General features: G+C 38.8%; 4 protein-coding genes and 1 pseudogene across 8 annotated transcripts; 4 read left to right on the top strand and 1 right to left on the bottom strand.

Annotated features, from left to right (window-relative positions):
* Positions 1-2,510: 2,510 nt before the first annotated feature.
* LOC112180186 lies at positions 2,511-5,344 on the top strand. 3 transcript variants are annotated; one of them, XR_005804611.1, is made up of 3 exons: positions 2,511-3,462; positions 4,296-4,648; positions 4,716-5,344. XR_005804611.1 is itself a non-coding variant. In XM_024318695.2 (3 exons), the coding sequence occupies exons 2-3, from the start codon at positions 3,408-3,410 to the stop codon at positions 5,131-5,133; spliced, it is 639 nt and encodes a 212-aa protein (XP_024174463.1). In that variant the 5' UTR covers positions 2,511-3,201; positions 3,312-3,407; the 3' UTR covers positions 5,134-5,340. The 3 variants fall into 3 exon arrangements, 1 of the variants encoding a protein (XP_024174463.1); XM_024318695.2 differs by having other exon boundaries at positions 2,511-3,201; positions 3,312-3,462; positions 4,550-5,340; XR_005804610.1 differs by having other exon boundaries at positions 4,296-5,344.
* A 17,084-nt stretch (positions 5,345-22,428) lies between these two features.
* Positions 22,429-26,876, top strand: LOC112182596 (ferric reduction oxidase 2). Of its 2 annotated transcripts, none has more exons than XM_040512802.1 (8): positions 22,429-22,694; positions 22,790-22,892; positions 22,992-23,186; positions 23,424-23,658; positions 24,662-24,989; positions 25,189-25,432; positions 25,614-26,308; positions 26,507-26,876. In XM_040512802.1, exons 1-8 carry the CDS (start codon positions 22,484-22,486, stop codon positions 26,644-26,646), a joined length of 2,151 nt encoding a protein of 716 aa, XP_040368736.1. In that variant the 5' UTR covers positions 22,429-22,483; the 3' UTR covers positions 26,647-26,876. The 2 variants fall into 2 exon arrangements, with proteins under 2 accessions (XP_040368736.1, XP_024176863.1); XM_024321095.2 differs by having other exon boundaries at positions 22,989-23,186.
* Positions 26,877-38,526: 11,650 nt separating this feature from the next.
* LOC112182072 (ferric reduction oxidase 2) lies at positions 38,527-43,366 on the top strand. Of its 2 annotated transcripts, none has more exons than XM_040509959.1 (8): positions 38,527-38,805; positions 38,904-39,006; positions 39,100-39,294; positions 39,557-39,791; positions 41,237-41,564; positions 41,778-42,021; positions 42,202-42,899; positions 43,081-43,366. In XM_040509959.1, exons 1-8 carry the CDS (start codon positions 38,595-38,597, stop codon positions 43,218-43,220), a joined length of 2,154 nt encoding a protein of 717 aa, XP_040365893.1. In that variant the 5' UTR covers positions 38,527-38,594; the 3' UTR covers positions 43,221-43,366. The 2 variants fall into 2 exon arrangements, with proteins under 2 accessions (XP_040365893.1, XP_024176269.1); XM_024320501.2 differs by having other exon boundaries at positions 39,097-39,294.
* A 1,617-nt stretch (positions 43,367-44,983) lies between these two features.
* On the top strand, positions 44,984-48,832 carry LOC112182073 (ferric reduction oxidase 2). Its single transcript, XM_024320502.2, has 8 exons — positions 44,984-45,299; positions 45,393-45,495; positions 45,591-45,788; positions 46,070-46,304; positions 46,834-47,161; positions 47,384-47,627; positions 47,810-48,507; positions 48,693-48,832. Exons 1-8 carry the CDS (start codon positions 45,089-45,091, stop codon positions 48,830-48,832), a joined length of 2,157 nt encoding a protein of 718 aa, XP_024176270.1. The 5' UTR covers positions 44,984-45,088.
* Positions 48,552-55,302, bottom strand: LOC112168838 (annotated as a pseudogene).
* Positions 55,303-71,855: the final 16,553 nt, after the last annotated feature.

The following is a 71,855-nucleotide window of genomic DNA, read 5'->3' as shown; positions in this document are numbered from 1 at the left end:
GTTTTGGTTTTCCAGCAGCAATAGCCCTCTTGATAGAGTGAAGACCAGGCCCAAAATCGATCGAAGGCTTGACCAAACGATTTTGTTGTGACTAGCTGGATGGTGATAGCAACGATTGGAACAATAACAGCAGCGATTAAAGTTATTTTCACGAGAACAACAGAGCTTATAGGTGGATATGGTGTGGGAGCTAGATGCCTGGGAGTTTAGCAGAGAGAGAGTTCCAGCAATGGCATGATTTTTGGGTTTTGAGTTAAGGTTGATTGGGAGGAATCAATGGCTAGAGGTTCAGAGATAGAGCTTGATCTCTTGCTTGATGTTTCTGGGTTGTTGTGGTCTCTCTCCAACAGCAGCAGACCAGATTTTTATAGCAAAGGTGGAAAAAGAAGGTTGGTGACAAGGGCTGAGGGTTTTTAGAGACCACTCTCAATTTTGGGAAGATGAATTGTGAAAGCTATGGAAATTTCTTTAAGCTAGGAGACTGAAGGGCAGTGGCACAGGTTTAGGGGTGATCCTCCAGAATTTCTGCTGCTGTGATCTTTTGAAGATTTTAGTTCCTCAATTTTTGGTATTGAAACTTGTGATCACAGAGTTAGAGAGCTATTGGAAATTGAAACAGGGATTTCTGGGCATATGAATCAGAGAGTTTCTCCATGGATTCTGGGTTCTTGCCAAAAATGGTGAAGCACCAATCCCAGCAGCAACTTTGACAACACGCGTTTCTGGTTTGGGGAAGAAGATGGTTCAACAGTCTTTGGGATAAAGGCTGGTGTAATGGACATTGGGTGAGAGAATGGCTTTGGTGGGCTTTAAGCTTTGCTAGGCCTGCTTTCATCTCTCTACTAGCCCATGTTAAGATTTTGGTCCATCAAGCATGAATTTTGGTTCCCAAGTCCAAAATTATCGATGGGCCTTATCGTAACAATGGGCCTCACAGGATCCGTTACCTTCCACACCACATCCCGCCATATAAGCCCCAAACGCAGCTTGGGCCTACGTGTATTGCGTGGTAATTAAGCGTGTCGGCTGCTTTGAAGAGGCACGTTAGTTGTTTGAGAATTTGGGCTTGTTGTATCTCTTGCTAACTAGAAGGTTTCCTTTTGGCATGAAATGGGCTTGCTTGAAGACCCAACTAGGTTACGAGGTTGATGACTCACCTTCTTCACGTGTCAGTTATTAAATTTGAACTCGTGGAAATTTGGGTGTCAACACAAGCATAATTGCTTCATCCTCATCATCAGAGGATTCATCATTCATCATCATATCAAGTAAAAAAATGAGTCATAGCTAAAGAAAGAAATTATCAGTATTGAAAGTGAAGTTGAAGATGGAAGATGGTTGAACATGAATATACGTTTTTTTATTTTATAGAACAGACATTGTAGGTAGCCGTTGTCTTAGTTATTTTTTTTTTTAATTTTAAATTAACTCAAGAATAGCTATCCTTGCTGGAGGACAACTCTCAAATTGGATAGCTATATTTAACTTTTACCAATTTTTAGCTATGTTTATAGCCAACACTGTTGGAGATGCTCTTACTATGTCTCTCTAGTTTTTTCATAGTTTATAGGCTTACTTTAAATAAGTGAGTAGTTAGTTCGAATATAGATGATCTATCTCTATGTATCATAGTAGTTCTCTTGCTATGACTTTTTGATATGTTTGGTTGAAAGCAGTAGAAAAATATGTAATGATCATCTTGGCATGCATTAATGAAATCCACATTTCCCTCAAAAAAAAAAATTATGGAGAAGTTAATTGAATAAAAAATTAAAAATATAACTAAATCAGAATGCAAGTCTTCTGTAGAAGTTCTGAGATGAATATGGTGAATAGAAGAGGTTGAACCTCTCTTTCTAATTCAGTGCTCTCTTCTTCCCCAACTGGCCAACTCTAATACACAACCAATTGGAGAAAACAAACCTAGTCTTCTCCTATATTTTGGTATAATGTCATCTAGATTGGATGATGTCATATTCAAATATTGTAATCTTTTTTATTTTTTTTTATTTTTTATTTTATAAGAAACATAAACAAGATTACAAGAAGGTACCTCTAGGGCACCTAGAACCTGTTCTATCAAACAGAATTGCTCTAGAAACTCTTGGTGGAATATGATCCCAAACTTTTTCGCCTCTGACCTCATGATCTAGATGTGCACAAAATATTGTAATATTTAAGTTGGCACATATTTAAACCACATCTTGGGCTTAGTTTGAGATTGATTCCTGAGCTGCTTTTGAGGTTGCTTCTGCTTTTGGGTCTAGAGGATGGTGTTTGGTAAAATTTTCCAAAGCTGCTTTTGGTCTTTGGTCCAAATAGCTTTAGGGCTGCCTAAAGCTGGTTTTGACTTTTGAGAAGCCACAATTCCTAGCTTTTGGAGCTGCTTTGGGAAAAAACACGGAGCAGCGGTGGACAATTAATGAAATATGTTGAACTACCAATCCTGTCCTCCTTCTTTTCTAAAAATGACATTGAGACAACTAAATGCCTATACCCAATCTTTCATTTGCAAATTCGTTCTCCTCCTTGACTCCTTCCTCTTTGCCATAAAAAACACATGGATGCCCAGATTTTTAGTAGCATTGTTGGTGGGTGCAGAGGCGTTAGCAGCCTCACCCTCAATTGCCTGCTCCTAAATGACTCGTTGTTGGTGGTTTTTTTGGGCAAGCATCTCCAAGAACTGAACTTGCTGTGCTGCTCCTTGATGTTGTATCAAGTCCTTGCTCATGTAATTCGTGTTGTTTTGTGAGTTGGATTTGTGCTTTTAAGCATTATTGAAGTTTCTGCCTTGCTTAATTTGAGATATGAAGCATAAAGGTTTTGTTTTTGTTTTTGTATTTGATTGCTATGTAGTTTGGATTGTTCATTGGCTTTGTGTTTTGCAACAATTTTCGTGTTGAGTGGGTGATGTTGAGGTAAATAAGAGTTACTGGATTAGGTAATTGTGGTTAAATTTTGAGTGTGCCGGCCGGTTGGATTGATTTTTGGGTGAAATGTGTTGAAACGTAGGTAGAAGCAATCGATTTAACAAGTAGGGGCGCTTTTCTTGTTGATTATTGCAGCTGTTCTTTTAAGTTTCGGGGAAGGGTGGAGCAAAAGGGCTGGTGGTGGCAATTCTGACCAGATATTGTTTAATGCATGGGCTTATTCCTGTGTTGGTTGCGTCTGTGCTTCCGGTTTGGCATCCTAGCTCTCTGTGTCAGTGGGCTTCCCAGTTAGCGAAATGTTTCTGTTTCTGTGCTTTGAAGGAGCTATTTAAGAAGTTCTTTCTCGTTTCTTGATATAGTTGTCTCCTTTTTGTGTTACAGGTTAAGAAGCACTCGTCATACTTGATGACTGTAGACTTGTAGAGATATCTATTGTTGGAAGTTTGTGCTTGTTGGTTAGTACCGCTAAGTCTCCCGATGGAGAAGCTATTAGAAAACATGGACTTTTCTATTGATGGACTCTATGACTTGGGTAATGATCATATTGAAATCCCATGTTTCCCTCTAGTTTTTGCATATTGGCTTGACTCCTGTGGAGTTTAATTTATTGGCATACTCAGAACCACCACAGTCATCGGTTTAGTTTGGAAGACAGTTAGTTAATATGGAAGATATTAGTGTTAATGCTCAGCTAATTGCTTCCTTTTGAAGGAAAATGTTTTGGACAACCCTTTCTGGTCTGTCTTACCATATATATGTTCATTAGGACAGCTTTTGTTGGTTCCAGAATTCTAGGATAGTCTTTCTTTATATTCTATATCACATGAGCATGCTAACTACAGTCCCATTGGTTTGCTCTACTCTTGAAGGCGCTGCTTTTTCTTTTTGTTATATGATTCTATCTGTGGGTGACAATTTTCACACATTAACAAAATATTGGCATATATCTGGTGTAATCTTAGGTTGCACTGGGACTGGGTTTGCTTTTCTATTCTCTCTGTTTTTCTTTATGGCTATTAAACATAACTAATGTATGTATATTCTAGGACGAACATAGACGGTACTAGTTTCTGATAGACTCTGTTGTTTACTTTTTACTACTTTACATTTCTGAGTACATGATTATCTTGTAGAGACATTTAACGCCGAACGGTAAATTTTCTATTAAAACTGCAACTTGGATACAATATAAAGAAACTAGGAACCACCCCCACATTAAACTCATCAACAAAATGTGGAAGTTGAATATGCCCCCCAAAATTAAAATGTTTAGCTGGCTTTTTCTTAGAGGGAGGCTAAAAACGAAAGATAGAATTGCGAGATTTACTCCTATTATGGATAACAGTTGTGTTCTTTGTGACTCAGACAATGAAACTGCAGATCACTTGTTTGGCATTTGTCCCTTTACCAAGGAAGTCTGGAACTTGATGAATCTGGCTAATGCCCAGAACTGGAATGTGGTTACGTAGAGGTCTTCAAGACCCTATTCCTCAGGAAAAATTATGATAAACATCTGTTTATGAAAATGCTTGCTGCTTGCTGGCAGATCTGGAAGGCAAGGAATGACTGTTGCTTTCGCAATATTAGATCCCATCCTAATTCTATTGTTATTGCAGCAGCTGCTACGCTAAAAAGCTATTCAGAATGCAACCAGACTAACTCAGGAGAAGCAATTCAAAACAACCCAATGGTGATCAAATGGCACCCTCCTCCTGAAGGTAAAATCAAAATCAATTTTGATGGCTCTGTTTCAAGCTCAAAAGCAGCTTGTGGATTTATATGTAGAGACACCAATGGTAACCTAACAACGGCGGTGTCCAAGAAGATCGGTACCAACACTGTGCCAACTGCTGAGGTGATAGCCTTAAGAGACAGTCTCTGGATGGCTGCACAAAAAGGCTACAAGAATGTACAAGTTGAAGGAGATTCCAAGTTAGTGATCGATGCAGTGAATGGCAAAATATCACCACCCTGGAGACTTGCACAAATTATCAATGATATAAGGAAGATCATCTGCAACTTTGATTCCATTTCCTTCAGTCATATATATAGGGAAGCGAACTTTGCCGCTGATGCATGTGCAAACCTTGGACACAACTACGCTATGGAAAAAGTGTGGGAGAAACACTTGCATCCCAACATTTCAAGAGCAATGTTATTTGATAGGCTAGGATCAGGGTGCACTAGAGGCACTTCTCTGTAACTTTGTTGTAGTTTTCTTATCAAAAAAAAAAAGGTTTTTGAGAGCATAGAGCATGCGTTCTGTTCTGCTGGCTTATCTTTTATCTCTTTAATTCTAGATCTGCAAAGGGGAAGGAAGGAGACATCAAATGGTCTTGAAGAAAATGATGTTCGATTAGCTTTACAAGAGACTAGTATTTATCTGGCTTTTGATTTGTTTGTGTTTGTTAAATTCTTGTACAGATTGTAATTTTCCTGTTATGTTTGTTAGGCCTGAACTTTCTAGGAGATTGTAATGGTCCTTTAGGTTTTGAGGTATATATGCTCTTTGTAATGATTCTCTAGGTTTTGTTGTAGCTCTATCGGTAATTTGGATTCGTTGATGAAACTGATTAGATTAGAAATGGAAAGGGATTTGCTGATGATGAATCCATTTGTTTGTTGGCCTTATGCAGATTCAAAAAACAAAATTATGCAGTTTAATAGCATATCTTAACATGTATGACCATTTTAGTAATTATACTTAGTCAAAACACTTTTGTCTTTTAATTTACCAAACACTTAAAAATTACTTTTTGTTCTCACAGCATTTTTGAAAACAGTTTACCAAACATTTAACTGCTTCTTCTCACAGCAAGTTCAAAAGTGATTCCTCTCACAGCAAGTTCGGAAGTGCTTCTTCTCACATCACAGCAATCCCAACTAAGCCCAAGTCTCAACTTCTAATCAATTTCAGAATTTGGAATGTAGTTCGAACTTGCATAGATGTAATATTCCTAGTGTGGTTTGATTTTGTGTATTGTCATCACGTGCCATATGAAATGGGCCAAGTGGAACTTAGAAAAGTCAATAAAATTGGGCTTCAAAATGGGGATTTATGAAGTGATGAAGAACCTAGGAGTGGATTGAGCAAATGAAATTAAATGACGTACCATGTATGTCTTGATATTTGGTTATCGAGTTGTGATCAGTTGGGAACGAGACTCGTTGCTCCTCAAATTTCTTCACTAAGGGCAACTCCAACCATGGGCACCATTTGGGGGTGCTATTCTCATTTTAGCACCCCCTAGTTGCACTATTTATATAAGACTCAATTCTCATCTCCAACCATGAGGTGCTATATGGGGGTGTTATTTTCACTATTCTTGACTAAAATATAATATGAGTATAATTTTGATGAATATTATATTGAAAATATGTTAATTTAATTAAATAAGGTAAAAAAATAATTTAACATTTTATCATAATATTTAAGAATTATTCTTATTATTTAATGAATTAAAAAAAAGTTTTAAATTTTTTTTAGGTATTTATAGAATTTCCTACAATTCACTGTTCCAATGGGTATATTTTTTTCCCCCAATTTTCTGGTAATTTATTTTATTTTATTTTGAACAAAAAGGAAATAATAACCCTTCAATTAATAAGAGTCGTTCATCACTTTTTTTCAAAAAATCTGAGCCATTGGATCTTGAATAGATCCGTTTCAGTCATAAAAAAAAAACCAAATTAATCCTACATCTGACCGTCCATATTCAAAATGGACTGATCAGAGCCCTTCAGTTGATGACCGTTGGGGGTTCCAACGGTCGGCAGGGGACAAAACGCAGCCCTAGTGGGGCCTGTGAACCAAACTTCATCAGCCCTTTCTCTCTCTCCAGCGCATACACGCGCGTTCTCTGTCTCCCTTCCCCTGAAGCGCGCGTCTCCTTCAACCCCTGCTCCAGGCGCGTCTCTTCGTCTGTTGGGCTGAGACAGCCCACTTGGTGGCCCCGTAGCTACAGTGACGAGTCCTGGTCTTGGAAAAGTCTCATATTTGAGACTTGGGATGAGCCCAAGTCCTATAAATTTAGGACCAACACCCCCAAAAACCATGGTTGGAGATGAGAAGTCCTATAATTCTCCAAAATCTGATTTTGAACCCCATGGTTGGAGTTGCCCTAAAAATACGTACGTGAGTATGAATACCTACCGTTCCTCTGAAAAAAAAAAAAAAAAAAAAAAAAAGAACGGAGATAGTAAGAGCATGCAAACAAATGAAGTTTTTTTTTTTTCCTGGTATTTTTTGGAAACAACTGGCAGAGCAAAGGTAAAACAAAGATGAAAATGACACAATCAAATCAAGGAACAGATGTGGAAATGAAGCTAGAGGGAACAAGTTTTGTTTTATGGATTTGATTGGTTTTTTGAATCTGAGAAGTGGAGCAATATGAAGAAACTATTAGTGTGCTGCAGGGTGAGTACTCGACACAAGTGAAAACAATGATAGCATGCAGTGTTTCTTCTCAGTTCATGATATATCAAAGGCGGAGGAGTTGTTTTTTTTTTTTGGGGAATGTTGGGATGTGATGGTCTGCTGTGCTTTTTTGCGTGAGGAGATAAGGAATGTTGGCATCTGATTGATTAAAAAAAAAAGTTCTGCTTTGGTTTAATTAATTGGTTGAAAACCTGTACGGCTGCTCTTCGCTATTTATTAATCATTTTCTTTTCTTGAACAAGCTTTATTAATCATTTGAGTAATTAGCTACTAATACTTTTTTTCTTTTCTTTTTTCTTTACAGCTTTTTTGTCGCTAAGGATCGAATTTATCCTTCTCTTTGGAGTTCTGGAAACACAAAGAATTGATATCTTTTCTTTAACTACGTGCCAAGAAAAGGATAAATAATGAAATGTTAAAGATGATTGATCTTCAGCCGTTTGATAGAGGAAGAAGAGTACCTCAAGGAATGCACCTAGAAAGGGATGATCACATTTCTAAAACCCCATTAACCAAACAACATACCAACGGGAAGATGATTTTGGCGGGGTGTTTGTGCTACATGATTCATCTAATTCACTTAACAGGGGCGGATTTAGAATTCAAATCCGGGATGGGCTGAATTTTTTTATATTTTTTTGACTGAAGTGACAGAAATATATAGCGTATTTAACTAAAATATATTAGACTAATATATTTTAGGACCGGGCATTTTGACCCGAACTAGAGAGCCTAGGACCGATCCATTCAGTCCGGTTTTATGCTTTAATGCCTTCAGGCTGGGACAATTTTATGCCTTTTAAGTCAGTGGGACTGGCCGGTTTCGGTCGCTTTATCAAAATGATCTGATAGACTGATCGGGACCGAAATCTCTCCTATCTCATACGTGTCGCATATGTATTGGTATAATATGCAGGTCTGTACACTTTGTTGTAGACTTGTTCACACTGAATCAAATTTTTTTTTTTTAACCCTCAATCAAATTTCTTTATTCTCCAATCTGTTCTACCCCACTCTCTCCTTCTCTCTCTCTGTCAGTCCCAGAAGTCCAGAACCCAATCCAGAAATGCCCAGAATTCTTGAATTGGAAAACCTAATCCTCAAATCGACGACCCAAAACCTAATCTCCCATGCTCTCCCTAAATAGCCCTATCATTACTCAGGGCATCTCCCATGGTAGGCTAAAAACCTATTTATGGCCTTCACCCCCCTCCCACCGTAGGCTATATCCCAAATGCCAAGAAAAAATTTGGCCTTCTCAAATATGCTAGGCCAAATTTGGGCTGAGAATTGGTAAGCCAAATGTGAGACCCGCTGCCTTTTTTTTTTTTTTTTTTCATTAATAACATGAATTTTACATTTAAGAAAATTCATTTTTCCTATATACATGGGTTATTTATAATGTTACTAAATATTAAAATTACATCATTGTAAATATCTTGTTGAGATCTTCAATATGAGCTCAATATTTGATATGTTTAGAATTTTTAAAATAAAAGTGTAACCATTAATTTTTATGATATACTTATTTTCATTTAACTAAATCGACTAGTTTTATTGATAGCCTCGTCAAAACCATACTCGGAAATATATTCTGAGCTCTGAAATTAAATTATAGCCGTTAGATGTGATGATATTTGATTTTGGCCTACAGAATTTGGCCTACGGTGGCAGCACTTTTTTTTGTTGGTAGGCTAAAAAAGCATATTAGAGGGAATATTCTGTTTTTGGTAGGCTAAAACCATTTGGCTTTTAGCCTACCATGGGAGATGCTCTCACCTCTAAATCGAAAAACCCAAAATCCCAATTCAGGAAATCCCCAATTATGTCCTGAAGAACCCTAACCCCAAATCGAAGAACCCTAACCCTAATCCCTCAATTTCCATCACCGAAATCTTCACATAGCCACCTCCATCAATCTCTTTTTCCAATCTGAACCTGCAATCGAAGATTTCCAAATTCCAATCTGCACCTGCTATGGCTACTCCGATTAGGTGCTTCACTTCTTCGTTTCTGGATTTCTTCCAGACTGTTCTAAGTTCAGTTCTTCTTCGTAGTGTACATTTTTATCATTACCTTTGACCATTTGTTATGTGGGTTGTTGCTTATGATCTGTGATGCAGCAAGTAATAATGTAACTTGTGATAATTTCAATTGGTATGATCTTCAGTTCTTCATTTTTAGCATTTTTAGGTTCTGTAAGCAATTTTCAAACACTAAAGACTTAGCAAAATGGGCCTGAAAGCCCAGAAAACCAGCCCGGATGAAAATAAAAAGTAAAACAAATGACCTACACACTCACAGAAAAAAGAAAGAAGAAAAAAGACCTAACATCCTTTGAGGGTTGGATTCGGTTTCATTGGTTTGGTTTTTCACTAATAACCAAACCGCACAGCAAACTCAGTTCGGTTCAGTTTCGGTTAATTTTAATCACGTTAACATTGTTGATATAATCCGTATTTCTAATGAAAATTTGCATTTCTTCAATTGTTATCATACATATAGTAATTATTCAAACAACATCAATATCCACAAATTTAATGTAAACAGGAAAATATACATCAAAATACCAAGAAGACAATACATATGAATATACTATAGCTTATATCATTATTAAATCTATAAGAAATATAAAAACAAATAAGCAAATGAGATAACTACAATTAAAATTAACTTACAACTCAAAGAAATGAGAAATAGAATAGAAAATTAATCACATATAGATATTAAAAGTATAGTTAGAGTAACAAATATAATTTCCTATAATACGAATATAAATATGGAAAATACTTCAGTACATTAATGTACCGATACATCAAGTAGACTAGGTTCAATACAGTCTACATCGGTATAAGGGTAGACTAACTCCCTACATGTCTACCCATGTACTGAGCTAGTCTACCTCTGTATTGAACGTAGTCTACTTGATGTATCGGTACATTAATGTATTATAGACGATCTCTATAACTATTACATAATAATTTTTTTTTTATCAAATTACATAATAATTTTATATTGGTTCGGTTCGGTTATTTTTTTGTTTATTATAAGTACTAACCGAAAACTGTACCGCAAGCATCAGTTCAATTCGGTTATGTTTCGGTTAGTTTTTGTCAGTTTTCAGTTCTAAAAAGTCTAAATATATTCAAAGCTAGACACACACAAGGAAGATCCAACTTGGAGCCCAGTATGCATTGGGAGAAGAAAAAAAAATCAGAGAAAAACATTTGGGAGAAAGTAAAAAAGGTCGAAAGGAAGAACAATAGTAAGATTTGAACTTCTGGGTAAAAGTTGAAAAACATAACCAAAACCGCAAAACCTTGATATATGCATATATTACATATACTAAACTCTTTATTTTTGAAAATTTGGGTTGGGCTTAAGCCCATTCAGCTATGTGTGTAGATATGCTCTTGTCACTTAATAATTTAAGAAAATCAAGTGAAATTGTGTAGATCTGCCCTTGCCACTTAATAAATTTAAGAAAATTAAGTGAAATTATACGGTACATCAATATATATATATATATATATATACACACACACACACACACACATACATACACATGAAGTAGATTTTATTCAATATAAATGTAGATTAGTTTGATAACAAAGTAGAGCAGGTAGTAGATACAAACTAGTCTACCAATAAATTTAGATTTAAACTAGTTATCAATATATACATGGAGCCAGTCTATTTCTGAATCGAACAAGTCTATTGCATGTATTGCTATATTGCTGTACTGTAATCGAACCCTTACAACTAAAATCATATTGCACCTGTATTGTATTTGAAATATTGACAATAACTCCATCTTCTATTAAAACTGATATATGTTACATTATCTGATCGAACGACCTGAAAAGATTAATAGTTTGAACGCATGACTAAAGACTCTTTTCACAGAAAGAGGGAAGGACGAAGAAGCACCTTTTTGGTTTACTAGTTTACGGTTTTAAAGTTTTTGTTCATAACATCAAATTGATAGTAATAAGGCGAGGTTTTTGACTTGGATGGAAATTTTTTGGAACAAGAACATCAAACTTTGAATTGTTTTTCTTTTTACCTTATCACGGTTTTTATGATGCTTTAGAAATCGGAGATTGCGGCAATTGTACTTACGTTTTCTCATCTGCAAGTCAGCTTTAAAAAGCACGTGCTATATATGCTTTGGAGGTTAAATATCTATATATACCTTTCATCATAAAACCCTGGGGTTGGAATAAGAAGTGGCATCGGGAGGTTAGTGACGTGCACTCCATGCACTGATGCACACCTGGTTTGGACGTTATTTGACGTATAGATTCCCCCCGGTTGCTCTTGTTCATCTGTCGTGGAATCATGTGGTTGAACTGGCATGGAATGGGTTTTTATTCTCTATACATCGTTTTACACTTAAATTCTACGTTTAGAAGGATAGCTTTATTCTCATGTCTTTTTTAATCTGGTTGCAGTTGCATGAGGTCTTCTATCTGGTTGCAGTTGTCCCATTTGTTTAGGTATGACGTATGAATTAGAACCTGAAATGGTCTAAACTGAGGTAGTTTGTTATTGATGGTTCCAATCCTACACATACCTAGTTTGTTTTTTTTTTATGAAGCACTTACCTAGTTTGTTATATTGGTAAGGTTTATAGTTTCGATCGTTCATTAATATTTGCATGATTTAAAAAAAAAAAAAAAGCTCTTTAAAAATGCTCGATTGAAATGATTGGACCACGATCAGCCGATCATAGTAGTCATCCGTCCTCGGCTCTTTTAGCGAAATTCTCTTCTTCGATAATTTCTTGTTAATTAACAAGTTGAATGTAACTCAAAAATCAATACCTTTAAGCAGTGGCGTAGCCAAAAATCTCTCTTAGGAGAGTCAAACTTTATTAACTAACAAATTATATTCATTTCTAGTCGTCCTCTAAAAATAACACAATCTTTTGCCCAAAAAAAAAAAAAATATATTAGTATAATTAAGAAAATTTAGGTGTTGTTTTAGAGAAACTGAATTTGAGAGGAATTTGCTGTGTATTCTCATTGATAATAGGGGCCTCTTTATATAGAGGATTACAATACATAGAATCTCAATCGTACAAGGAAAGTAATCGTACATTGAATAGGAATCTAGATCCTTCTAATCTAACCCTATTACCACTAGGTCAAGTAACCTAGAGTTTGGGCCAAACACAAATAGAGATATCCTTAAACACTCCCCCTTGTGTTGTCCAAACGTGGTGCTTCTCTCGTTGCCTCATTAAAAACCTTGCCGAGTAACAAAAACCCAGTGGGACAAAAATAACCTCGGTCGAAGGGGAAAAAGAGCACAACACACCCTTCACGTTTCGAGCTGATCATGTAGATATCTCCCCCTGATGTCTGCGCCTCCCCCTGATGACTACAATCATGGGAGTTCAGATAATTTCCGCAAGCCAATTCTTCCCACATGTTTCTCGAACGTGGATTTGGGCAATGACTTAGTAAATAAGTCTGCCTCATTGTCCTCAGATCGAACCTGGTTTACTTTGATCTTGAGGAGCTTCTGTTGTTGCTGATTGTAGAAGAATTTAGGCGATATATGCTTGGTGTTGTCGCCTTTGATGTAGCCTTGCTTCATTTGTTCAATGCAAGCAGCATTATCCTCATAAATGCTCGTTGGCTCATCTGTGGTAGACTTCAAACCACAATTGCTTCGAATATGCGTAACTATGGATCGAAGCCATATACATTCACGAACTGCTTCCTGAAGAGCAATAATCTCTGCATGATTCGAAGAGGTAGCGACTAAGGTCTGCTTTGTAGACCTCCAAGATATCGCAGTTTTTCCCATGGTGAAAACATAACCAGTTTGGGAGCGACCTTTGTGTGGGTCAGAGAGGTACCCAGCATCAGCAAAACCTTCCAAAACACTTATATCGTTTTGGGATGGGGAGAGGGAACGCAGTCCACCATGTGTGGCGTTCCTGGCACTTGATGGGTCCGAATCCATCTTCTTTCTGTAGGGATAGAACAAGCCCATATAGGGATGGCAAAAATCCCCAGCGGGGCGGAGCTCCATTGGATACCCGCCCCTAATGGGGGGAGAATTCGGGGACAAATGGGGAATGGGGATGGGGATCCCCAATCCCCGCTATCTAAGTTTGGGGATGGGGCGGGGATGGTATTGTGATCTCCATCCCCAAACCCGCCCCAATAATATATATATATATATATTATTAACTTATATATATTTTAATTTATTGTTTATAATATAAATCGCAAATATATACATTTATTACTTTACTTTAATATCTACACTTTTATTTTAATTATGTTTTGACTTTTGAACTCACTGAATTCTGATTTATGAATTTAATCATATTTTAAATTTATTTGTTGTAGATTTTGATTTTAAAAAATGCAATATGAGAAAAAATTATTTTATTTATTAAATTCTTATTGGGGATTTGGGGCGGGTTTGGAGGCTTAGTCCCCAGTGGGGATGGGGACGGGGAATCCCCTATATATTTTTATTGGGGATTGGGGCGGGGATGGGGGTAGAAAATGACCCCGGGGATGGGGATGGTATTGTGATCCCCATCCCCAACCCGCCCCATTGCCATCCCTAAGCCCATATCGATCGTACCACTTAGGTATCGAAAGATATCTTTAACACCAATCCAATGGCGTCGTGTAGGCGCAGAGCTATATCTAGCTAGCAAGTTCACAGCGAATGAGATATCCGGTCTTGTGCATTGTGCTAAGTACAATAATGCGCCTATTGCACTTAGGTAGGGCACTTCTGCCTCTAGCACTTCTTCATCGTCATCTTTTGGACGAAATTGATCTTTCTTTGGATCAAGACTACGGACGACCATTGGGGTGCTTGAAGGCTTAATCTTATCAGTGTTGAAACGCCTAAGCATCTTTTGGGTATAAGCTGATTGATGAATCAGGATACCATCTCTACGGTGCTCAAGTTCTAAACCGAGGCAAAACCGTGTTTTCCCAAGATCTTTCATCTCAAATTCGGATTTCAAGTGTTCAGCGGTTTCCCTTAACTCTTTAAGGGTGCCAATTATGTTCATGTCATCGACATAAACCGCTACTATTGCAAATCCGGAACTTGTCCCTTTTATGAACACACATGGGCATAGTTCATTGTTGACATATCCCTTTCCAATCAAGTAGTCACTTAGACGGTTATACCACATCCGTCCGGATTGTTTCAATCCATATAGTGAGCGTTTCAATCTAATTGCAAACGCGCTCCGTGGTTTAGAGCCACTTGATTTGGGTAACTGAATTCCGTCTGGAATCTTCATGTATATCTCTGTATCTAGATCCCCATATAGATACGCAGTAACCACATCCATAAGCTGCATGTTCAGTTTTTCGGAAACCACCAAACTGACAAGGTAGCGGAACGTTATGACGTCCATTACGGGAGAATATGTCTCCTCGTAGTCGATTCCAGGGCGTTGTGAGAAACCTTGCGCCACAAGGCGAGCTTTGTACCTTACAATCTCGTTTTTCTCATTACGCTTTCTAACGAATACCCATTTGTGACCAACTGGTTTGGTGTTGGGCGGTATTGGCATAACTGGTCCGAATACCTTTCTTTTCGCTAGAGAATCAAGTTCTGCCTGGATCGCATCTTTCCACTTTGGCCAATCGGCTCTACGTTGGCATTCATCAACGGAGCGTGGTTCGATGTCATCGGTCTCAATAATCTCACGCGCCACTGAATACGCGAATACATCATCAATGATGATGGAGTTTCTTTCCCACGTCCCATGTACACTAGTGTAATTAACAGAGATCTCTACGTTCTCAGGGATAGGTTCTGACAATGAGGCGTCCCCCAAAGATGTCTCTTGGACATAACCATAATCCGGAACATTGTCATGGGACGGATTTTGAGTATCGATGATCAAAGGATTTGTTTGTGCCTCGTTCGCTCTCTTTCTAGGGCGAGTATCCTTCGAACCAATCGGTCTACCTCGCTTTCTTGCGGGACCTGCGGCCATAGATGCCACATCATTGCCATGTTGGGCAATGGCGCCATCTCCTGGTGTCACAGGAGAGGCGTGATATCCATTATTTGGGACATCGATCCTTGCAGGCACGTTTGCAGCAGGTATGTGTGATCTCGTCACTTTGGCAACATCAGAAAACGCATCAGGCAGAGTGTCTGCTACGTTCTGGAGCTCGATTATTCTTCGCACTTCAAGTTCGGACTGTACGGTACGGGGATCGAGATGAGACATAGTGGGGACAGACCACGACAATTCCTGTCGTTCCTGTTGAACATATGTGTTCTTATCTCCCCCTAACGATGGGAAGACTGTCTCATCAAAGTGACAATCCGCAAATCTAGCGGTAAAGAGATCGCCTGTCAAGGGTTCAAGGTAGCGGACTATCGCTGGAGATTCATATCCAACATAAATGCCCATTCGTCGTTGTGGACCCATCTTAGTACGCTGTGGCGGCGTAATAGGCACATAAATGGCACACCCAAAGATGCGTAAGTGCGAGATATCAGGCTCGTATCCAGTCACTAGCTGTAACGCAGAGTAAGATTGGGTGGTAGTGGGTCGTAGACGAATTAGCGTCTCTGCATGCAATATTGCATATCCCCAAGCAGAAATAGGGAGATTGGTGCGCATAACCAATGTCTGTGCTATCATTTGTAGTCGTTTGATAGCGGCTTCTGCGAGACCATTTTGGGTATGAACATGGGGAACTGGATGCTCTACATCAATCCCCAGTGACATGCAATAGTCATCGAATGTCTTCGATGTAAACTCCCCAGCATTATCAAGTCGAATTGACTTAATTGGATGGTCAGGGTAGTGAGCCCGTAGACGGATAATCTGGGCGAGGAGTTTAGCATAAGCAGCATTTCGAGTGGACAGTAGCGCGACATGTGACCAGCGTGTCGATGCATCAACCAATACCATAAAATATTTAAAAGGTCCGCATGGTGGTTGAATTGGTCCACAGATATCCCCTTTCATCCATTCCTAAAAGAAAAGCTCGTAATTAAAAAAAAGGAGTCATAAAGAAAAGAACTCAACTTTTATTAATAAGCCAAACGGAATTACATCATCGTTTCTTTAACCAAAGGAAATCTAATCCAATAAACTAGTTAATGCAAAACAATGGTAGTCGTCTAACTCCTTTCGGTAATTCCAATGTAAATGTGACCAGGTGAGTAGAGAGATGTCGGTGGAGCGAGGCTCACTTAAGCACCACTGATCTCAAAACCTTCCTAGACATCACACTCACATTGCATGCGCCTACTTTGAAGAAAGACTAATAGCATTGGCATCTACTACAAAAATAATATGGCAATTGTCTACATCTCTTGGAAATAGAAAGACTTAATCAAAATCGCCAGTTTCTGGGTCTTGATCCTTGTAGTCTTCCACCCTTAGATCGAGATCTCCATCTTGACCTTCTTGTTCCATGTAATGTGCCTCCCTTGCTTCACGATACATCTTGTATGCGTTTGCAACATTCTGGGATGCAGTACACTTCTTTGCTCAATGTCCACTTAATCCATATCTGAGACAAGCATCATTATGGTCAGATTCCCTTGATCGAGGCGCTCTGGGGGCGTTTTGTAGATGGTTATTGCCTTTGGTGGCGTTACTACCATAACCGGAGGCTTGGCCTCTCTCTCTCTCTACACGTTTACCTCCACGGTTCCGTGTACGCCTATCTTGGCAATTTCCTTCCTCTTTAGGGCGAGAATATGGACCAGAATGTCCAGAATTATCCCTATTCTTAGGGTTTCGCTCCTTGCGTCCTCCCTTGGGGGCGCGACTATAATTAGACTCCGGAATTGACTTGGTTCCCACGGGTCTAGAGTTATAGTTCTTCACAAGTATGTTGTCGTGCTTTTCAGCTACGTTCATGGCGCCAATTAGCTCATGAAATCTTGTGATGCGTCTAGCATTGACATCAATTCGATAGTTTTTGGCTATCATCAATGCAGAGACGGGGAAGGTGGAGAGAGTCTTCTCGATCAACATCGTATCAGTGATGTTCTGCCCACAGAATTCCATCATAGACTTGATACGAAGTGCTTCTGAATTGTAGTCAAGTACAGACTTGAAATAACAGAAGCGGAGGCTATGCCATCTCACTTCTAAGTCTGGAAGCAGGGAATCACGGACGTTGCCAAAACGCTGCTCGAGTTCCACCCATAGTTTTCTTGGGTCTTCCTCATTGAGGTACTCATTTTGGAGCGCGTCATTCATGTGCCTTGTCATGAGAATGATGGCTTTAGCTTCATTCGCCTCTCTCGCAGCTCTATTTGCTTCAAAAGCAGCAGCTTGTTGAGGAGTACGTACGTCCTGACTTGGCTCTTGGATCGTACTTAGGATCCCATCAGCCTTAAGATGCTGGCGCACATCACGGACCCACTTGTGGTATCCTGCGCCCGTTGTCTCTAGTGGAGCGAAGCTCAACTTGTTCAGGTTATTCATCCTGAAAAACAACAAGAAAATAGGGTTAGTTTCGGAGCGAAGAAGGCTACCACGAAAAACTATATAATTTCTGAGCGTAGTCGCTTCCAAGAAATTAGGGATTTTTCTGAGCGTAGTCGCTTCCAAGAAAATCCGATTCCAAGAGGGGTTTTGGATTAGATCGAAACGACGATGTATGTGGTCGATCGTTTTCTTCTCAACAAACTCTAAGTTTGGAGGACTCTACAAGCTCCAAGCTTGGAGTGAGCACGAACCCCCACAGTTCGGCTATTGGTCTCCCCTATGAAGAAGAAAGGGGGTAGAAGAAGGGATGTTGGAAGTCCCCGAGAAAAGAAGAGGAAATTAAAAAAACTTCAAAAACCGGAACTTTTAGAAAAGTTTACCTTGAAAAATAGCCGGAAATCTTGACCGGGAAAAACTACTGTAGATGGCCGGAAAAAGGTCACCGGAGGTCGCCGGAAAAGTGGCCGGAAATTGGTGGCCGGCGGTGGTGGCCGGAGCTAGGCCGGGCTGTGCAGGGGCGCTGCATGGGGTATGCGGAGGCTGTGCAGCAGCTGTGCGGAGGTTGTGCTGGGCTCGTGTAGGGGCTGTTGGCAGATGTCGCAGGGGGGTCTGCAGGGGCTTCGGCAGAGATCGGCAGGTCTCGGCAGGTGCTTGCAGGGGCTGTCGGCAGCTCTCGGCAGATGCTTGCAGGGGCTTTCGGCAGATGTCGACAGGGGCAGGCACTAGGGTGCGCAGGGTTCGGCAGGTGTCTCGGCAGCTCTCGGCAGGAGGCTTGCAGGGGCTGTCGGCAGGTCTCGGCAGATGCAGGCACAAGGCTCGGCAGATCTCGGCAGCTGCTCGGCAGGGCTCGCAGGAGGCTTCCAGGGGCTGTCGGCAAGTCTCGGCAGATGCAGGCACAAGGCTCGGCAGATCTCGGCAGCTGCTCGGCAGGGCTCGCAGGGGCAGGCACAAGGCAGGCACAGGACAGGCACAGGGCAGGGGCCGGTTCGATTTTTCCGACTGCCGGTTCAGGGGTTTTCCGGCCGGTTCCGGTGGTTCCGCCGCCGGTTCTGGGCTCCTTGGGATTAGGGCTTCGATATGTGGGTTTCAGGGTTAGAGGCTCGTGCTGATAACGTGTTTTAGAGAAACTGAATTTGAGAGGAATTTGCTGTGTATTCTCATTGATAATAGGGGCCTCTTTATATAGAGGATTACAATACATAGAATCTCAATCGTACAAGGAAAGTAATCATACATTGAATAGGAATCTAGATCCTTCTAATCTAACCCTATTACCACTAGGTCAAGTAACCTAGAGTTTGGGCCAAACACAAATAGAGATATCCTTAAACAGGTGTAATATTTCTTGTACTAATGCTGAAATTGAAAGATCCTTAAATCATGTTGAATAAATTTTAGGATTTAAGATGAATGATAAATATAGAAAAACTTATGTGTTACTTCAATTTAGCATATTAATAAAGAATCGTAAATATGCGCATATGGGCATATATCGATCAATAGGGTAAGAAAACCTTGAAAAGATTCATATTAATTAGATATATGTAGTGTATTAATAGTGTAAAATATTATTTCATTCCATTAAAGTTCAAGGATAATTAAAACTAATTAAGATAAATTTGTATTGAATTTTAAAAATTGAGACTAATTAAAGATTTTTCAAAAATTGAGAAGGGTCAATTTTATTTCATTCCATTAAGATTCATAGATCATTAACACTAATTAAGGATTTTCTAAAAATTGAGAAGGGTCAATTGACCCTTCTCGCCCTAGGCTAGCTACGCCCTTGCCTTTAAGGACAATTCTTAGGTTCACTCTTGGGTTCAATTAGCATATTCACTCTCTATTGCGATTATACATTTTAACTTTAAAACTTTCTAATCCAACCATTCATGTTGATAACATCATTAACTCTGTAAAAAATCAAACAAATTAAAGACCTTTTAGTAATTCATTTCTATGAAATACATTGAGGGGATGTTTGTTACATGGGACTGGATGGGATAAGACAGGCTTATCTCATATAACAAGACTTATCCCGTGTTTGGCATCACTCGGGACTCTATTAAATGAGACTCTGGAGTCCCAAAAACACACTCAACCCCTTCTTCCAGAGTGACACCAAAAAGCATCGGACTGTGGAAGCACATTCTTCGCTTCAGCCTCGCGTCGTCATTTTCAGCTCCTTACATGCAATTTATCAGCTCCGTCTGGATCGTTTGGGTTTTCAATTTCTTCTCTTCTTCTCATCGATTCCTTATTTCTCTGTGGAAACTCTCAAGAGTAGAAAAAGAAGCAGACTTGCAACCTTAATTGGGTAATCATAGGAGCAGATGAGATCAAAACCAGAAGACTGGTCCTCACAAAAGCCGAACTCTTGCATCACAAAAGCCATTTCAATTCAAAATCCTAAACAAAGCTACTGTAATCCCAATAAAGATTCCAACTTCAACTTGGAGGTGAATACCAGATGCCTAAAACCCAATAAAGATGCCCTTAAAATCTAGATCAAAAAGACCCAATTTGAGAGAGAAATTGGATGGCTTCTTCCCTGTTACCTTGTTTGATTTGAGGTGTTTTCAGGTTTTCAGGTTGGGTGTTTGTCACTAAACACCAGAAATTGACCTCCGGTTGGGTGTTTGTCTCTATACACCAGAAATTGCCTCCGATTGCTTCGGAATTTTCCCAATCAAGTTGTTTCTACTAAGATAAGCAGAAGCTAGGAGGAGCAGTGAGACATTGTGTTGGGAATTCTATTGCTCAAGTTGTTTGATTTCTGTGGAATTCTATTTCTGGCTATGTAAAAGTCATTTGAGAGAGAGAGAGAGAGAGCACGGCAACTACTTGGAGGCATCGTTCAGGGACACCATGCTGGTCTGCTCCTTAGTCCCATGCAGCACCAAACGTGAGTCAGGTACTAATCTAGCTTAAGCCAAGTTATAGTAGTCCTGGACTCCTATAGAAATTAAGGTTGGGCATCATGGTCCTATGAAACAAACACAACCTGATAGTTCATCATAATAATAGTAAGTGTTGTTATAAACATCCATTTGTTTGATTCAATTAGATAATTAAACGATTTCTGATTTGATTGATTTTTTACAGAGATGATCTTTAAAGGCTAATTTAAGATACGGACCGTTGGATAATTTAAAATATGAACAGTTAGATAATAAATAATAGAGGTGAATATGCTTGTTCACCTAAGAGATGAACCTAAGAATTGTCCTACTTTTAGGCCTCGTTTGGTCCACGGAATTAAGGGGTTGGGAAAGGAAAGTTATTCCTTTCCTATGTTTGGTGTGCACAAGGAAATGAACAACTTTCCTTTAAAAAGGGAAAATATGGGGGAAAGTGAATCCTCTCATCCTCCAAAGGATTCATTTTACCTTTCACTTTCCCTGCATTAATTACATGGTATAAGTACATTTATATCCTTGTTGAAAATTATTATTGATAATTTTATTTAAAAAGTTTATGACATTTTGTAATTATATATGAGGATAAAAATGGAATATTAGTATGGTTTTGTTTCCTTTCCTTACACAAACCAAACACTAGAATGGAAACAAACATGCATTTTCTCCTTACTTTCCCAACGTTTCCAAACAGCGGAAAGGAAAGTTAGTGGGAAGTTCATTTTCCTTTCCCATCGGATTTCCTAAGGAAATGATTTCCTTTCCCCGAACCAAACGAGGCCTTAAAAAAAGTGAATATGTTTAAGTAAATTCCTAATTAAACATGAAATTGTCCTTTCTTTTTCCATATGTTTGACCTATTCAATTTCCCACGTGCTCATGAGTTTATACCTGTCCTTGACAAATCAGCCTCGGAAATGTGCAACGCACACATAAAACACAAGCCTTTGCCTAAAAACATACATTGTGTCACGAGGCCGCATGCACTTTGTTAAATTTGGTGCATGCTTACATTACCATAACCACCATTTTTAACCTTTCAAACTTTCAAACTTATGTAGCACATGATCACATAAGATTAGAAGAGGAAAAGCTAAGCACCTTTTTTATACATATAAATCTCCTATTTATAAGTTTTTTTATTCAAACATTACATGTGTTAGATACTTAACTTATTATTGTGATAAAAATATTGTATAAAATCTATTACATCTACGTAAATTCTTTAATTCTGATAAAACTAGCCTGAGGAGGGCAGCCTCGATAAAAGCACTACCATAAATTTGGATGACCATCCCACTAGGACTCCTACCATACTTGTAAGTTGTAACCATGGTCCATGGATAAGAGGATGGAGTTGTTATAACTTTATAAAGGAGTGATTAGTTCACTAATGAAATTAACAATTCTAAGTTTTAAAATTCTTCAATCAGCAAATGTTGCATGCCCCTTGCGTATAAGTGGTTGACTTGGTTATAAAAATAGGATCCATCATGGCCTACATGACAATTCCCGGCCCACACAGAGATTTGGATTAAGCTGCGAAGGACACGACTGTTTTCCATAAACTACAAAAGCCTAGATTCTACTAGTATTAGTATACAATATATTCATTCCCTCCTATAAATACAATCCAATTCCACCCGCACTCTCCATAATACCAGCTTCTCAGTTTCTTCAAGTCTCACACTGAGCTCCCAAAAAGCCCTCTGAGAGAGAAAAACAGAGAGATATGGATTCAAATGTGGTGGTCAGAAGCTCATCACCTCCGTCCCATGAAGGAATCAGAAAGGTACTGACAGCGATAAAGCTGTTCTTGGTGTTGGTGGTGTTTGGAGGATGTGTTTTGCTCTATGTCGTGATGCCCACAAACACATATAAGCAGATATGGCAGCCTCGAATCCGAGCCAAGGCCAACTCAAGTACCTATTTTGGATCACAAGGTACTCTAATCTGATCGATCGAAAACCTCATCTTAATTTTTTCCGCATGCTTTAATTTCTTAGAAGAATACTGAATTGTGTGTTTGTTCCTGCAGGTGCAAATCTTCTGGTATTCACATTTCCCATTATGTTGATTGCTGTGATGGGTTGTGTGTATCTCCATCTGGGAAAGAAGTTGAATGATTATAAAATGGAAACGTGAATATATTTGAACTCTTATAGCTTGGTTTTATTTATTGCCTAATCGTGATTATGGACTTAATTGTAATGTTTATTTTCTTTGATTAATTTCAGCAGTGAAGGCAAAACGAACCGTTTCGCTATGTGGAAACAGCCCATGCTGGTGAAAGGTCCTCTTGGCATTGTTTCTGGGATAGAGCTCACCTTCTTCATCATGTTCATTGCACTACTAATTTGGTCAATCTCCACGTACTTGACCAACGGTTTTAACAAAATCACACCACAATCCGCGGCAAAGAGCCATGAAAAAGTGTAAGAGTATTGCTCCCGTAATGAGTGTAGATCTTCTGCCATGTTTTTCTTTTGATATGCATTGTGTTTATGTCTAAAATTATGTGATTGTTGATTTCTATAAAATAACAACAAACATAAACAAAAAATCAGCACAGAAAAATTGATAATGAATACGCCTCAAACAACTCATGCTAAAAGTTGAGATTGACGACTTATGTTTCAAAAATTTCTTGTTTGGTGGTGTGGTTTTGACAGATGGGAAGCTAAATTGGAGAGTGCATCATTGAGGCTAGGACTTGTGGGTAACATATGCCTTGCACTTCTCTTCTTTCCGGTCGCTCGTGGCTCGTCAATATTGCCTCTGTTTGGCCTCACCTCTGAGGCTAGCATCAAGTACCATATATGGCTAGGAAACATAGTCATGGTGCTCTTCACCGCTCACGGAATTTGTTACATCATCTATTGGGCTGTTACAGATCAGATTTTCCAGGTAACTCATAATTCAATTCATTAATCCGAAATTTCATACCAGTAGAAGAACTCGTTCTTAGTACTCAATTCTTGTTCTTGGATTTAAAAATAAAATTAGACCATGACATCAATATGGATTAAAGATATCTATTAATTAGTTAGATAATGTCAGTTTCATTTTTCCCTTTTATAAAGAAGACGTATTCTCTCGTAAAACAGTTTTCCTTTTTTTCCGTTTGTCAGGAAATGTATAACAGATAGCTTACTGTTCTAATTACTATATATATATATATATATATATTGTTCTGGCATAATAGAAAAAGATGTTCGTTGTTATATGAAGAGAAAACTCATAAAGGACCAATGGAAAGCAAAGGGAAGACAGGAAAAGGGGGAAAGGCTATCCATGATACAAGTGTCAAACATGATTTCTGCACGATTGGATCATGCAGTGGTACTGTGGTAGTATCCCCACTATTCAACTTGACAACTTGTGTGATTTCCCATTCCACTATATCATTAGAAGAGTATTGCGGGATCACAATATCACACATAAATTTAATAACTCATTAGTATCATAAATCAAAATATAAAATCATATGTATTCGATAATTTTAGTGTACTAATTTATACTATCTATACTCAATATATCTAGTCATAACATCAATTGCCCTCTTTGGTTATTAAAGAAAATGTTGGCTACAAAATTAAGAAACAATATCACATAGTAAATGGTAGGTCACTTATACTGTCGGTAAATAGAAAAATTTTAGATGGGACACTTAAGATAATCCCTTTGAGTTTTATGAACTACAAATATTACTGGTGGGACCCATCTTATGGTGAGTGACACGTGACATGTATACCCTGCATTTTTGGATGCGGACTGAGCTAAACTTTACAAAGAAGTGAAATTTCAAAAAAAAAAAACTAAATTATTTGATATTTTGCCCTTGTTAATGTGCAACATGTTTTTTTTTTTTTTTGAGAAAGAAATGTGTTACATGTTTGTTTCAATGCAGATGATAAAATGGGAGAAAACTGACATATCAAACGTAGCTGGAGAGCTATCTTTGCTCTCTGGACTTGCAATGTGGGTGACTACAATTCCTCGCATTAGGCGCAAAATGTTTGAGCTCTTCTTCTACACACACTACCTTTACATCCCCTTCATGGTCTTCTTCATTTTTCATGTCGGCGTCTCCTATGCTGGCATTATGCTCCCCGGCTTCTTCCTCTTCGTGGTTGATCGTTACCTACGATTCTTGCAATCCGGAAGAAGAGCACGTTTAGTCTCTGCCCGAGTATTGCCGGGCGAATCTCTAGAACTCAACTTCGCCAAGAGTCCCGGTACGTACTTATTAACATCTTCAAGGATTGTTGTTAGACAGTGCGAACCATTTAGCAAGTAGACTCTTGTATGAATGTATGGTATGGATTTCAACTGTCTGACAAAGAAAATGATTACTGAAATTATGTTTATTAACTTAGAAGTAACTATGGTTCATTATGAGTTGTTGATTTTGTTTCTTGTGTTTCATATTGGTAGGATTGAAATACAATCCAACAAGCGTCATGTTCATAAATGTGCCTAGTATTTCCAAGCTGCAATGGCATCCTTTCACTGTAACTTCAAACAGTAATTTGGAGCTAGAGAAGATCAGTGTCGTCATTAAAGGTGAAGGTAGTTGGACCAGGAAGCTTTACCAAGTCCTTTCGTCGCCTTCTACAAGTGATCGGATTGAGGCTGCTGTTGAAGGGCCTTATGGACCTGCTGCAACTCATTTTCTAAGGTTGGCAAGATAACAAAACATATATAAAGTTTGAAGTATTTCATTGGTATTGTCCTCAATTTGATTACCAAAATGAGCTATATCTCAATTAGTATACTCAACTTATTCAAGTTGTGAGATAGACGCATTTAACCCACACAATTCCTAACACGGAGCATTAACGAATTTTATCTTTTTGCAGGCATGACACCCTAGTGTTGGTGAGTGGAGGCAGTGGCATTACCCCTTTCATATCTATAATCCGCGAGCTAATTTTTATGTCCAAGGCCTACCAATGCAAGCTTCCGAAAGTAACCTTAATCTGTGCATTCAAACACTCTTCGGACCTCACAATGCTAGACCTGATTCTACCAATGTCTACCACCACACCATATGACATATCCAATCTCCAGATAAAAATTGAGGCATATGTGACAAGAGAGAAATTTAAAGATAACTCTATGAACCTCAGAGCCACATGGTTTAAACCCCTTGCAACTGATGAACCCGTTTCAGCCATTTTGGGTGCAAATCACTGGCTCTGGCTTGGCCTGATCATAGCATCTTCCTTCTTGATGTTCCTCATCTTGATTGGGATCATCACCCGATACTACATTTATCCGATAGATCACAATTCCAATAAGATTTTTTCGTTTCCTTTGAGAGCTCTGTTTAATATGTTGGCTATATGTATCTCCATAGCTGCAACAGCTAGTGCAGCAGTGTTGTGGAACAAGAGAAGTAATGCTAAGGAGTTAAAGCAGGTTCAGCACATAGAAGCCTCATTACCAAGGGTTTCGGAGGTTTATAATGCAGAAAGAGAGTTGGAAAACCTTCCTCAACAGTCTCTTGTCCAAGCAACCAATGTGCACTATGGTCAAAGACCTGACCTCAAGAGTAAGTTATTTAATAACACAACTCTGTTGGCGCCAAAATTTGATTCAACTGTCGACATAAAATTATAAAATCAAATTTGATTGAATATTTCTACTCTGTGATTTCTGATAAGGAAGCTCGTTACATATGATAAATGATGCATATGTCACTCCTTATTGGTTTTTTCCGAGCTAAAGAACCCGTTTGATTTTCTTGCAGGGATTCTATTTGAGTGCAAAGGATCAAGTGTTGGGGTTCTTGCTAGTGGACCGAAGAAGATGAGGCATGAGGTTGCAACCATTTGTTCATCTGGTTTGGCAGAAAATATGCATTTTGAGTCCATCAGCTTTAGCTGGTGATTGACTCATCTATGAATGAGATTCTGGGTGAATTTGTGATGTTTTTCTTGCACATGTTTTTCATCTTTTCTAGTCGTTTAGGGGTGGACTTCCATGACTATCTCAATTGTATAATTGGCTATAGAACAGTAAACTGTAAGTGGAAATGTTCAGGTTCTTTTGATTTTTTGTCTTCATTCGTCGCTAGTGGATATAGCTTGAAACTTTATAGTGAAAATCACAAGTTCAAAAACTTGCAAGTTGCAACTGAAGAGAGTTCTATGGCCGATCAATGCTAAGTGTACTTACATAAACATTTGCCTAAGCATAATTAGTTATAATGAGCCACACTCATACCACCGCCAGTGGTACCAAGACCATCAAGGGTGTTACGCACTACTACAACAAAGTTGATGGACATCAGTTATAGACTGATGTCTTTTTTTGTAAGCAACCGATGTCTCGTTAAGTGATGTCTAATATGGTGCTTTTAGACATCGGTTTAAACCTGATGTCAATAGGATACTTAGACACCAGATTTCTGAGAGAAACTGATGTCCCATATATAACAAAGATCATTACTACTTGAAACTTTGATGTCTAAACCTCAATTTTTGATGTCTAACACTGCTTTAACATCAACACATTTTTTAGACCTGATGTAAAAGGTAAAACGACATCAGTTTTATACCTTTCTTTGATGTCTAAAATGAATTAGACATCATTGTTTTCTTAGTTTGTGTTTTTTGATATCACTCTTTTAGAATAATCTGATGTGGAATAGAGATTGAACTTCCGTTTTAACTCTAGAATCATTGTCTTTTTCACTTATAATATAATCATTCACAACAAATCATTGCTTGCATTATAACATAGGAGACCAAAAATGAATTTAAAGTACCTGAAGATTAAAAACCAATATCTATATTTTGATTATTACCAAAGTTAAAGAGTACATTGGAGGAGGGGGGAGACAAAGTTACCTCCTAGTAGGAACAAAAATAATAACATAACCAGTTACTGAAGTTACAAGAACATATACTATTTTTGTTTGGAAGATACAAGACCATATTACTATGGATAGCATGAAATAAACATTTTGACGAAACCAAAATTGAAAACTTGGGTGTCCAAATCATATTGCATATCACTCACAAACTTGCATATCTTCTCAGCAATTTAAACTTCATCATCTGAAATCCAACCAATTGCCAGTGATATCAACCCTTAACAAAATCTGCAAGTTGTAAAGCAACACAGCCACTCATTGAAATATATACATATATATGTTTTGAGTAATGTATGTAATGTGACCATATGAATGGTCTAATCATTGTCCGCCATCTACTTGATTCCAAAATCATATTCATGTAATCAAGTCTGTATAGTTCCTTTTTTAGATTAAAAAAATTATATAAAATAGAAAACCTGAAGAAATTATCACGGGAGATAGTCTAGGTCTCCAGGACATTGATCTGCAAAGACTCATTTGACAGATCAATAGTGATAATAAATAAAAAAATGAAAAAGTAACATTACTCTCCTCAAGATTTAGAGATACTTGGTATGAAATAATTTACATAAGCTTTCAGCTTCAACACACACACACACACACACACATATATATATATATATATATATTCTTCTATCTGTAAAGACCAAAACAGAAGTGATAAATTGAATTAAGTAGACAGACATTTAACAAACATCAAGTAAGTTGTAAGCTTGAAGCAGAAAGAGTTACGTCACTCTTCGTTTACTAGAGTTCCCTTACAAAATCTTAGAGCTTATTTAGTAAATGTAATAGGCAATTTCCAGACAAAATTAGCACCTTAATTATGCGAACACTCACTTGAACTTTTGTTTCCATTAGATAAATTACAATATGTACAGTATTCTGTAGACTTTGTCTTTACTTTGGAGATATTTGATCAATGGCTGCCATGCTTCCTGAATGAAGGAATGAGTATCATAAATCTAAGCACCAAAGAACTCAAAACATTTCAAAAACCCATAACCACCCGTCCGCCCCACCACCAATAAAAAAAAAACAATTACAAGTAACACTATAGCATCCTGTTTTAGAGGCAATGAAAAACTCACTCACCTTTAAACGAATATTGGATTTTTTTTACCTCTGCAGGCGATAGACAGGTGTAAATCCAAGTAGCAAAGGTCAGGCTTGGTGGCAGAAATGGATACCTGTAAAATGTCAACCCAAAAGACAAGAGTTAGACAATTCCCAAATTCACGAAAACTGAATCCTTAAATCAACATTGTCTTATCCAACCAACCTCTGGTGTATTTGAATCTTTATCAACGTTGAAAAGCTAGCCCACCAGGTGAACCTAACATTCTATCAACCATACATCACAAATACGGAGAAAGCATCCAGCAGACACCATTCATTTCCCTACAATTGATAGTAGAGACCATAATTCAACCTTCATATTTCAAATACCAAATTCAAAGGAAAACAAATAAATCTGAAATATGTGATTAAGAAAGACAGATCGATCTAAGAAATATTGCCGTAATAAAAAGAAGTATAGGTTCTAAGATAGTAAAAAGCATATGATTTGAAGAAATAGAGAGAGAGAAAGAGAGGTGTGTTGAGGGAGGTTATGGCGAGAGGTTGTGGTGAATGTGGGGATTCTTTTTTTACCTGAGATAAAGGGATTAAGATTTCCAAAAAATTTAAATGATACAGCGGCTCCGCTTTTATTTGAGGTTTCCAAAATTAGTTTTTATTTTATTTTAATATCGGTCAGTATAAGACCCAATGTATATAATTTTATTAGAAATTAAAAATACAAGAATCCGATGTTAAAAAACTTATGACATCGGTTTTTCATTAACCTGATATCTATAAAGTGATGTCTATCAATATATTTGTACTATACCTACGGAAACACCACTAGACTGGCTATCACCAGAGCCTCAGCTCACCCTAAGATCACCGTTAACGCGCCGCCAGGAACAACTCATGAAGCCCTACTGCCAGATGACCAAAAGCAGAGCTAAATGGCGACTGCTGCAGGGTCGTGGGACGTACTGTCCCATCAAGACCGCTAAATTCAAGCCGCTTATAGATGTGAAACAGCAGCTCCCGCTCATCACCCGATAGGAACTCGGCATACTCCGCGAAGGAGTCTAGGCCACTTGGCACGGTCTTCCCAGATTGTGCATCTTTCCTTGCCTTCTTCTGCTGGCAGATTTCTAGAGGAATATCATCCAGTGCATCTCCATCTTCCTCGGGATCGTTCTGCTGCCGCCTTTTCTCTAACCCGCCATCCTTAGCAGTGCCAACAACAGCTGTCGTCGACAGAACCTTGGGCTCCAACCCCTCTATATATAGTGATACGTGCGTCAACCCCAGGTTTCTTCGACGGCGCCCCCTTTTCCTTCTCCCTCCCTAGTGGGTAGCAAGAACCCTCTCTGCAAGCTTCTCCGGGTGATTGCCAAACCGATTCCCCCAGCGGCCCCCCTCTCCGAGGAGGGAGCGGTAGGCTGAATCATGGTCTCTCCAGCCGCCGCTAGATGTGAATGATGGGGCATGGGGAGAATGTGTTCATCCTCCGCTAGGGTGACCTGCTTGGTATGTGGATCAACTGCCGTCATCCGCCCCTTTAAACCTTCGCTGAATATGCCGTGAAGGTAGTCCAGCCTTGTCCATAGCTTTCTTGAAGGCCTCACGACTCCGCTGATTGCCTGGAACGGGATCTAAAACAATGGGAGAGGCAAAGAGAAGGGAGTAAGTAAGTAAGGCATCAATTGTGTACCCCATGAGTCACTCCGCCGTTAAAAAAAAATATATAAAATAATAAAAAAAAGAACAACCCACACAGTGCACCTGGGAATCGAGTCAACTTCAACTCAACCAGAAGTTCCCAACCTGTCAACAGATGAAGCTCAAGAAGGTTCCGATTCTTCCAACAATCGAGCAATCTCGCTACGCGGCATTGCTCCTCAGATGTCAACGCAAAGTGCAAGCCCCTTGCAAAATTAAAAGCATACGTTAGTATACAATTATTGCAGTAAACTCTACGATAAGCGGCATAACGATAACCTTGTATGCACTGAAACTTAGACTCAATCCTAAACGTTGGTGGCTCCCTGTTAACCGTCGCATCGTATTCCCAGCCATCAATGGTAATACAAATAGTCTTCCACCAGTAGGTCATAGAGTCCAGCGAATCCTCAATCAACTTCAACACTCTGATGTGACGGGTAAGGTCTACTTGCCCACTGCATCCCTTCCTCTTCACATAAACGAGCTCGTAAAAGTGAAGCACCTTAGCCACTATAGGACCCTCACACCTAGACAACCGCAGTAGCAAGTTTAGCGCCATCAGCATCTTCCACATATTTGGACAAACTTACCCAAACGCAACTCCAAACTCGTATAGAAGGATTTGGAGGTTGGGAAGCAGCGAGAACCTCACCCCTTGGCAGAAAACTGCCTCATGAACAGCGGCAAACCCCGTCGGCAAGAATGACCCTTTCTTACCTTTCTCTAGTGGCCTCAACTTTAATACACCAGGAAGCTTATAAATTGCCGCTTGCTTCAACCTATTAATCGCCGCTTGCGTCATCGGACCTTTCGGCTCGTCCATACTAGTGCCATCGGGCAACACCCAAGATGACTCACCGCTAATTTCCATATCAAAGTTGTCGTCATCATAATGGGAAGCGCTAGTGACACTGTTACTATCTGGCCTTTCCTCCCTCTAGCTCCTAGTAGCGACTTTTTCCCCCGCCGTTGAAGTCTTTGTGCGGTCAACACCACTTGGTGAGTTTCCACCCATATCACCAATGATCATCACTAGCGGTTCAATGTCTAGCGGTTCGGGTAGTGAGGTTCTTGAAGGGGCAGAAGGACGCAACGAGTCAATAAATATCCTATATCGGAAGCGTCAAGCGACATGTTAGACTCAGAATCCTCACTGGTCAAGATTTCTATAATGTTAGCCATCACAAACACACTAAAATCTAAACTGTTAGTTCCACTAAATGAGTTGTGTCCTAAATGACTACATTTAGTCAATAAATAGATCTGTTTGGAACTAACAGTTTAGATTGACTAAATGCATTGTGTCCTAAATGACTGCATTTAGTCAATAAATATCCCTTTGTTAGCATTTATCCAAGTGAAGGAGTTGTGTCCTAAAACAATCATTTTGATGTAATTATTATTGTAATGATTATTAATCAAAAAGGGCAAGTTTATTGTTCATTGCTTATATTTGATATTTGAATGAACAAGGTCCAAGAAATATGAGTTAAAGAGAAAGTAATCTAAAGAGTTAGATGTGTGAGACCTTTACTCTTTTACACTCTTATCCTAAAAGGTTTCTAGTCATAGGATTATCATTTTGGACATTGATAATCCGGAAAGACTAGCACATACTATGTATGCTCAATATGGAGGATGATATGTCTCTTATCATTCGTGTGGAGACACTAATACAAGTATGTGGGTGCTCTTATTGAAAAGACTACACTGAACGCGATCGTTAGAGTTCTTGTATGGAGTTTTACTTACATGTCAAACTTGAACTCTAAATTGCAATAATACAAATTAGTCCTTTGACCTGAGACACCATGGTTCTCTTATGAGTGAGTGGATTAACACTTGATGATGCAATAATATTATTTTTCTTAACGGATGTGATTGATGCATTCATTGGTGTAATCAATTCGGTCATAGAGACATGTAAGTGTACAATAAGGTGGATGTTCAAAAATGTGATTCAATGAGTCTTTGTCCAAAGCATTGAATGAGATTAGAAATGAGTTTCTAATCACATTCTACGAATCACATAACAAAGAAAATCACATTAGGGGGTTGACATATCAATTCTATACCCCAATTATGTGATTTAGAACATCGTGTTAGAGAAGAACCGTATTGTATTGTAATTCCAATTGAATAGGTTATTCTACATTAACTAGGGTAGTCATGATATGTTGCAAGACGTCACTCATGACTTGTGAAGTCCCCGAGGATTGATAATCATTTATGATCCTAATAACAAGGGAGAATCAAAAAGGAGTTTTGATTCGTAATTGAAATAGAATAGTTATATAAACTTCACTGCCTTGTTATTTAGAACCTAAGAGATCGCACACCATATAAGTGGATCCTTGAGATAGTATATGAAGAAGATTAAGCAAGAGTTGGTTATGACCAAATGATTAATTAGATTTATTATTTGGACATAATTAGGTCTATCGGGTAAAACCGAATGTATTGCGTCTAAACGATTGTCCTTTTTGGTGTCAACTTGCGGTTCATTAAGTGAGACTTGAATGAAAACCCAAGACACATTTTTAGTGCCCAATAGCATATATAGACCAGCCAACATATTGGCTTTGTGAAAGTCAATATTTCACTTTTAGTGGTTGGAGTTATTTCCAATTATAAAAGGGGAAAGCATGGGCAAAGAGAAAGAGGTTGTAAGCTTGAGTGTGTCTTCACACAATCTTCTTTTAGTTGAAAAGAGAAAGTTCTCCCTTTGTCCAAGCACAAGTTGGTGTTATCACAAGGAAGGAAGAACACTTGCATATCTTCTTCCTTTCTTTCATCTTCTTCATCTCTTGATACACTTGGTGAAGATCCTTAGAGGTCACATCCTTTTGTGGCTCGAGTTACAACATCAAGGAGAAGACTACAAGCACGAGAAGGAGTTCTCAATCCAAGGTGCTTCAAAGTGGAGGAGACACACACAAGGAGAGATTAAGGAGAGAAACTTTGGTTGTTCACTTGGATCGGATTGAGATCACGCTCCAAGGGTGAGTAGAACATAAACTCCCTCTTTGTTCTTCCTTACTAAGCATGTTTTGTTTATATACATATCATAATAAGCCAAGATCATGGGTTAAAGGAATGAGTTTTATGTTTAGTTAGTAGTTTAATGGTTAAACTAATTCCGCACTAATTAAAAAGTTTTGAAATCCATCCCTTCCTTCACCAAGAACACTAGAAACACAGCACAACAAAACTCAGAAAAAACCAAAGAGAAACTAAAAACCCAGACTCAGTCATCTCGTAAGTATCCACCAGAAATTCTCCCAACAATTACCCAATGCACAAAATCAATTTCCAAACCACTCTAGACCCTTAAACACATGTCTTAAGCATGCATCATTACAAACCCAAAATACAAAGTTCGCACAGCACCAAAACACAAACTGAACAGCAAAGCAAGAATCGAAAAAGAGAAATAACCAACCTTGAATGCGTGGAGAGCAGGAACTCTTTGTACTTGCAAATCTCTGGTTTAGCTTTCCTTGGTCTCTTCTTTGCCTCAAATAGTTGCCCTTGCTCCGACCTTAATCTCTTTATTGTAGTCTCTCTAAGGTTGAAGACAATAAAAATTCAAAGTACAGGTTAAAGTGGAGAGCTTTCAGAGTTTTCCTCATCTTTTATGTCAGCATCGGCCAAATAAAGGCCGTTTGTCGTGAAGAGACCTCTCACCAGATGGCGACACGTGCCCCACTATCTCATTAACTATCTGGGTTAATTGAGGGGATGCCTCGGTTATGCAATCAATAATTACAAGCATTTATGATGAAACGACGAGCGAGTTGAAGAGATGTGCACCTACATACCAAACCAATCAGCAGTTGACACGTGGCACGATGATGTCAGAAGTAACCCTTATCCATACCAACCGTCCATTCAAAATCTTCAAAGGAGAAAGTCTCCGCTAAGCGCAACCTCGCTAGCGGAACTTCTCGCTTTCATAATCTTCAAAGGAGAAAGTCTCTGCTAAGCCGAACTTCTTCCTTTCATAATCTTCAAACGAAAAAGTCTCCGCTAGCGAAACTTCTCGTTCTCAGAATCTCTACAAATCAAGCCTCCGCTATAGCGAAACCTCCTCTAGCAAGCTTCTCATAAAGGCAACGCCTCACAATGACAGTGACAGCTACGCGGCATTGCAGTCAAGTATTTCTCCTCTGGGAAAAAGTAAAGGGACATGTCAACAACGTCTACGACGACCCTGATAAGGCGATTGACCCCCGACGCTTGGGTATCAATAATTAGGCTCACTATCTAATACCCACTGCGATACGCCGCTCCCCTCATTAAACAATTATCCGGCCAAATGGAGTCTGCTAAAATTGGTGGTGAAACAGAAAAAGGTAGAAAAGAGGCTAGCAAGAGATCTAAGAGAAAAGAAAATCCAAGGAATAAGATGAAGTGGTATTGATTCTCTAGGTAATTTTACAATGGTAACTAAGCATTACAGAGAGAGATTATGATTTCATATACTAATCTTATTTTGGTAATTTCTCTAACAAACTCTTATGAAGCTTGTGCTGTTGCAGGTGTACAATATTGTTGTTTTTCCTTACCCTTGAGAGTTGACATGTGTATCTTCTATGAAAAAGTCTTTTGTGACTGATGAAAGCTGACCTTGACCTTGGCTTTGTTGTTGACTTTGGCTAAGAAGGCTCAAATTCAGTGTACTCCACCAGTCCACCTTATCATCCTCCTCAAATTAATGGTTGCGGACCAATCATCAGGTTGCACTACATAGTGACTATTTGCAAAGCTACTTATTTGAACCTGTAGGCAGAGGCGGCCCTGGGGGTGTTCAAATGGAGCAGCCGCACAAGGCCTCCGGTTTTCGAAGGCCTCTGAATTCAATTTTGTAATGGCTTTAGATAAATATATAGGTGAAGAATGTTGAGAGTTATTGAATTGTTATTAAGTTCAGTTGGCCATTTTACCTTAGTTGTTAGCCACTTTACCTTAAGTTGTTAGGCTTGATTGGTCTTGGGTTCAGAACCCATGGGTGCCTAGCTCTGTTTAATTTTTTTATTTGCCTTTTTTGTGATCTTCTCTCTTCTTTTAATATTTTTTTTCTTCTTTTCATTCCTAAGGCCTCTCTACTTTCTTCTTCGATCTTCTGTTATGTTTCTTGTCTCTCTTTTTTTTCTCTATTTTTCCTTCCTTGTTTATGTTTTTAGGCGTCCACTATTTTTTTCTTGACTTTTTTTTCTCTACTTTCTTCTTCGATCTTCTGTTATGTTTCTTGACTTTTTTTTTTCTCTATTTTTCCTTCCTTGTTTATGTTTTTAGGCGTCCACTATCTTTTTTTCTTCTATTTATACCAAACATTTTTTCTTAGTTCTTCTAATTGAGATCGTGATTAATAAGACATCATTTAAATTTTTGCACTAGGCCTCTTAATTTTCAAGACCGGCCCTGCCTGTAGGGACTAGTGGCAGTGACTGCATTAGGGCCATGAGCTGATACACCAGTCTATATTCCATTTTAGGCTTATCTAGAGGAATAAAAAGTAGATTCAAAGTGTAGTCGCCATAAATGTCGAGACTTTATTGATTGATGTTACTAGTAGCATAACCATCGATTCTAGGCATACGACTTGAGCTTGTAGGCATGGAATTTGATGATGGAAAACACTCCATTTGTGCAATAGAACTAACAGCAGGTGCAGTGGTGAACTATGTGACTGAGGCAGAGGCAGAGGGAGAGGCAGGGGCAGGTGCAAACTTTAACAAATCATTATACTCACAACTGTTGGATTGTTTCTTGCACTTGTCGCCATTGAAAGTTCTATTATTTAAGTGGTTGTAGCCATCATCAGAGTAGCCTCGACTAGATTCATCATTCAATTAAGAAAAAACTCCATGTGGGGAGTGCCATTGTCACCATTTTGCCACATAAAAGTACCACCACTTTCAGGAAGCTGTTACAATTTTTCTGTGAAAATCCATTTGACTGATGTAGAAAACCACCATTTGGTTGTGTAAAATTTCCATTTTAAAGTGAGAAAGTAGCACTATTTTGTTGCCGAGATATTCCTCCAGTAAATTATGAAAAACCAGGTTGCTGCAAGAATCCAGAATTCTGAGAGAAATAACCATTATGCATTTGTGATATTCCACCATAGGTTGCAGGTCCACGAGTGAATATAGAGGGAGTTGCAGGCTGTAACATGTAATTATTATATCCAGATGTTGGTGAAAAAGAGCTACTGTTGATTACTGTATTAGTAGTAACTGAAAAGCATAGATCAGTAGAGTAAAGCATTACTCTGGATACACATTTGGAGCTGGAATCATAAAAGAGTATTCAGTCATTAAGACTTTGAGAATAAAAGGATTTTCATATGGTAATACGAATACCTTTTGTCCAATTGATTCAAGCCCCAGAGCGAAATTCTCCAACCGAGCACATCCATATCTCTCTCGTACGTTGAAGATATTCCTGCAATGAATTAAGTCAAAACTCAGAACCATTTGGCAGTAACAACAAATTAATCATAACCATAACGGCAACTATATCCTAGCTACCACTAAATGAAACGGAGTGCCCTTCACAAATTCAACTAGCTACCATTTGGTTGTTACATTAAACTGCAATCCCACTTATAACAAGAGTTCATGACATTCTTAATTATAATAGGGAAAAATTAGAAGTAATTCTCCTAGCGAGGGTAGGTTTATCCATGGCCGGAAGACTAACGCTGATCCTGAAATTCCAAGAAACATGTGAAGAAACATGTGAAGAATCAGCTTGTTTGGAAAATCAAATGGTGGATATGTAGGAGTGTCTTACTTAACACAATTACACAGATAGCTTGCGTCCCTAAAGTTCACTTCCTTCTTGGGGACTCCGGCCATGGAGACGATTAAGGCTGATGAAATTGTCAAGATGCTCTCGGGGACTTGTTTAAGAATAAGAAAGAGAAATCTCATGTCGCGGATCTTTTACAAGACCAATTCGGATTGCTGAAGCTTCCCCTTCTTTGCTTCTGCGGCTTACATAGGCGAATCCATGGAAGGTCATCTGGGAATGGCCCAGCCCACATGCATAATTTGACTCAATCAAGGAAGAGCATTGCTACATGGAAGAAAAGGTCATAATGCCCGGTGCTGGAAGCCGGAAGGAGAAGTGTTATAACTTATAAGCTTCCCTTAATAGGCTGGACAGGAATCCCTTGGTTGAAGAAACTTTTTTACGATATCTGGTCGAAAGATCAGCCAGACCTTCCATGGCAATCTCATTGATATATCGATCCTACTAAAAAATTAGGTCTGTATGTTGAACCTTTTTTTCTTTATTTTAAGTATTTTTATTATTATTTTCAATCAATTATATTATAATTATTATTATTATTATTATTATTATTATTATTATTATATGCTATAAAAATATAATTAAAATTAGGCGTTAGGTCCTGTATTACCGCCCAACCAGCGCCTAACGTTTTTTTAGAACATTATTCAACATTACGTAACATATGATATTATAAGAGAAAAATCTGAGCACCCTTTTTATGCAAATACAATCTCTTATCCTTGAGTTTTTCAACTCCAGCCTTTTGCGTGTAAAATACTTAACCGATTATTGTGTCAAGAATGTTATATACAGTATATTACTTGTACGTAAAGTTTGTAGTTTTGACAAAGCTAGCTAGCCTTTTATGGATGAGGAGGCGGCCTCAATAAGGGCAGTGCCATAAATTTGGATGACCACCCCACCAGGAATCATGGTCTCATACTCTCATACCATACTTGCAAGTTGTAACCATGACTAAGAAGATAGTAGTTATTACTTTACAACTCGATTAGTTCACTAATGAAATTAACAAATCAAGTTTTTAAAAATCTTCAACCAATAGCAAATGTTGCATGCCCCTTGCATATAAGTGGTTGACTTGGTTAAAAAAAATAGGATCCATCATGATGCACATGACTAGTTCCGTACACGTACAGTTTTGGGTTAAGCTGATAGCCCAGGATGAACCATGCTGTTTTCCACAAAGTACAAAAGCCTAGATTCTACAAGCATTAGTATTCAATATATTCATTCCCTTCTATAAATGCAATCCCATTCCACCCACATTCTCCATAATACCGGCTTCTTAGTTTCTTCAAGTCTCACAGTGAGCTCTGAAAAAGCCTTCTGAGAGAGAAAAACAGAGAGAGATATGGATTCAAATGTGGTGGTCAGAAGCTCATCACCTCCGTCCCATGAAGGAATCAGAATGGTACGGACAGCTATACGGCTGTTTTTAGTGTTGGTGGTGTTTGGAGGGTGTGTTTTGATCTATGTCATGATGCCCACAAACACATATAGGCAAATATGGCTGCCTCGAATCCGAGCTGAGGCCGGCTCAAGTACCTATTTTGGAGCGCAAGGTACTCTAATCTAACCGAAACCTAAGCTTAATGTTTTCTGCATGCTTTAATTTCTTAGAAGAAGACTGAATTGTGTTATCTATGTTTGTTTTATGCAGGTTCAACTCTTCTGTTTTACACATTTCCCATTATGTTCATTGCTGTGATGGGTTGTGTGTATCTCCATCTGGGAAAGAAGATTACTGATTATAAAATCGAAAGGTGAAGATATTTAAACTCTCACACCTTGTTTCTATTTATTGGCTAGTAGTGACTAAAGACTTAACGTTTATTTTCTTCGATTAATTTCAGCAGTGATGGCAAAACGAACCGTATAGCTGTGTGGAAACAGCCCATGCTGGTGAAAGGTCCTTTAGGCATTGTTTCTGGGATAGAGCTCACCTTCTTCATCATGTTCATTGCACTCCTAATTTGGTCTATCTCCACGTACTTGACCAATGGTTTTAAGATAATCACACCACAATCCGCCGCAAAGAGCCATGAAAAAGTGTAAGAGTCTATAACTGTAGTATTGCTCCCGTAAAGGGTTTGGATCTTCTGTCGTGTTTTACTTCTGATATTATTATTGTGTTTATGTCTAAAATTAAGTGGTTCTTGTTTTATATCCAAAATACAAAATAACAACGCTTTATAAATACGAAATCGGCACAAAAAAATTGATAATGAATACGCTTTAAACGACTCATGATAAAAGTTGAGATTGACAACTTATGTTTCAAAATTTCATGTTTGGGGGTTCGGTTGTTGGCAGATGGGAAGCTAAATTGGAGAGTGCATCATTGAGGCTAGGGGTTGTGGGTAACATATGCCTTTCACTTCTCTTCTTTCCGGTCGCTCGTGGCTCCTCGATCTTGCCTCTGTTTGGCCTCACCTCCGAGGCTAGCATCAAGTACCATATATGGGTAGGAAACATACTAATGGTGCTCTTTACAGCTCATGGAACTTGTTACATCATATATTGGGCTGTCACAGATCAAATTTCCCAGGTAACTGATAATTCAATTCACTAATTTGAATGTACCAATAGAAGAACTCATTTTTTATACTCGATCGTTATTTTTGGATTTTATAACTAAATTAGATTCATGACTTTAATAACGTTTAACAGTATCTCTTAATTAATAAAACGTAATAATGTCAGTTCTATTTTTCCTTTATAAAGAATACGTATTCTCTCATAAAAACAGTTTTGCTTTTTCCATTTGTCACGAAACTGTATTGTTGTTACAATTATCAAAATTGTTCTGGCATAAAAGAAAAAGACATTTATCGTTCGTTATGTAAAGAGAAAACTTATAAAGGACAAATGCACCAGAAGAGGGAAAGATACGAGAGGGGGAAAGCTATCATGAACTAGTTCATGATATCAAAGTGTCAAGCATGATTTCTGCACGATTGCATCATATAGTGGTAGTATCCCCACTATTCAAATTGACAAATTGTTGACTTCCCATTCCACTGTCTCATTAGTGCAGTTTTTTGGAATCACACTATCACAGATAAATTTAATAGTTCACTAGTTATTTTTAAAACATAAAATCATGCATAGTTGATAAATTTAAAGTCATTTTGGCTAGCTATTTTAGAAATACGTCTGTATCAATGCTACCTATTTTAACTAATTTTGAGTTTATATTATTTTTTAAATGAAGATTAAATAGTTTAAATGTATTTATAAATTACATAAAGTAACTCAAAATGAATGTTTTAAATTATAGAGAGTCTCTTCTCGATTTCTATATTTAAGAGCGAGATAGTTAAAAATTATAATAGAGAGCCACTTAGAAGTCTGGTGCAGCTGCTTAAATATATAAAAAGATAAATACGCTCTCCAAAATAACTAAAGAACCAAAATAAAGAGTGTGCTAAAGATGCTCTTATACTAGATAATTTACAACTCACCATATCCATTTGATTTATATGTCTTTTGCTTATGAAATATGCGTTTTTCTCTAATATGAGATATTATTGTAAGATCTATATGGAATGTGAGAGGACCGATCACTTTGAATGTATGTCACTGATAATCTTGCATTAGAGAAGCCGATTGTTATACATGATTTTGCTGAATTATCAATGGATTGCCCTTCAAATAAATAAATAAATAAAACATCATTTTGTTCGGAGAGATATGAATCGGATTGTAACTAGATAGTGATACATGCCCTTCAGCTTTCTTGGAACTACAAATATACCTGGCAGGATCCATCTTGTCGTGAGTGACGTGTGTACCCTGCATTTTTGGACTGAGCCAGACATCACAAAGATTAATAGTTGACATTGTATTTGGCATAGATCTGAAAATATTTAATGTAGAAAATAAATTAAAAATCATAAAAAAAAAGGAGTGAAATCAATAAAAACATTTACTAAATTATTTTTGATATTTCGCCCATGTTAAAGTACGTGCTACATTTTTGTTTCAATGCAGATGATAAAATGGGAGAAAACTGGCATATCAAACATAGCGGGAGAGCTAGCTTTGCTCTCTGGACTTGCCCTGTGGGTGGCTACAATCCCTCGCATTAGGCGCAAAATGTTTGAGCTCTTCTTCTACACACACTACCTTTACATCCCGTTCATGGTCTTCTTCATCTTTCATGTCGGTGTCGGCTATGCTGGCATTATGCTCCCTGGCTTCTTCCTCTTCATGGTTGATCGTTACCTACGATTCTTGCAATCCGAGAGAAGAGCACGTTTAGTCTCTGCCCGAATCTTGCCGGGTGAATCTCTAGAACTCAACTTTGCCAAAAGTCCGGGTACGTACTTGTTAACATCTTCTAGTTATGTTCTTATGTTCTCTGGTCAGACAGTGCCAAACCATTCAGCAAGTAAACTCTTGAATGAATGTGCGGTATAGTTCTAAACTATCTGACAAGAGAAAATGATTATTGAAATTATGTTTATTAACTTAGAAGTAATTATGGTTCATATGAGTAACTGATTTTGTTTCTTGTGTTTTATATTGGTAGGTTTGAAATACAATCCAACAAGCGTCATGTTCATAAATGTGCCTAGTATTTCCAAGCTGCAATGGCATCCTTACACTGTTACTTCAAACAGTAACTTGGAGCCAGAGAAGATCAGTGTCGTCATTAAAGGTGAAGGAAGTTGGACCAGGAAGCTTTACCAAGTCCTTTCGTCGCCTTCTACAAGTGCTCGGATTGAGGCTGCTGTTGAAGGACCTTATGGACCTGATGCAACTCATTTTCTAAGGTTAGTGAGATAAGAACACATGCATAAAGTTTGAATTATTTCATCAAGTCTGCAACTTGATTAACGAAATGAGTTACATCTCAGTTTGTATACTCAATTCATGTTGTGAGATGGTCGCATTTGATCTACACAATTCGTAACAGCAAGCGTTAACGAATAATGAGTGATATCTTTTTGCAGGCATGACAATCTTGTGTTGGTGAGTGGAGGCAGTGGCATTACCCCTTTCATATCCATAATTCGCGAGCTTATTTTTATGTCCACGGCCTTCCAATCCAAGCTTCCGAAAGTGACCTTAATCTGTGCATTTAAACACTCTTCGGACCTCACAATGCTAGACCTGATTCTACCAATGTCTACCACCACACCATATGACATTTCCAATCTCCAGATACAAATTGAGACATATGTAACAAGAGACACACAGCCAAAAGATAACTCAATGAACCTCAGAAGCATATGGTTCAAACCCCTTGCAACTGATGAACCCGTTTCAGCCATTTTGGGACCAAACCACTGGCTCTGGCTTGGCCTGATCATAACATCTTCCTTCATGATGTTCCTCATCTTGATTGGGATCGTCACCAGATATTACATTTTTCCGATCGATCACAACTCCAATAAGATTTTTTCGTCTCCTTTGAGGGCTTTGTTTAATATGTTGGCTATATGCATGTCCATAGCGGCAACAGCTAGTGCAGCAATGTTGTGGAACAAGGGAAGTAATGCCAAGGAGTTAAAGCAGGTTCAGCACATAGAAGCCTCACCACCAAGGGGTTCAGAGGTTTATAATGCAGAAAGAGAGTTAGAAAGCCTTCCTCAACAGTCCCTTGTCCAAGCCACCAATGTGCACTATGGTCAAAGGCCTGACCTCAAGAGTAAGTCATTTGATAACACTACTCTGTTGGAGCCAAAATTTGATTCAACTGTCGAGATAAAACTGTGATTTAATAGCCTGTGATTTCTGATAAGCAAGACTCGTTAGCTGTAAAAAAATATGCATTTGTCATCGTTTATTGGTTGTTTCCGAGCTAAAAACCTTGTTTGATTTTGTTGCAGGGATTCTATTTGAGTGCAAAGGATCAAGTGTTGGGGTTCTTGCTAGTGGACCGAAGAAGATGAGGCATGAGGTTGCAACCATTTGTTCATCTGGTTTGGCAGAAAATATGCATTTTGAATCCATCAGCTTTAGCTGGTAAATTGACTCGTCTTTTTCTTGCACATGTTCGTCTTTTCTTCTCGTTTACGGGTGTACTTCCATGACTGTAATCTCAGTTGTATTAATTGGCTGTAGAACAATAAATTGCAAATTGCAAGTGGAAATGTTCAGGTTCTTTTGGTTTTTGGTCTTCCTTCGCTTCTAATTGACATACCTTGACAATTCATAGTGAAAATCACAAGTTCAGTATATACTTACAACTGAAGAGAGTTCCATACTATGGCCCTTCAATGCTAAAATGTTTCAACTTTCCTGGTTATTTCGAAGCTTAATAGCTAAAACACACCTAAACAGTTTGCCTGATTATCAAATTGCACATTAATTAATTCAAAAGAATGGAATTTAATTAACAAACATAAGCCTCGTTGGTTAGCCATTATGTAATCTATATTCACCAATCACCAGCACAAATTAGAAGCTTTTTTGCAGTAGTCGATCTTAAACAGAAAATGGGTTTGTATCCATACAGACTTTTAACTAGACATTAGTACAAAATACATCAAGAAATGTACTTCTCATATTAGAGCTGTGCACTTCTTACAAGAAATGTATTAGTTAATTACCCTGCACTAAGTACCATACAGGCATATGCAGTTCACAGAAAAAGCCTCTTATTGAAGAGAAAAGGATCCAAAGAAATATTGGTTGTTACATTAAACTGAAATCCCACTTATAACAAAAGTACGTGTGCAACATTCTTATTTATAATGAGCATAATTAGAAGTAATTCTCCTAGCGAGGGAAACCTTATGTCAAAAAGCAAGGAAAAAGAAACCAAACTGAACGACAATTAATCGATTACTATCTCACAAGTATACAGCGTACGCAGCAGAATGGTACCATCTACGTTGAAAGCATTCCTCAAATAACCTGAAATTCTCAGTATCATACACTCAATATATCATCGTATGTTGAACGCTTTCTCCTTATTTTGAGTATTTGGACTTTTTTTAATTATTTATATTACATTTTATATTATTATTATATAATTATATGCTATAAAAATTTAAATTTAAATTACTAAGTTAAAACAGCCTAGATGCCAGCTTTGGGCTATCGCCTGACTAGCGCCTAGCTTTTTTTAGAACATTGTTTAAAATTATGTAGGACATGATCACATACGATTAGAAGAGAAAACTCTAAGCACCATTTTTTATGCAAATAAAATGTCCTAACCATGAGGAATGAATGTTTCAACTCCAGTCCTTTACATGTCGGATAACTGATTATTGTGTATACAATATGTTACTTCACGTAAGCATTAAATCCTAGGGACTCGATCTGCTCCCGACTTAACAGGTTGATCTGTAAAGACTCCGACATGAGGCCGTGAATCTTACATGAGATATGAAATACAAATATGATCCGTAGGGCCCTGCTCGACACGGAACTTGGCTTGTGGTGCCCCATCGGGCTGGTCTAGGATGAGAAATCTCTTAGAAGTCTTTCTCCCTAAGAGATAGGTGAACCAAACCTGTCGGTTTAGGATATCTAAACCTAGGCGGTTTACGACATTGGATTCTTGGATGTCAATTTGGCACAAGGACTCCTAGTTTACAAAGACCTTAGTCTCATAGCGCCATGAGGAGATACGTTATTCATACCAATCTAAGCTACTCTCTTTAATAGAACACATCACTAAATGGTCGAAAGGTCTTTGACCGGGACTACAGAAGTGTCTTAACCATCCGAAGAGTTTCTCTCTTTAGTTTCAGGTTACTTTCATCGGAGTTACTAGGTGAAGATAATCGAGCAACACAATTAGTATACAATATATTCATTCCCTCCTTCAAGTCTCAGAGTGAGCTCCCGAAAAGCCCTCTGAGAGAGAAAAAAACAGAGTGAGATATGGATTCAAATGTGGTGGTCAGAAGCTCATCACCTCCGTCCCATGAAGGAATCAGAAAGGTACGGACAGCGATAAGGCTGTTCTTAGTGTTGGTGGTGTTTGGAGGGTGTGTTTTGCTCTATGTCATGATGCCCACAAACACATATAAGCAGATATGGATGCCTCGAATCCGAGCCAAGGCCAATTCAAGTACCTATTTTGGTTCACAAGGTACTCTAATCTGATCGAAAGCATAAGCTTACTGTTTTCTGCATGCTTTAATTTCTTAGAAGAAGACTGAATTGTGCATGTTTGTTCCTGCAGGTGCAAATCTTCTGGTATTCACATTGCCCATTATGTTCATTGCTGTGATGGGGTGTGTGTATCTCCATCTGGGAAAGAAGTTGAATGATTATAAAATAGAAAGGTGAATATATTCAAACTCTTATAGCTTGATGCTATATTGCCTAATAGTGATTGACGACTCAATTGTAACGTTTATTTAACTTTGACTACTTTCAGCAGTGACGGCAAAACTAACCGTTTAGCTGTATGGAAACAGCCCATGCTGGTGAAGGGTCCTCTAGGCATTGTTTCTGGGATAGAGCTCACCTTCTTAATCATGTTTATTGCACTCCTAATTTGGTCTTTCTCCACGTACTTGACCAACGGTTTTGACAAAATCACACCACTATCCGCGGCGAAGAGCCATGAAAAAGTGTAAGAGTCTATAACAAACTACAAAATTGCTCCCGTAATGGGTCTGGATCTTCTGTTGTGTTTTTCATCTAATATTGATATTATGTTTTTTTTTTTTTTTCTAAAATTGTGCAGTTGTTGATTTATATTACAATATTCAAAATGTATAAAACAATGTTTTGTAAACACAAAACTGACCCAGAAAAAATTGATAATGAATACGCTTCAAACAATCTATGCTTAAAGTTAAGATTGACAACTTATATTTCAAAATTTCGTGTTTGGTGGTGTGGTTTTGGCAGATGGGAAGCTAAATTGGGGAGTGCATCATTGAGGCTAGGGCTTTTGGGTAACATATGCCTTGCACTTCTCTTCTTTCCGGTTGCTCGTGGCTCGTCGATTTTGCCTCTCTTTGGCCTCAACTCTGAGGCTAGCATCAAGTACCATATATGGCTAGGAAATATAGTCATGGTGCTCTTCACAGCTCATGGAATTTGTTACATCATCTATTGGGCTGTCACAGATCAGATGTTTCAGGTAACTAATAATATAAGTAACTAATTAATTTGAAATTTCGTATCAATCGAATAACTTTATACTCGTATGTTTATTTTTGGATTATGAGGTAATAAATTAGAAGTTATAATTCCACTTTACCTTTTTGAAGAAGACGCACTTGTTCTCTCATTAAAACAATTTCAGAAATTAAATGCATTTGTTGCTTTTGGCTTCCTTCAATTTAAGTTGTCACTTATATTGAAAAAAATAAAAATAAATAAATAAAGTGTATTTTGTTCTACCAAAAAGAAGAAACCTAAATTGTTATATATATCAAATGCTATTCTCAACTCATAAGCTTGTTACAAAAAGAAAAGGCAAAATGAAAAAAAAAAAAAAAAAAATCCTTAAAATTAAAGGGGAAAAGCATCATGAACTTCATGATATGTAAGTATCAAACATGACGACATGATTATATATTTACCTAAAATCTCAAAATTTTCAACTTTAGTTATATTCTTTTTACGTAAACTTGTTAATTTATTGTTGCGTGTATGTTTCGATGCAGATGATAAAATGGGAGAAAACTGGCATATCTAACATAGCTGGAGAGATAGCTTTACTCTCTGGACTTGCCATGTGGATGACTACAATCCCTCGCATTAGGCGCAAAATGTTTGAGCTCTTCTTCTATACACACTACCTTTACATCCTCTTCATGGTCTTCTTCATCTTTCATGTTGGCGTCTCCTATGCTGGCATTATGCTCCCTGGCTTCTTCCTCTTCCTGGTCGATCGTTACCTACGATTCTTGCAATCCAGGAGAAGAGCGCGTTTGGTCTCTGCCCGAGTCTTGCCGGGTGAATCTTTAGAACTCAACTTCACCAAGAGTCCCGGTACGTACTCGTTAACATTTTCAAGTATTGTTTATGTTCTTATGTTCTCTTATCACTTATCAGACACTGCAAACCATTCAGCAAGTAGACTGTTGTATGAATATGCGGTATAGATTTAAATTGTCTGACAAGCGAACATGATTATTAAAATCAATGTTTATTAGAACTTAGAAGTGATGATGGTTCATTATGAGTACATGATGTTTCTTGTCTCTCATATAGGGTTGAAATACAATCCAACAAGCGTCATGTTCATAAATGTGCCTAGTATTTCCAAGCTGCAATGGCATCCTTTCACTGTTTCTTCAAACAGTAATTTGGAGTCAGAGAAGATCAGTGTCGTCATCAAAGGTGAAGGAAGTTGGACCAGGAAGCTTTACCAAGTCCTTTCATCGCCTTCTACAAGTGATCGGATTGAGGCTGCAGTTGAAGGGCCTTATGGACCTGATGCAACTCATTTTCTAAGGTTTGCAAGATAACAACACTTGCATGAAGTTCGAATTATTTCATCGATATTATCCACAACTTGATTACCAAAATGAGCTATATCTCAATTAGTATACTCGACTTATTGACGTTGTGAGATAGTCACATTTGATCTACACAATGTCTAACAGCGAGCATTAACCGAGTCATATCTTTTTGCAGGCATGACAATCTTGTGTTGGTGAGTGGAGGCAGTGGCATTACCCCTTTCATATCCATAATCCGCGAGCTAATTTTTATGTCCACGGCCTTCCAATGCAAGCTTCCGAAAGTGACCTTAATCTGTGCATTCAAACACTCTTCAGACCTCACAATGCTAGACCTGATTCTACCAATGTCTACCACCACACCATATGACATTTCCAATCTCCAGATACAAATTGAGGCATATGTGACTAGAGACACAAAGCCGAAGGATTACTCAATGAACCTCAGAGCCATATGGTTCAAACCCCTTGCAACTGATGAACCCGTTTCAGCCATTTTGGGCGCAAACCATTGGCTCTGGCTTGGCCTCATCATAGCATCTTCCTTCATGATGTTCCTCATCTTGATTGGTATCATCACCAGATACTACGTTTATCCGATCGAGCACAGTTCCTATAAAATTTTTTCGTTTCCTTTGAGGGCTCTGTTTAATATGTTGGCTATATGTATCTCCATAGCGGCAACAGCTAGTGCAGCAGTGTTGTGGAACAAGAGAAGTAATGCGAAGGAGTTAAAGCAGGTTCAGCTCATAGAAGCCTCATCACCGAGGGGTTCGGAGGTTTATAATGCAGAAAGAGAGTTGGAAAGCCTTCCTCAACAGTCTCTTGTCCAAGCAACCAATGTGCACTATGGTCAAAGACCTGACCTCAAGAGTAAGTCATTTAAGAACATTAGTGTTAGCGCCAAAATTTGATTCAATTGTCGAGATAAGAATGTGATTTAATAACACTACTCCGTAATTTTTGACAAGCAAGACTCGTTATATGTAAAAAATGATGCATTTTTCATTCTTTGTTGGTTGTCTCCGAGCTAAAAACCTTGTTTGATTTTCTTGCAGGGATTCTACTCGAGTTCAAAGGATCTAGCGTTGGGGTTCTTGCTAGTGGACCGAAGAAGATGAGGCATGAGGTTGCAACCATTTGTTCATCTGGTTTGTCAGAAAATATGCATTTTGAGTCCATCAGCTTTAGCTGGTGACTGACTGGTCTGTGAATGAGTTTCTGGGTAAATTTGTGATGTTTTTCTAGCACATGTTGTTCGTCTCTTGTTGTTGTTTAGCGGTTGACTTGATCTCAATTGTATAATTGGCAGTAGAACAATAAATTGCAAGTGGAAATGTTCAGGTTCTTTTAATTTTTGGTCTTCCTTCGTTGCTAATGGATGTAGCTTTCATAGTGAAAATAACAAGTTCAGATAATTGCAACTGAAGAGAGTTCTATGGCCCTTCAATGCTAAAATGCTTCCACTTTCCTGGTTATTTCAAGGTTTAATAGCTAAAACACACCTTAACTGTTACCTGATTGTCACCAACTCTATCCAATTATGCCAATGTACTCATCGTCGTCAATTTCATAATCCATTCGTTCAAATCATCCTCTTATCCAAGGACTGTTTTCTATTACTATAACGAAAACCGAAATAACCCAAGAATCTGGGAGATGATAGAGCTTGTTTGTTTGAATCTGTTGATGCTTGTTCATATTTAGCTTTTGTTGCTGCAACTAAATTAAGACATGAAATTTCCAATGACATACCAGCTTCCCAGCGAGTTGATATAAACATTTGTCCGGTATTGCCTGCATAGAGTTGACAACACTTGTTAGTAAAATCTCTTGAGATAAGGAAAAGAATAAGAATTGAACCTGCACATACTCAGTAAAAGAGAATAATTTCAAAATGGTAACCAACTAAAATATGCCTACCTGTATTAAACGCAAAGCACAGTACTGATGACTGACAGCAGGACCTTCAAGATTAGGAATCACCTGGGGCATTCAAAACAATGTAATTTAATTAACAAAAAGTGGTTAGCCATTGTGTAATCTCTATTCACCAGCACAAATTGGAAGCTTTTTTGCAGTAGTCATCAAAAGAAAATGGGTTTGTATCCACACAGCCTTGTAACCAGACATTAGTACAAAATATTGTACTTCTCAATTTCAACAAGTGTACCTCTTCCAAGAAATGTATTAATCACACTGCACTAAGTACCATAGAGGCATATGCAATTCACTGGAAAAGCTTCTTATTAGAGAAATGGATCCAAAGAAATATTGGTTGTTATACTAAACTGAAATCCCACTTATAATCCCCCTTATAACAAAAGTGTACAACATTCTTATTTATAATGAGAAAAATTAGAAGTAATTCTCCTAGCGAGGGAAACCTTATGTCAACAAGCAAGGAAAAAGAAACAAAACCGAACCACAATTACTCGATCACTATCTTACAAGTATATAGCACACAGCAGTGCGGGGCCATAAGCATTCCTCAAAGAACCTGAAATTCAACAAAGGAATAAAGAGGTCACAATTTTAAGATTAAAAGGCTGGCAGCATATGTGAAACCGCAGAAACCTACACAAATAACTGAGAAACCTCATCCTTGATGCAAAATCATAATTATATGGTTCACAGACCATAACATGCAGAAAATTATTTAAGAATGAAAGGTGAAGAAGAGAATAAACGAGAAAAGTAAAGAAATATACTCTGTTGATCACCCAGCGGCAGTGCACAAATCCGCCCAATGTCGACCATCAGTTTTTCTTGCAACACTGACAACCACATCAAATACTCCAGAAAATTTCTAAGAATATCGTTGTCTTCTCTGAAAGAGAGGAATTCTTTGCATAGTTAAGCACAGAGCACTTTGCCTGAAAATAATTATATTAAGTGACCAGAAACATATGGATGAACAGGAAAAGATAGAATTAATCATTGTTAACTTTACCATATGGCAAAAACACAAACATATTGCACAGTTTATCCAGATTACATTACTAGATTAGTAAAGGACACTATGGCACACTTGGGTACCCCAGACTCCAAAACACCTTATATGAACCAATTGCATCTCACTCATTCAACTAGAAGAATTCATTCCTCAATCATTCAATCATTTCCTTTTACCAAGTTAAAACCTTGCATGGTCCTACAGTTTCTTCAAAAAGCAATTGATGGAAGAGTGAGGCAAGCATCTAAACATGCCCATAAAATCAATAACAACAATAAACTATTAACAATAGCCATACCACCTAACCTGTTCTTGTTCATGGTTCCTACCAACTGAGGGTTAAGAGGATCCAGTGTTACAAGTCTATTCGATCAAGCAGAATTTATAGCCATTAGATGGTTTACTTAGGAAACCAAATGCAAAGTAGATCAGCATAAATTTTTGGTTCAATGAAAGCTTTTACCAATAATTAATGGACAATAATTACTCTGAAAACAAAATTGGTGCTCAAGCCCTTATACATGTGATATGATTTAGCTTTCCCTAATTAAGTTTACCTGGATATGTCCGATCAAATACAGTAAACAGAAGCCACTCCATACAATGAGAGAAATGAGGTTTTTCTGCTAATAATTGGCCAACCTTAAAGCTTCCTCCCTTTTGTCCCTAAACAACAATCAACCAGGAAACAAAATATACTCTTTAAACCAAGCCAGAACAGAAGATACATCACATTCATGCGTGTCAAAAGAGTATCTCATAAACCCATATATCTGCAAAATCTAACTTTGTTCTAGTTTATGAAACTGATGAGGCAATGAGCCTGTAGATTTCAATTTCATACAGTCTACTAACTTATCTAGTTGGACAATAGAGTTTCAACAACAGTTAACATAAATCATAACCAGAAGCATCAGACACTTGATTTATATGATGAAAGTAGATACTTAAAGAGAAAAATTTAGGGCATTGGACAGAAAAAATGTGTGGAAAGTAGAATTACAAATAAAACTTAAAACATTTAAATATTTATAAAGCATAAAATAACTTGAAGGGAATCACTGATAGTTTATAGTTTTTGGTTGGCGAAGATGGTTTTTTTAAATAATATAGATCCCATGTGCAGATTATGACTTTACACAATGAAGTACTTATGATTAAGCCACTTTTGACCAGAAAAAGCAAACGAAGGGCAAAGTTTGAGGTCAGAAAAGAAGCCTATGTGAATTCAGAATATCAAGTTTTCTATATGATATGTAACCCCCGCCCCAAATCAAAAGTAAAAAAGGCAACTATTACCTGATTAAGGTGCCTTAGAAGACAAGGTAATATAGTTTGAGCTTGAGGTGTTGGCTCAATAAATGGAAACTCTCTGCAGGCTGAAAATGACATTCTCTGTAAAACACCAACAACAACCCCAGCTTTGGAAGAAGTCCCAGAGGGTATACCTCACAATCAAATTCAAGCTCCATTAAGCTACATCCAATCAGAACTAAAGACCAATATCTCTGTTAAACAGAGGCAAAATAATCTTTGCTTAAAATATCTAAGAATGAGAGAACTCCAAATATAAAGCCTTTGAATGAAAACCAAAAGAAAAAAAGAATTATATGCTTATCATCATAAATGAAAAACTGATAATGAGAGGAACATGTTATACAAAAATTCACATCTCTAGTCCATACAATCTTTCAAAAAGCCACATCATATACATTCTCTCTTAAATACAAGCGTACCTGCAAGAAATCCTCCTGCATAAAAGGGTCAACACCCAGGGATGGATACCAAACCTGTAAAAATAAACTTCCAACCAGAATAAATATCAGACAAGTACAAATTGCTGTTGATAGAGCTCATAAATAAGCAATAACAAACTTTGACATGACGTCAAAGCCATGATATGAAACCTCAACAGTTAATTACCTGCATTCCGTGGTGGCCATAATCTAACCATGAAATTTTTCTCAATAAGATTTGATTTTTCCTCTGATTGACCACATGTAACCCAAACATCTATTAAGAGTCATGTGTCTGCAGTTATCACTACAAATATTAAGATCTAAATAAACCATTTTGGAAGAGCACATAGCTTGCAGGCTCTTTTAGTAAAGGATCTGAGTTAGACAAATGATTATCTGAAATGTGATCTCTCGGAAGCTGATCTGGAACAAAACGTATGGCTGCAGGATGGCTCTTTGCAGTCATGATTGACTGATTGAGAGTTCTGATACTGTAGAAAGCTGTTTGTCATTTTATCACTTAAAAATGTATGAAGAATTAATTTCATTACATTAGTTTTATTTATGTGCAAATGAAATCATCATATACAGCCTATCTGCTAATAGAAAAAATAAATAAGTAAAAAACCAATAATATAAAACTATAAAAAAGATATTTAAGAAATATTAATTTACCTCTAAATTTGGAGTAGTGAAAGGCGTCGACTCACCAAATAATTTCACATGGAATATGTGTACATCAAATGGGCGATATGTGACTAGTATATAATCTTGACCATTGGTTTCGCAAGCAATCACTTTCGGCAAAGTAGTGAGCTCTGATCAAGGTGATATCTTGGATAGAAAAGCAATTCATATCTGCAAACACGAACATTTTACCATTATAAACAGTAGTTAGGGATGGCAATGGGGCGGGTTGGGGATGGGGATCCCCGGGGTCATTCTCTACCCCCATCCCCACCCCAATCCCCAATAAAAATATATTGGGGATTCCCCGTCCCTATCCCCACTGGGGACTAAGCCTCCAAACCCGCCCCAAATCCCCAATAAAAATTTAATAAATAAAATAATTTTTTCTCATATTGCCTTTTTAAAAATCAAAATCTACAAAAAATAAATTTAAAATATGATTAAATTCATAAATCATAATTCAGTGAGTGCAAAAGTCAAAACATCATTAAAATAAAAGTGTAGATATTAAAGTAAAGTAATAAATATATATATTTGTGATTTATATAAACAATGAATTAAAATATATATAAGTTAAATATATGTATATATTATTGGGGCGGGTTTGGGGACGGAGATCACAATACCATCCCCGCCCCATCCCCAATCTTAGAGAGTGGGGATTGGGGATCCCCATCCCCATTCCCCATTTGTCCCCGAATTCTCCTCCCATTAGGGGCGGGTATCCAATGGAGCTCCGCCCCGCTGGGGATTTTTGCCATCCCTAACAGTAGTTAACTACGGTGTTCCACTTAATTAAAACCTACAAATGAAACTCCTTCATACCTATAGAACAAATAGATGAACACAAACAGAACTGCAGATAAACCTAAGAGACGTGATGGTAGCATAATTGAGAAGGAAGGGCCTATCGAGCATGGGTAGCTAGGAAATTTACCACTAAAACATAGTAGGAAAGTTGAAGACCCAAAATTATTTGGGAGACTATACCATACAGAAGAATAAAAATAAGGATAGCTAGCTCACGTGTTAGTAGAATCAATGTAGTTGCAGACAACAACAATCTTCCTCACCCATAACAAAACTTTGCTCTGAATCTTCTGTTCCTGAGTAATGTCTCCAAATACACCACTTCTTGAATCGTGTTGTACATGATTAACCCATGGAGATCAGCAATTGCTAAGTACATTCCATCCTTGCTAGCCACTACATGTTGAACTGACCAATTTTGTGAGATATAAGAAACCTGAACCAAAGAAAAAGAACTCTCATCAGACATTTTTTCATCCAATTTATTAAACTCAAGATGATATAATATATCAAGCATGTGATTTGAAGGCATAACTGGAAGGTTAAGATGTAGCATTTTAAGTTCATCAGTATCTTCAGACAAAACAACAAGCAACGGATCATCACCATATATCACTTGCCGGACATATGTCATGCCTGAAACTCCTCTATTAAGGCAACATTTACCGAAAAAATCCAAGAATACTCTCCAACGATCATTCTTCAATAGCATAGAGCCTGTATCCATATTCATCCCACTGCATCAATGAGGATCAAAGGTTCATATTTACATTCGTTGACTGGCTTAACCACCAGAGAAGATACTGAACTCAAACCTATTTGAAGGATTATTGAAATCAAACGACAACCAGAGATAGACCAAAATGTAAGTCCTCTTAACTTCCACCCGACTGCAAAAGCAGAATTATCAGATGTCCATGCAATGCAACTGACAGGTCCAGTGTCTTCCATTGAGGATCTGAAAAGGTAAAAGGCAGGTCATCTGTCATGCAAGTTCAATTCTGGAACCTACGACACAATCAAATTATTAACTGTTTTCTACCAGAATTTAGTCCGTTGGAATTACCACATTAAGCTTATTGTGACTTTGGGCGGGTATGTGTAACCAGAGGTAAATGCATTTTAGAGCTTAATGTGGAAAAAATAAAATAAAGTATAAATCCACAAGAAACTCGTAAATTAAAGACAAAGTACACCGCACTTGTGAAACATCATTTTGCCAATCATATCAAGCAATTCAAGCATACAGGGTACTTTTAGCGCACCTTCAAGACTTTATAACAAAGTTAAAGTTCATGACAGAATTGTCATTGATCAGTTAAACTGTTTTAAGTTCATGTCTTCTTGGATGGTGTACATGCACACTGGCATACTCAAATATGCACGAAGCACCTTTTTCCTTTCATCACTCACAAATGCCAGTAACTGCAGTACTGCACACATATTGATGAACATGGAGGAGCCACCAGTCATCATGGGCAGTTGAAGTAGCACATATAACAGTATTTGTCCATGCATAAAAACAAGCAAACATACATCAACGCAAAGCGAAAAGAAGCCCATGCAGATTCGAGTCAGTATGAAGTGCCTGTAAAACCAAGATTACACGCGAAATCAGTATTACACTTACAAATTCTCTCCTTTGTCTCTGAAGTGAATCCGCATCCCTCATGTACTTCCCCAGTCACACTTTATGCTCTATCCCACCAGCCCAACAAACACCAAAAACGAAACAATGTCAAACCCCTAATATACATGAACTACACCAAACAAAACTCACACATATACACATACCACTATGCCTAATTACAATACCCGCCAAAATCACAATATTTCATTCATATTTACACATTCAACAATGCCCCCAAAAATTAAAATTTAAGAAACAGAAAGGAGCAGAACCCAAAATTGCACTGCCCATTTATATCATAAAGCTCCATAATTCCCAGAAAATTCACAGTAACTACAAATACCCATCTCAACAGAAAACACAAAATTACATTCAAAAACACATGCAGACATTCACAGACTAAAAGCACACCTGGGAAGAGCTCCCCAGGGCAAGATGAGAGGGAGTCACAACAATCAGTTAGCCATTGATGACCTTGAAATATATGATCTTCACCCATTTTTCAGGTGAATGGATCTCAGAGAAGCAAATATTTGGTTTCCATGGGAGTTTATTAGTTCCACCGTTTTTCTGTACTCTAACCAAGTAAAATATAAACGACTCCGCTATGAATGTCGTTTTCGTTTATTAGTATTATTTTTTTTAATGAATCTGGAACAATTTACTTGATTTTGCGTGACTATTGTCACCCTATCAATTTCTTTGTTCACCTTATTTATTCACTACACCTTACATTTTAATTTCAATATTAAATTTACTTATCTAATCTTTTTTTTTTCTTCAGAAATATCATTATATGATATATCTGTTTTAGGAAATCAGAAATTGAGAGATAATCGCTGTGTATTATCATTGATAATAGGGGCCTCTTTATAGAGGATTACAATGCATAGAGTTAGAATCATACAAGGAAAGATAATCTCTAGATTCTTCTAATTAAACCCTATTACCACTAGGTCAAGTAACATAGAGTTTGGGCCAAACACAAATAGAGATATCCTTAAACACTCCCCCTTGTGTTGTCCAAACACGGTGCTTCTCTCGTTGCCTCGTTAAAAACCTTGCCGAGTAACAAAAACCCAGTGGGACAAAAATAACCTCGGTCGAAGGGGAAAAAGAGCACAACACACCCTTCACGATTCGAGGTGAACATGTAGACATCTCCCCCTGATGTTTGCGCCTCCCCCTGATGACTACGATCATGGGAGTTCAGATAATTTCCGCAAGTCAATTCTTGCCACATGTTTCTCGAACGTGGATTTGGGCAATGACTTAGTAAACAAGTCTGCCATATTTTCCTTAGATTGAACCTAATTCACTTTGATCTTGAGGAAAGTTTGTTGTTGCTGATTATACTTGGTGTTGTCGCTTTTGATGTAGCCTAGCTTCATTTGTTCAAAACGAACAGCATTATCCTAAATACTCGTAGGCTCATCTTGTGGTAAACTTCAAACCACAATTGTTCGAACATGCGTGATTATGGATCCAATCCATATACATTCACGAACCACTTTGTGAAGAGCAATGATCTCTACATTGTTCGAAGATATAGCGACTAGGGTCTATTCTGTAGACCTCCAAGATGTCACTGTCTTTTCCCATTGTGAACACTTAACCGGATTTGGGAGCGACCTTGGTGTGGGTTAGAGAGGTACCCAGCATCAGCAAAACCTTCCAAAACACTTATATTGTTTTGGGATGGGGATAGAGAACGCAGGCCAGCGTTGGCGGCGTTTCTGGTGTGTGATGGATCCGAATTCATCATCTCTCTGTAGGGATAGAACAAGCTCATATCAATCGTACATCTCAAGTACTGAAAGATATCTTTTACACCAATCCAATGGCGTTGCGTTGGCGTAGAGCTATATCTAGCTAACAAGTTCATTGTAAACGAGATGTCCGGTCTTGTGCATTTAGCTAAGTACAATAATGCGCCTATTGTACTCAAGTAAGGCACTCCTGCCTCTAACACATCTTCATTATCATCCTTCGAATGAAGAAGATCCTTTTCAAGATCAAGACTACGAATGATTAAGGGGGTGCTTGAAGGTTTGACCTTGTCAAATGCCTAAGCATCTATCAACACGATGCTCAAGTTCCAAACCGAGACATAATCGTGTTCTCCCAAAATTCTTCATCTCAAACTCGGATTTCAAGTGTTCAACGGTTTCCCTTAACTCTTTAAGAGCTTCTAATGAAGATCATGTCTAACATGAACTGCGATAGAATCCGAAACTTGTCATAGAAACGCGTGGGCATATCCCTTCTCAATCAAGTAGTCACTTTAGTGAGCGTTTCAATCTTATTGTAAACGCGCTCCGTGGTCTAGAGCCACTTGACTTGGGTAAATGAAGTTCACCATGAACCTTCATGTATATTCCGTATCTAGATCCCCATAGAGATACGTAGTGACCACATTTGTAAGCTGCATGTTCAGTTGTTCGGAAACTACCAAACTGACAGGGTAGTGGAGTGCAATGACATCCATTACGAGAGAATATGTCTCATTGTAGTCGATTCTAGGGCGTTTTGTGAGAAGCCTTGAGCCTTATGGCGCGATTACCATATCTTTTTCTCACTAAGCTTTCTAATGAAGACCCTATTAGTCAACAGGTTTTATATTAGGAGGTGTTGATATCTCTAGCTCGAAAACCTTCCTCTTCGTTAGAGAATCCATCTTAACCTGGATCGCATCTTTCCATTTAGGCCAAATTTCTCTACGTTGGCATTCATTAATCAACGAAGCGTGGTTCGATATCATTAGACTCAACAAACTCATGCGCAACTACATCATCAATTATGATGAAGTTTCTATCCCACGTCTCATGTACACTAGTGTAATTTTCATAGAGCTCTATATTCTCAGGAATAGGTTCTGACGTTGAGGCGTCCCCCAACGATAACCATAACCCGGAAGATACTCATGAGACGGATTTTGAGTGTCGATGATCAAAGGATTGGAGTGTGCCAAAGTATCCTTTGAACCCACGGGCCTCCCATGCATCCTAGCTGGGGCCATGGCCTGTAACGCCAGAGTGCCACTCTCTTTGGCGTTGACACCATGCCTACCTCCATGTAGGGTGGCGCTACGTCCTCACGTAGGGACGTCCTTCCTTGTAGGCTTGTTTGCAGCATATTTGTGTGATTTCGTCACTTTAACAGGGATCAAGATGAGACATAGTGGGGACAGGCCACGACAATCCCTGTCGTTCCTTTTGAACATCCGTGTTCTTATCTCCCCCTAACGACGGGAAGACTGTTTCATCAAAGTGACAACCCGCAAATCTAGCAGTAATGAGATCGTCTTGCAAGGGCATTAAGTGGCGGACGATTGTTGGAGTCTCAAAACCAACGTAGTTGCCCATTCGTCTGGAAGGACCTATCATAGAGTGCTATGGCGGCGCAATTGGCACATAAATGGCTCACTCAAATATGCGTAAGTACGATACTTGTATCCAGTCATAAGCTGTAACGCAGAGGTACATTGAGTGGCGGTGGGTCATAGACGAAGTAGCATAGCTGCATGCGATATCGTATCACCCCAAGCGGATATAAGGAGATTGGCGCACATTACCATTGTCCAGATTATCATCGTAGTCGTTTCCGCAAGACCATTTGGGTGTGTACAAGAGAATGTCATGTCCAACATCAAGCCCATTGCAATATCCATCGAAAGTCTTTCGATGTAAACTCTCTAGCATAGTCAAATCCAATTGACTGAATAGGATGATCTGGGGAGTGAGCCCGTTGTCATATGATATGTGGTAGGAGTGTAGCATAAGCAGCATTTATAGGTGGACAATGGCACAACACGTGACCAGCGTGTTTGCGTGTCAACCAATATCATGAAATATTTAAGCGTCCGCAAGTTGGTTGAATCAATCCACAGAATCCCCATGGATTCTATGTAAGAACAGAATGAATATGTTCATTTCCTTTGCATAGGACGGTCTTAGTCCTAATTTCCCTAAGGAACGGGCTTTGTAAAACGAGCGAAAGGCTTTAGAAGCAACCAATGAGAATTTTGGTTGGGCCTGAGCGTCTTAAACGCTATTCGAAGTAAGTTGGTGATTGCAGCATCACCTAGGGCGCCATCACAATGATGGACGCCATCCATGGTGTCATGGATAGGGACTGCGCCAGCCCTAGGCTGGTGGTGGACGGAGGCAGTGCCCTAGGCAGCAGTGTCGGTCACACTTAGTCTAGGAATCAACTTTTGATTCATGCTTCATTTCACTCGAGAGAAAGGATGTCCATATGAAGTCTTTGTAGATGGATCATCATATCATGACTAGGATGATCTATCCTGTCGTAACAAAGCCAATATGTGTCTAAATCCAAGAGATCTTCTCTCATAACATTTATTGGATTAATAACTCGAATAGTGACATAGAGTCCACTAGAGAGACACATAAACTTCTCTAAGATGCGTCTTTGTTTGCAATCATTAAAGGTATTGCAAAGGAACTCATTTTCGTTCTCTACATGCATTTTCGCATGGAATTCGTTGGCTATTCATAGGGTACAATTTGCCCTAAGAGCGTAGAGAGTTTATGTGACAGCTGTAATCAAGGTGCCATTTGGCAAGTGGAACTTGGGCTATTCCATGTCCTTGAATTAATACTGATGGCCCAGCCATTGTAGTCACAAAGTCATATGCTCAGAATCAAAATTGAGTCAAAATGAAAAGAACTCGAAATTTTATTCATAAGCCAACAAAGTACATCATTGTCTCTTAACCATTAGGAGAATCTAATCCAAATGCTAGCTAATGCAAAACAATGGTAGTCGTCTAACTTCTTTCGGTAATTCCAAAATAAATGTGACCAGGTGAGTAGAGAGATGTCGGTGGAGCAAGGCTCGCTTAAGTACTACTAATCTCAAAACCTTCCTAGATATCACGCTTACTTTGGGTGAGCCTACTTTGAAGAAAGACTAAACCATTGGCATTTACTACAAAGTATATGGCAATTGCCTATTACATCTCTTGGAAAAATAAAGACTTAAACAGAATTGGCGATCTATTGATCCCAGCCAGATTTGTAGTCTTCAACCCTTCACTTTAGATCATCTTCTTGATCTTCTTGTTCCACATAGTGAGCTTCTCTTGCTTCACAATATGTTTTGTAGGCGGTGACAAGTTCTTCACGAGCTCTACAAATGTGTGCCCAATGCTCAGACACTCCACATCGAGAACATACATCTCTTTGCTCGAACTCCATTGATTGAGGCACTTTGAAAGCGTCATTTAGATGGCTCTTAATGTTGGTGGCGCCACCAACATGGCCAGAGGCGTTGCCTCCCTCTCTCTTTCCACGTTTGCCTCTTCGGTTCCGTGTTTGCCTATTTTGGCGGTTACCTCCCCAAGTAGAGCGATTATATGGATCAGAATGTCCAGAAGTATACCTAAGATTAGGGTTTCGCTCTTGGCGTCCTCTCTTAGAGGTGCGACTATAATTGGATTCCGGAATATGCTCTGTTTCCACGGATCTCGAATTATAGTTCTTCACAAGGATATTGTCATGCTTTTCAGCGACATTCATAGCTCCAATGAGCTCATGAAACCTTGTGATTCGTCTTGCATTTACATCGATTCGATAGTTCTTAGCAACCATCAATGCAGAGACGGGGAAGGTAGAGAGAGTCTTCTCAATCAACATCGCATTTGTGATCTCTTTATCACAGAATTCCATTAATGATTTAATGCGAAGTGCTTCCGAGTTATAGTCAAGAACTGACTTGAAATCACAGAAGCGGAGGCTATGCCATCTCACTTCTAAGTCAGGAAGCAGGGAGTCACGGACGTTGCCAAATCTATCTTCGAGTGAGACCCACAGCCTTCTGGGGTCTTCTTCATTTATATACTCGTACTGGAGCGAATCATCCATATGACGAGTCATTAGGATGAAGGCTTTCGCCTTATTTGCCTCTAAGGCTGCTCTATTTGCTTCCAAAGCTTGAGCTTGCTCAACTGTTATCACGTCCTGGCTAGGCTCGAGAATCATATCCAAGATTCCTACAGCCTTGAGATGCTAGCGGATTTCACGAACCCACCTGTGATATCCAGAGCCAGTTGTTCCCAATGGAGCAAAGTCCAATTTGTTCAGGTTACTCATCCTGAAAGAGAACAAGAAATTAGGGTTAGTTTCGGAGCGAAATAGGCTACCACGAAAACATATGAAATTTCTAAGCGTAATTGCTTCCAAGAAATTAGGAATTTCCGAGCGTAGTCGCTTCCAAGAAATTCGATTCCAAGAGATATTGGATTAGATCGAAACAATGATGTAAGTGGTCGATCATAAATTCTCTACAAACTTTAAGTTTGGAGATCTCAACAAGCTCTAACCTTGGAGTGAGCACGAACCCCCACAGTTCGGCTTAATTTGGTCTCATATATAATGAAGAAATGGGGGTAGAAGAAGGGAGGTTGCAAGTCCCCGAGAAAAAGAAAAGAAATTGAAATTACGGAAGCAAAAGGAATTAAATAAAAGAAAATACCTTGAATGTGGGCTTCCTCCTTTTTTTTCTTTTTTTCTTTTTTTTTCCTTTTTTTCTTCTTCTCTGGCTGGGCTGCATGCCCTCTTCTTCTTTTTTTCTTTCTTTCTTTCTCCTCCGGCTGGGCTGCAGGCCCACTTCCTTTTCTTTTCTTTCTCTTTCTTCTTTCTCCTCCTGGGCCCGCCTCCTTCTTTCTTTCTTTACTTCTTCGTAGGCCTCCCCCTTTCTTTTTTTTTTCTTTTTCTTCTTCTTCTGCCCAGCACGTGGGCTTCATTTTTTTTTTCTGGGGCCCACATCTCTTTCTTCTTTCTTTCCTCTTCTTCCACGTCTTCTTCTTCTGGGTCTTTTTCTTCCTTTTCTGCTGGTGAGACTAACCAGAAAACATATGCGATGCGGTGGCGGCGGCAGGCAGAAGGCATGCGTCTGGGAGCAGGGGAATGTGCAGAAGGCAGACTAGGCTAATCTGGGCACGCGGGTCTGGCGAGGCCATCTTCTGGTGGGGCAGGCGGATGGACGAGCGTGCATGCAAGCCGCTAGCAAGGGTAGCTTCTGCAGGCGGCAACATGAGGTAGGTGAGGCTGATTTAGGCGAAAGCTAACGAGGGTGGCTGACGTTGTTGACGCATGCGGGCTCTCTGATGCTTGGCAGGAAGAGCAGGCACAAGCAGGCTAACGCGGCTGAAATTTTTTTTTTTTTTTTAAGGCTTTGGCTTTTGGAATCAGGGTCAGAGACTCGTGCTGATAACGTGTTTTAGGGAATCAGAAATTGAGAGATAATCGCTGTGTATTCTCATTGATAATAGGGGCCTCTTTATATAGAGGATTACAATGCATAGAGTTAGAATCATACAAGGAAAGATAATCTCTAGATTATTCTAATTAAACCCTATTACCACTAGGTCAAGTAACTTAGAGTTTGGGCCAAACACAAATAGAGATATCCTTAAACAATATCCAAATAAACAACGAAATTTTTTAATGAAAATCTCTAATTTATACAATTAATAAAACTAAAATGTATTATATTTTTCTAAAAAAATTATAATCTGATTTACTTTCATTCTTCAATTTTCTCTTTTAGTTTCAATGTCTATCTATTTCAATCTATGTCGAAAGATTAGTAAGTTAACAACTGCAAGCAATGAAGAAATAATGAATTTTTTTTTGTTTTAAATCTTTTTTTTGGTGTTCACAAAGAGTACTGCAAATTTTTTGATGAAGTTAAGTAGTTAATACCAATGATTTTGTGAACTGAATATTTGTTAAGGAGGGAACAAAAAGACAAAAAAAATAGTAATAAATTCTTTTTTTTTTTGAAAGGATAGTAATAAATTCTTATTTGGGTGGAGAAGATGAAGATTAATGTTAACCAATGAGAATTTAAGTAGCATTTCTATTTAGTTAATTAGTTATGTATTTAGTTTTCTTTACATATTAGATTTTAGAAAATTAGTGTATTTATTAGTCATTTTACACTTGAGTAATATAGTTTTTAAATAACTGCAATGTTCATAGCTAGTGTGAACTAAGAAAATAGTAAAGTGACAATAGATACACCCAAAATATATTGAAAGAAAAAAAAATTAAATGTTGCAGGCATATCATTATTGATAGAACAAATTAAGGAGGCTCAACATCTAACCAAAAAAAAAAAAAAAGGCCCGCTCTCGAGCTACAAAATAATAGGGGTGGGCATTTTGTACCGAAAATGCGGATACCGACCCCACCAAAAAAAGGGTTCGGTGACCGCACCAAACTAAAATGGTTTTGTTTTATGATCACACACCGAAATGTATAAAAGCGGTTCAGTTGCGGTTTCGGGTTATAAACTGCCCAATTTAAACCGACCCACACAGAATCTATTTTAATTACATTTTGTGTATTTATTATTTCTCTATTGATGGAAATGTTAGTTTTCAATATATAAGAAATCAATTTTTGATTAGGTTTTCAGTTTGTACTAAGTTGCTATATTTGCTTGATCATTGATATATATATATATATATATATATATATATATCTGTGTGTGTGTAATAAGTTGTTATGGTCTTTTTGCAAGTTGCTTGATATTTGGGTGACATTTGACGATTTGTGTGGACTCTAAATGCATTCAAAATTTATTTATGCCTTATTGAAATTGTTAGGCAAAAATAAGCCTGATTTTGGCCCTATCTTTCTAGTTGAAATTAATAAATCGCTCCAAACCAAAACCGACCAGCACCGCACCGAAAAATGGTGTAACCAAAATAATCGGTTCAGCCTTTTTGTAATGCGGTTGCGGTTTGATATATAGGCTAACCGAAAAAAGCGGTTTGGTTGCGGTTTGGGACTCAAACCGAACCGAACTGCATCGCGCCCACCCCTACAAAATAAGCAAGCAAGCTTTTTTTTAATTTTTTTTTATACAATCTCTCCCATAATTCACAACATAACCAACCTGAGCAAAAGAGAGAAAATTCATGTGGCAAGTATTCTATGTTGGTGGAACAAAAGATGAAACAAAAGGACGGATTGGTAGTAGTATAGTAATGAGATCTCTTTCAATCATGGTCCTAAATGTCACTACTAAAGACAAAATGTGCGACTCATTTTCTGTCATTTAATGTATTGGTCTAGCAGTATAAGTATCCCCTTTATAAGTGGAATGTCGTAAATTCGACTCACAATAGACTAGTTATCATACATGAGTTGTTTATTTGATAAAAAATACAAATAAAAAACATAATGCTGGTAAAAATTATCACCACCAAATCCAACATGCACTCATATCTTTGTTTGCAAGTCACTATATAGTTAACATACCATCATATATATGGGATCTTTGAGTGTGTGAATCGATCACCAACAAATCCAAAATTAGTTCATATCTTTGTTTGCAAGTCACTATTTAACATACAATCATATATATGGGATCTTTGAGTGAGTGAATTGATGTCTAAAATTCTTGGAGCTCCTAAGTTTTCACTAAAACTTTGGGTCTTCTCGTTTTTGGTTGTGGGGTCTCGTCTAGTGGTGCCTCAGATCTGGTGTCGGCCTAGGAGCGGTCGGCGCTGGGTGGAAAGGGAGGGTTGGTTTTCGTCTTTATTGGTTTTGGATTTATGTGATAGTGGTCAGTAGGAGGCTGCTGGGCATATGATTTTTCGAAGGAGGCTTTTTGAGGCCTCTCTATTATGTTAACATGGAGGATGGCTATGGTGGTGGCTATATTTTCTTGTTTGAGGCCCATCACACAATAGATCTGCAGTGGGGTGGAGCAATGGTGCCAGTATCAATCCAGCGATGGCGGCCATCATTTGTGGTCTAGTGACTGTTGTTTGGCGGTGGATTGTGGGTTGCAATGATTTCCTTTTGGTTTTTGTTAGGGTTTTTTTTTTTTTTTTTGAGTTAGTTTGTTAGTTAGAGTTAATAAGTCCCTACTCCTTTGAGTTAGGGTTGTGTTCCTACTCTTGTGAGCTAGGATTAGGTCTAGGTGGTATGCCATGTAAATGGTGTCATTCTCGAGGACAATTTGGTGAACTTTAGTTTACTGTGGTGGTCAATCTGCTGAGACCAATCCTTTACATGTGGTCTGGTACTTATTGGACAGTGTTGTAAAGGACGCAGTCTTTTGCTGTTGACTACTAGGTACTACTGGGACATATGATCAAAGTAACCTTGGAAATGGGTGTAGTGTGGTTAGAATTTGGGCACGTTGGCCGGATGGTATCTGTAATCACTAACCGCGGTTTTCTAGAGTTGCGGTTTGTGTCCCCCCCCCCGGCAATGTATAATTTCCGATTGATTAATAAACCTCCTATCTTTCCCTAAAAAAAACAAACAAACAAATATATCATGGAAGATTTTCTTGTCATTGTTACCAACAAAGGATTTTTATTAACTTTAATTTGGAGTCCCTATATATATATATATATATATATATATATATATATATATATATATAGACCCAAACTCTAGGTTACTTGACATAGTGGTAATAGAGTTACGTAGAAGGATCTAGATTCATATTCAATGTACGATTACTTTCCTTGTATGATTTAGATTCTATGCATTGTAATCCTCTATAAAAAGAGGCCCCTATTATCAATGAGAATACACAGCGATTTTCTCTCAATTTCTGATTTCCTAAAATACGTTATTAGCACGAAGCCCTAACCCTGAAAACCCTAATTTCGTAACCTTCAAAATCCTGCAACCACCGCCCCACATATCAAAGCCCTAACCCCAAGGAGCCCAGAACCGGCGGCAGAACCACCGAAACCGACCTGAAAACCCCTAAACAGGCCTTCAGAAAAATCGGACCGGCCCCTGCCCTGTGCCTGCCTTGAGCCTACCCTCCGCGCATCTGCTGAGTTGCTGCAGAGAACTGCCGAGCCCTGCGCACCCATGTGCTTGCATCTGTCTAGATCTACCGACAGCCCTGCACAAGCCCCTTCCGAAACCTGTCGACAACCATGCACGCACCTACCGAGACCCCTGCATAGCCCTGCCGAGACCTGTCGACAGCTGTCTAACCCCTCTCGAGCATCTGTCGACCCCTGCGCAACACCTGCCGAGCACCTGCCTGCCAGCCTCGCAAAACCTCCGCACGCCCTTGCACAGTCCCTACAGCAACCCAGCCTAGCTCCGGCCACCACCGCCTTCTACTAGTTTCTGGCCACTTTTCCGGCAACCTTTTTCCTGCCACCTCTGTCAACTTTTCCGGTCAAGATTTCCAGCAACTTTTCAAGGTAAATTTTTCTAAAAGTTCCCGTTTTTGAAGTTTTTCATTCTTTTTCTTCTTTTCTCGGGGACTTGCAACCTCCCTTCTTCTACCCCCCCCCCCCCTTTCTTCTTCATAGGGGAGACCAAAAGCCGAACTGTGGGGGTTCGTGCTCACTCCAAGCTTGGAGCTTGTAGAGTCCTCCAAACTTAGAGTTTGGTGAGAAGAAAACGATCGACCACATGCATCATTGTTTCGATCTAATCCAAAACCCCTCTTGGAATCAGATTTTCTTAGAAGCGACTACGCTCAGGAAATCCCTAATTTCTTAGAAACGACTACGCTCAGAAATTTAATAGTTTTTTGTGGTAGCCTCTTTCAGCTCAAAACTAACCCTAATCTTGTGTTGTTTTTCAGGATGAGTAACTTGAACAAGTTGAACTTTGTTCCACTGGAGATAACTGGCGCAGGATACCATGATGGGTCCGAGATGTGCGCCAACATCTTAAGGCTGATGGACTTCTGGAAACTATCCAAGAGCCTATTCAGAACGTGCTCTCTATTGATCAAGCTACTACTTTTGAAGCAAATCAAGCTAAAGCCATAATTCTCATGACAAGGCACATGAATGACGCACTCCAAAGTGAATACCTCAATGAGGAAGACCCAAGAAAGCTATGGGTAGAACTTGAGCAGCGATTTGGCAACGTTCGTGACTCCCTGCTTCCTGATTTAGAAGTGAGATGGCATAGCCTCCGCTTTTGTGATTTCAAGTATGTGCTTGATTATAACTCAGAAGCTCTTCATATCAAGTCTTTGATGGAGTTTTTATGGCAAAACCATAACTGATACGATGTTGATCGAGAGGACTCTCTCTACCTTCCCCGTCTCTACCCTGATTATTTCAAAGAATTATCAGATTGATGTGAATGCAGGACGTATCACAAGGTTTCATGAGCTCATTGGCTTCATGAACGTAGCTGAGAAGCACGACAATATCCTTGTAAAGAACGATAATGCTAGACCCGTGGGAACCAAGTCTATTTTGGAGTCTAACTATAGTCGCGCCCCCAAGGGAGGACGCAAGGAGCGAAACCCTAAGAGTAGGGACAATTCTGGACGTTCTAGTCCATATTCTTACCCTAAAGAGGAAGGAAACCGCTAAGAGAGGCGTATACGGAACCGTGGAGGCCAACGTGTGAAGAGAGAGAGAGAGAGAAAGGCGGAGCCTCCGACCATGGTGGTGACGCCACTAAGAGCAATGGTCGTTCAAATCGGGCCCCAAATGTGCTGTCTCGATCAAGGGAGCCTGACCATAATGATATTTATCTTCAATGAGGATCTACTGGACATTGGGCAAAAGAGTGTAAAGCATCCCAGAACGTTGCAAATGCATACAAGTCGTATAGTGAAGCAAGGGAGGCAAATTACATGGAACAAGAAGATCAAGATGGCGATCTTGATCTAAGGGTGGAAGACTACAAGGATCAAGACCCAAAAACTGGCGATTTTGATCAAGTCTTTTTATTTTCCAAGAGATGTAGGCAATTGCCATATTATTTTTTGTAGTAGATGCCAATGGTATTAGTCTTTTTCAAAGTTGGCGTACTCATGTAAGTGTTAATGTTTGTGACCGAGGGGCCTAATTAACGATAAATAAAGGGAGAGAGAGAGAGAGAGAGAGAGAGAGAGACACACACACACACACACACACACACAAGAGAAGTATAGTGGTTTGTCTCCCGCTTTAGCGGGAGACTACGTCCACTTAAAAGCTTTAACTAGTGTATTGGGCCTTGCGGCTCAAAGGGATTACAAAAGATGTAATGGGATGGATTCTAAGTGTGAGGAGGGGTCCCTTTTATAGGTAAGGGAACCCCTCCACTTTACATTTTCTTCCATATGGGATGCTAGACCTACTATTCTAGTCTTTAGAAAACATGCTTGTGAAGGTAACTTGGCAAGGGTATTGGCCGCTTCCGACTATCATGGCGTAGCTTGGACATCCGGCTACGTGATGCATGTCGCGGTTGGGCCCTACCGTGGCTTGTGGGCCCTCCTAAAAAGGTATTACTTATGCTTGGTGATATAGAAAATAACTTTGCTAGTAGAGGTATCTACAAGTCCCCAAAGTCCCCAAGTAAGAGGAGTTTCTTGGTTGAGGAGTTATAAACATGAAGTCATCAAGCATAAGTAAAGTCCGGGTGGCTCTCAGCCCCTACAAGTCCCCGAACTCCGTAAGCAAGAAGGGACTCGTTAACTTGCACAACAAAGACAAAAGCACGCACTTGTAGAATACTTAATGTATTGGGCAACAAATGTGATTTGCATTGATATGCGTTGGCATATACGAATGTGCGAGGTGCGTGATACATGTTGATGTATACATATGAATGTCGTCGAGTACGATCGGATATGACGTATAGACTCGAGATCGCATATGGTCGTGTGAGCATATGGATTGCATATGAAAAATGTGTGACGCGCGCAAGGAAATGAACGAGGTTGAGTTTGACGGGGTTACGCTCGTGAGATGTAAGTTGCATGAGTGCCATGATGAAGGCAAGTGTTTGTAATTTCATGAACTATGAATACACGAACGCTTGTGTTTTTTTTGTTTTCGCTCGTATTAATGGAACGCTAAAAGAATTCGATTTGTTGCAAATGACAAATGGTAGAAGAATTCAATGTTCCATTAATGTGTATTATGTCGAGGGGATGTGAGTATAAAACTTGGGAATGCCGGAAGGCAAGAGCATGAAAGCTTGGGGGTGCCAGGAGGGCGTGAGTGGAAAGCTCGAGGGTGCCGCGAAGACGTGAGCAGAAAGCTCGAGGGTGCCGTGAATGCTTGAGTGGAAAGCTCAAGGTGCCGTGAAGGCGTGAGTGGAAGTTCGTGAGCGGAAAGCTCAAGGCTACTGTGAAGGCATGAGCGGAAAGCTCAGGGGTGCCGTGAACGAGTGAGCAGAAATCTCGGGGGTGCCTCGAAGGCGTGAGCGAAAGCTCGTGTGCGGGAAGCTAAGGGGTGTCAGGAAGGCGTGAGAGGAAGCTTGGGGGTGGCGCGAAGGCGTGAGCAGGAAGCTCGGGGGTGCCGCCAAGGCGTGAACGGAAAGCTCGGGGGTGTCGTGAAGGCGTGAGCGCGAAGCTCGTGGTTGCCATGAGGCATGAACAGGTAGCTCAAAGGTGATGCCATGAAGCATAAGCGTAACAATTTGCTAATTATACTAGGCTGTATGTACAAGTCCCGAAGTCCCTAGTGAAGGAGGGTTTTCTTGCGGGGTTGATACCAAAGCGTAGCTTTGTGCCGTATAACGAGCATAATTAGTGCAAGTGTGTCGTCCATCTAGAATTGGTCGGAGCGAGCGCTTATGCCCTTTCGGGTGGGCCCACTGCTAGGCCCTATGAGGAGTCCCCAACTTTTGGCTATAGACCTTCGTATGGTCGGAAAATTGGTTGATGAGGGGAGCTGCGTTTAAGCAATGGGTGTTAGGTAGCGAACCTAATCTTTGATACCTTGATACCCAAGCGTCGGGGATTAACTGCCGGATCAATGGCTGCCGTGGGCTACGTTAACCAATCCCTTTACTCTTTCCCAGAGGAGAAAAGCTTGACTGCAATACCGTGTAGCAGTCAGTGTCATTATGAGGAGTGGCCTTACTGCTTGGCGGTTGGTAGTAGACCATAGACTCCTGGAGTCTAGACCCGTTTGGGTCTCTTTGACAAAATATGTTGCCCGGAGGCTAGACATACAATATTTTTACATATAGCGTATATGTAAATTTTGCTTAATTGTATGAAAAGCAAATAAATATAGCAAGTAATTTTATGTAGATCTTATGACCATGTAACATGCACAATAGAGAGTGGCAAGTGTAATGAGTGTCCATATAAAATTTTAGGAGTAGCTCTCAATGAAAGTTATGAAGCATTGTGAACGTAGAGCATAACTAAAGCATGTTGGATGTGTTTGAGCGAGTTAGGTTGTGTTAAAGCAAGTTGGGTGTAGTTGAGCAGATAGGCTCTGTGCGAGTATACAGGGCGTGGCCCAAGCAAGTCGTGACCATGCTCGATACACAAGCGCGTCGTAACCGTTACAAGTGTTTATCCGAGCATGTTTAATTAAGTCATAGGTGTCACAAGCGTCTAGACATGGCATAGTTTGTTTGATGGTCGCATGTTTATTTAATTAAATTATAATTAAATAGAAACACGACATGTGTAGCATGTACTTGTAATGTGGATGCTAATAATATTTTTGCATTGTTGTAAACATGCTTAAGGATCATATAGGCATGTAGATGCATATCAAGTGTGATATATTGTAGGCATGCATGCTTAGAAGTAGTAAAAGCATGGCATTGGTATGGCACTAACTCAAATTGAAAGAGCGTAAAGGAAGATATAGTTATTTATCTTATGCCGATTTGGAGCGAGTTGGAGTTGGAATTAATGTAAGTACCCAAATCATGTTGGAGTTGTCCAAACTGACGCTCCATTGCTTTTAGCGAGTGTACCGTAATAGATGGCCAATGCTTCATTGATCGAAGAATGTTCTATATGTCTCCTTAACAAGATAAGCTATTAGCATATAATTTTTGGAAGAGAAGCGTTAAGTGCATTGGTCGGAGACCAATGGCAGTACATTTGATGGGTGCAATGCAATTTATATCAATGGTAAATTAATATATCTTGGTTGGCCTAGTAGCCACTAACATTATTAACTATGACAATGCTTTCGAGCTATGATCCAAATAGGTGGCCTAAGTTGTTTGTAAAACAGACTATAAGATTTGGCGGAAAATCAAGGCCGGTTGTAAGTAAATGTCAATTTTGATTATGAGGAAAACCAACAAAAACTAGGCATCAATTAAATGTACACATGCAAGTGTACCATGTTACTGATACATGGTATCATACTAGTAAACCAGCAAATAATGCATGAGGTAATACATGCTTTGGATAATATTAGTGTATTTTGGTATGGAGCCTGCGAGTTCCATTGCTTTGGAAGCATGAAACAATAATTGTACTTGCATAATAATAGAGCTCAGTGATCAGGTTATACACATGTCAGAGATGGGCTAAGACGTGAGCATGATGCAAGTGAGGTGTCCAGCTTAAGGTTTTTGCATATTTCATAGAATTAATATGGTGGACACATGTCATTAGGCCATGAATGTAGAGTAAGTGTGTGTATTACTGCTAT

This window comes from Rosa chinensis, chromosome 1 (genome assembly GCF_002994745.2).
Source record: "Rosa chinensis cultivar Old Blush chromosome 1, RchiOBHm-V2, whole genome shotgun sequence".
Taxonomy (NCBI): Eukaryota; Viridiplantae; Streptophyta; class Magnoliopsida; order Rosales; family Rosaceae; genus Rosa; species Rosa chinensis.
Note: the sequence above shows the minus strand (reverse complement) of the source record. Positions and strands in the feature narration are given on the sequence as shown.

Bases quoted from the DNA above. Each gene is read 5' to 3' on its own strand.
- LOC112180186 (XM_024318695.2), top strand. From the start codon at position 3,408: ATGGAGAAGCTATTAGAAAACATGGACTTTTCTATTGATGGACTCTAT. The intron at 3,463-4,549 runs GTAATGATCATA...TTATTGCAGCAG, and splicing joins TGATGGACTCTATGACTTGG to CTGCTACGCTAAAAAGCTAT.
- LOC112182596 (XM_024321095.2), top strand. From the start codon at position 22,484: ATGGATTCAAATGTGGTGGTCAGAAGCTCATCACCTCCGTCCCATGAA. The intron at 23,659-24,661 runs GTAACTCATAAT...GTTTCAATGCAG, and splicing joins TTACAGATCAGATTTTCCAG to ATGATAAAATGGGAGAAAAC. The intron at 26,309-26,506 runs GTAAGTTATTTA...ATTTTCTTGCAG, and splicing joins TCAAAGACCTGACCTCAAGA to GGATTCTATTTGAGTGCAAA.
- LOC112182072 (XM_024320501.2), top strand. From the start codon at position 38,595: ATGGATTCAAATGTGGTGGTCAGAAGCTCATCACCTCCGTCCCATGAA. The intron at 38,806-38,903 runs GTACTCTAATCT...TGTTTTATGCAG, and splicing joins TACCTATTTTGGAGCGCAAG to GTTCAACTCTTCTGTTTTAC. The intron at 42,022-42,201 runs GTTAGTGAGATA...ATCTTTTTGCAG, and splicing joins GATGCAACTCATTTTCTAAG to GCATGACAATCTTGTGTTGG.
- LOC112182073 (XM_024320502.2), top strand. From the start codon at position 45,089: ATGGATTCAAATGTGGTGGTCAGAAGCTCATCACCTCCGTCCCATGAA. The intron at 45,300-45,392 runs GTACTCTAATCT...TTGTTCCTGCAG, and splicing joins TACCTATTTTGGTTCACAAG to GTGCAAATCTTCTGGTATTC. The intron at 48,508-48,692 runs GTAAGTCATTTA...ATTTTCTTGCAG, and splicing joins TCAAAGACCTGACCTCAAGA to GGATTCTACTCGAGTTCAAA.